Source organism: Muntiacus reevesi, chromosome 1 (genome assembly GCF_963930625.1).
Source record: "Muntiacus reevesi chromosome 1, mMunRee1.1, whole genome shotgun sequence".
In the NCBI taxonomy this organism is placed as follows: Eukaryota; Metazoa; Chordata; class Mammalia; order Artiodactyla; family Cervidae; genus Muntiacus; species Muntiacus reevesi.
The window spans coordinates 114,820,385-114,892,473 of record NC_089249.1 but is presented as its reverse complement, the minus strand read 5'-3'; the positions used below and the strand labels follow the sequence as shown (position 1 = coordinate 114,892,473).

The window sequence follows — 72,089 nt, the reverse complement described above, 5'->3', positions numbered from 1 at the left end:
GTCCAAAAGTCTGTTCTATACATCTGTGTCTCTTTTTCTGTCTTGCATATAGGGTTATCATTACCATCTTTCTAAATTCCATATATATGCGTTAGTATACTGTATTGGTCTTTATCTTTCTGGCTTACTTCACTCTGTATAATGGGCTCCAGTTTTATCCATCTCATTAGAACTGATTTAAATGTATTCTTTTTAATGACTGAGTAATATTCCATTGTGTATATGTACCATAGTTTTCTTATCCATTAGTCTGCTGATGGGCACCTAGGTTGCTTCCATGTCCTGGCTATTATAAACAGTGCTGTGATGAACATTGGGGTGCACGTGTCTCTTTCAGATCTGGTTTTCTCAGTGTGTATGCCCAGAAGTGGTATTTCTGGGTCGTATGGCAGTTCTATTTCCAGTTTTTTAAGAAATCTCCACACTGTCCTCAATAGTGGCTGTATTAGTTTGCATTCCCACCAACAGTGTAAGAGGGTTCCCTTTTCTCCACACCCTCTCCAGCATTTATTGCTTATAGACTTTTGGATAGCAGCCATCCTGGCTGGCGTGTAATGGTACCTCATTGTGGTTTTGATTTGCATTTCTCTCATAACGAGGGTTGTTGAGCATTTCTTCAAGTGTTTGTTAGTCATCTGTATGTCTTCTTTGGAGAACTGTCTGTTTAGTTCTTTGGCCCATTTTTTGATTGGGTCATTTATTTTTCTGAAATTGAGCTTTAGGAGTTGCTTGTATATTTTTGAGATTAAATCTTTGTCTGTTGTTTCATTTGCTATTATTTTCTCCCATTCTGAAGGCTGTCTTTTCACCTTTTTATAGTTTCTTTTGTTGTGCAAAAGCTTTTAAGTTTCATTAGGTCCCATTTGTTTAGTTTTGCTTTTATTTCCAATATTCTGGGAGGTGGGTCATAGGGGATCTTGCTGTGATTTATGTCGGAGAGAGTTTTGCCTATATTCTCCTCTAGGAGTTTTATAGTTTCTGGTCTTACATTCAGATCTTTATCCATTTTGAGCTTACTTTTGTGTATGGTGTTAGAAAGTGTTCTAGTTTCATTCTTTTACAAGTGGTTGACCAGTTTTCCCAGCACCTCTTGTTAAAGAGGTTGTCTCTTTTCCATTGTATATTTTTGCCTCTTTTGTCAAAGATAAGGTGGTTCATAGGTATGTGGATTTATCTCTGGGCTTTCTATTTTGTTCCATTGATCTATATTTGTGTCTTTGTGCTAGTACCATACTGTCTTAATGACTATGGCTTTGTAGTAGAGCCTGAAATCAGACAGGTTGATTCCTCCATTTCCATCCTCCTTTCTCAAGATTGAAGTATTTTTCTTTAAAGCATTGGACTTCACTTCCATCACCAGCCACATCCACAACTGGGCATTGTTTTTGCTTTAGCTCCATCTCTTCATTCTTTCTGGTGTTGTTTCTCCACTCTGGTCCAGTAGCATATTGGGCACCTACTGACTGGGGGAGTTCTTCTTTCAGTGTCATATCTTTTTGCCTTTTCATACTATTCACGGGGTTCTCAAGGCAAGAAGACTGAAGAGGTTTGACAGTTCCTCTCCAGTAGACCATATTTTGTCAGAACCATCTACCATGACCCATCCATCTTAGGTGGCCCTACATGGTGTTGCTCATAATCTCATTGTCAGAACTCTCCACCATGACCCATCTGTGGCCCTACAATCCTTGTATCTCCTCATATCGAGAAAGTCACTAAATCCCTTCATGATGACACTAGCTCCTCATGACTAGCAGAAAACCTTTTGTCAAGTAAGCACTTTATTGCACTGAACTCCCACTTTACCAAAATCTTATATATTGACCTTCCCCCACTGCTTCTTTGGAGCATTCTCCCAGAGCTAGCTGAGGTATTGTCCTCCCGAGCTGCAGTCCTCATTTTCCCACAATAAGACACATGAACCTGCTGAAGTCTCTTCTGTTTCTCTTATCTCCTCTCTCATTTGTGCTATGTATTCCTTGAAGGCTCTTTCTTGTTCCTTCAACTTTTGCCAGAGCTCTTTAACCTTCTGTTCAAGAAGCTACTCTTCCCTCCCAGTGCCTCTCTTCTTGCCTGTCTTCTGCTCCAGGTAGAATTGAGAAATAGAAGAAAGGAACAGCCAGTCCTGAAAGCTACAACTCCTCACTTTCAACCCTCCAGCATCTCAGTGACTAAACAAACTGTTTTGAAGAATCAGATGAACAGGTCTGAAGTCATTGTAATCACAGAAAAAAGACAGGTTTGAGAGTGTGTTAGGAAAGATCTTGACTGGCTGGCTGGACATACAACCACAGCTCTACTTGATATTTTCAGAGGTAGCAGAGTGTGTGTGCACAAGAGAAGAAGAAGATCCTTGCTTCAGGAATTTTCCCCTTCATAGTTCTCAGAGGGCATTGCAGGAACCTACCCACTCCACCCAAGATGGATGGGTCATGGTGGAGAGGTCTGACAGAATGTGGTCAACTGGAGAAGGGAATGGCAAACCACTTCAGTACTCTTGCCTTGAGAAACCCCATGAACAGTATGAAAAGGCAAAATGAGAGGATACTGAAAGAGAAACTCCCCAGGTTGGTAGGTGCCCAATATGCTACTGGAGATCAGTGGAGAAATAACTCCAGAACGAATGAAGGGATGGAGCCAAAGCAAAAACAATACCCAGTTGTGGATGTGACTGGTGATAGAAGAAAGGTCTGATGCTATAAAGAGTAATATTGCATAGAAACCTGGAATATTAGGTCCATGAATCAAGGCAAATTGGAAGTGGTCAAACAGGAGATGGCAAGAGTGAATGTCAACATTCTAGGAATCAGAGAACTAAAATGAACAGGCATGGGTGAATTTAACTCAGATGACCATTATATCTACTACTGTGGGCAGGAATCCCTTAGAAGAAATGGAGTAGCCATCACAGTCAACAAAAGTCTGAAATGCAGTACTTGGATGCAATGTCAAAAATGACAGAATCATCTCTGCTCATTTCCAAGGCAAACCATTCAATATCACAGTAATCCAAGTCTATGCCCCAACCAGTAATGCTGAAGAAGCTAAAGTTGAACAGTTCTATGAAGACCTACAAGACCTTCTAGAACTAATACCCAATAAAGATGTCCTTTTCATTATAGGGGACTGGAATGCAAAAGTAGGAAATCAAGAGATACCTGGAGTAACAGGCAAATTTGGCCTTGAAGTACGGAATGAAGCAGAGCAAAGGCTAATAGAGTTTTGCCAAGAGAATGACTGGTCATAGCAAACACCCTCTTCCAACAACACAAGAGAAGACTCTACACATGGACATCACCAGATGGTCAACACCAAAATCAGATTGATTATATTCTTTGCAGCCAAAGATGGAGAAACTTTATACAGTCAGCAAAAACAAGACCGGGAGCTGACTGTGGCTCATGTAATGAACTCCTTATTGCCAAATTCAGACTTAAATGGAAGAAAGTAGGGAAAACCACTAGACCATTCAGGTATGACCTAAATCAAATTCCTTATGATTATACAGTGGAAGTGAGAAATAGATTTATGGGACTAGATCTGTTAAACAGAGTGCCTGATGAACGATGGACGGAGGTTCATGACATTGTACAGGAGACAGGGATCAAGACCATCCCCATGGAAAAGAAATGCAAAAAGGCAAAATGGCTGTCTGAGGAGGCCTTACAAATAGCTATGAAAAGTAGAGAAGCAAAAAGCAAAGGAGAAAAGGAAAGATATTTTCATTTGAATGCAGAGTTCCAAAGAATAGGAAGGAGAGATAAGAAAGACTTCCTCAGGGATCAATGCAAAGAAATAGAGGAAAGCAACAGAATGGGAAAGAGTAGAGATCTCTTCAAGAAAATTAGAGATATCAAGGGAACATTCCATGCAAAGATGGGTTCGATAAAGGACAGAAATGGTATGGACCTAATAGAAGCAGAAGATATTAGGAAGAGGTTGCAAGAATACACAGAAGAACTGTACAAAAAAGATCTTCACAACCCAGATAATCACGATGGTGTGATCACTCACCTAGAGCCAGACATCCTGGAATATGAAGTCAAGTGGGCCTTAGAAAGCATCACTACAAACAAAGCTAGTGGAGGTGATGGAATTCCAAGTGAGCTATTTCAAATCCTGAAAGATGATGCTGTGAACGTGCTGCACTCTATATGCCAGCAAATTTGGAAAACTCAGCAGTGGCCACAAGACTGGAAAAGGTCCGTTTGCATTCCAATCCCAAAGAATGCTCAAACTACTGCACAATTCCATTCATCTCACATGCTAGTAAACTAATGCTCAAAATTCTCCAAGCCATGCTTCAGCAATACACGAAGTGGGAACTTCCAGATGTTCAAGCTGGTTTTAGAAAAGGCAGAGGAACCAGAGATCAAATTGCCAACATCTGCTGGATCATCGAAATAGCAAGAGAGCTCCAGAAAAAACATCTATTACTGCTTTATTGACTATGCCAAAGCCTTTGACTGTGTGGATCACAATAAGCTGTGGAAAATTCTGAAAAGGAAAGGAATACCAGACCACCTGACCTATCTCTTGAGAAACCTATATGCAGGTCAGAAAGCAACAGTTAGAACTGGACATGGAACAACAGACTGGTTCCAAATAGGAAAAGGAGTACATCAAGGCTGTATATTGTCACCCTGCTTATTTGACTTATATACAGAGTACATCATGAGAAACGCTGGGCTGGAAGAAGCACTAGCTGGAATCAAGATTGCCGGGAGAAATATCAATAACCTCAGATATGCAGATGACACATGCTCATGGCAGAAAGTGAAGAGGAACTAAAAAGCCTCTTGATGAAAATGAAAGAGGAGAGTGAAAAAGTTGACTTAAAGCTCAACATTCAGAAAACTAAGATTATGGCATCTGATCCCATCACTTTATGGGAAATAGATGGGGAAATAGTGGAAACAGTGTCAGACTTTATTTTAGGGGACTCCAAAATCACTGCAGATGGTGATTGTAGCCATGAAATTAAACAACGCTTACTCTTTGGAAGGAAAGTTATGACCAACCTAGATAGCATACTAAAAACAGAGACATTACTTTGCCAACAAAGGTCCATTTAGTCAAAGCTATGCTTTTTCTAGTAGTCATGTATGGATGTGAGAGTTGGACGGTGAAGAAAGCTGAGTGCCAAAGAATTGATGCTTTTGAACTGTGGTGTTGGAGAAGACTCCTAAGAGTCCCTTGGACTGCAAGGAGATCAGTCCTGGGTGTTCATTGGAAGGACTGATGTTGAAGCTGAAACTCTAATACTTTGGCCACCTCATGCCAAGAGTTGACTCATTGGAAAAGACCCTGATGCTGGGAGGGCTTGGGGGCAGGAGGAGAAGGGGATGACAGAGGATGAGATAGCTGGATGGCATCACCAACTTGATGGACATGAATTTGAGTAAACTCCGGGAGTTGGTGATGAACAGGGAGTCCTGGCATGCTGCCATTCATGGGGTCGCAAATCCTCTGACATGACTGAGTGACTGAACTGAACTGAACCCACTCCACTGTAAAACAAGTCCTCCCCTGCACATGCTGATGTCTTTTCTATGTCACAAAGGAGCTCATATTTCCTGTAGCGTTTCTGTGGCTCCTGTTATATTCAGTAAGTTCTAGAGATCAGAAAGGGCTAAAATTTAGAGACATCAGGTAGGATAAACCCGAATTTCCAATGAAACATTCTGTGAAAAGAACGGTTCTAAATAAGATTCCTTGATTTCTTCCAACTGCCTACAAGTGTTTTCCAAGATCCTGCCTTTCTTGCTACCCTTCCAGCCTCCTCTGCCAAAGAAACCTTCCCAAGAAACATGCTAGCTTCCACTTGTCAGAAGAACGTTCAGTTTTACAAATATGTATCTTGGGTGTTTCCACATTTTTCACATTCTGTTTTTCTGCTTGCACCTCTTTTGGTAACATTACACCCTTTATAATATGCACAATTTTTTTTTCAAAGTTTACATCACACATTTCCTCCAGGAAGATTTCCTAAACCACCTTAACCACCTTCTCCATGAGAAAACATGGTACATTTACACTAGTACATTTCTATCAATTTCACATTTTAAATGTATTAAATTTATGGTGATTGTTTTATATCTCAATAAAACTATTTAAAGGAATTTGAATTGCTTCCATCTCAGGAAAACCCCAAATACTGTCTTTAAAACTATTAGTAATTTCCTCAACTCCCTGAGCCTTTGTTGTGAAATGTTTGGCTTTGTTATATAATCCCTAAGGTTCCTTGAAGCTGTGCAGCATGGTTTGATACTATCCAGAAGGTATGATTAACAATAATACAACTAAGAACAAAACAAAGATAAAGAAAGATCTGGTAAGAGAATTTTCCCAGGGAAACTTGGGTTGCTTCGAATGGAGGAGCAAGGGCAGAAAAAGCAACAAGCTCAAAATAACTCGATTGTGTTCCAAGTACACAAGGAGACTTTACAAGTTGTCAGTCAAGGAGAACATGTTAGTGCCTGTACTGACTTGGTTTCAGAGTTCAGACAGGTTTCCAGAGGAAGTGACTGGCTTCTGAATAAAAGTAATAAATTAGAGTAATATAATATAACTCTCTTTGAAGAATCATGATCCTTTAATTATTAATGGTAGTTAATCTAGGGTAAGTAAACTGGCCTCTTGGTAGAATATGTAATATGAAGAATCAATTATTAAGACAAATTATCATGTACTGCTCCAGTAACTTTAATTTGTCATGCCTGATGGAGTACTTCATTAAGTCTTATTTGTTTGACTGTTTGGGGATCATTTTTTGTGGAAGTTTTAATCTGCTTAGCCACTAAGTTCTCACAGTAGAAAGACAGAAGTTCTTCAAATATGGATCTACCCATTGTTGAAGGCATCCACGAATAACACCACCAGAATCCTGAGCCTTCAATAAGACAGGACATGTGGGATCAATGATTAATCCCATTCATAATTAGAAACTACCATTCTAAGATGAAATTTTTGGCTCTATACAACATTAAACTCTTGGTAACCTGCATCTCCTCCTATTAAATTAGTATTTTCCTTCCTATTAACTGTTTATTCTTTGGTTTCTCAGGTCTCTGAATTTAAAAATATTAAGTATCTCCCTTTGGCTAACATACTTGCCTGTATTCTGGAAAAAGAATTTCTTAGCAAAGCATATTAAAAATAAAACAGACAGACTATTATAAAACTGGGTAGCAAAAATAGGTAATTAAATAAATAATACAATTAAAAACAAAAGAACAAAAATTGTCAAAATGTGTTCAAAAAATAACAAAATTTTTGTATTATTAAAGAAGATATATAAATGATAACAGGTACATCAAAAGATGTTCAACATCACTAATCATTAGAGAAATGAAAATCAAAACCACAATGACATGCCATCTATACCTGTTAGAATAGTTGTAATGAAGAAGATGCCAGATAACAAGTATCAGTGAGGATGTGGTGATAAAGGAACCCTTGTGCACTACTGAAAGGATAAGAAATTGATTCAGCCACTATGGAAAACAGTATAGAGATTGTTTAAAAAATTAAAAGTAGAACTACTATATGATCCAATAATTCCCCTTCTGGGTATATATGAAAAGGAAGTGGAAAAGATGTATGCAATCCCTTGTTTACTGTAGCATTATTTACAATAGCCACTGTATTGTAAGGTTTCATGTGTATGTGGAATCTAAAATAGCTGAACTCATAAAAAACAGAGCAGAATAGTAGTTACCAGAGGATGGGGTGGATGGAGGAGCTGAGGATTTATGGTGTTAGAGAACAAACTTTTGACTAGAAGATAAGTTCTGGAGAGCTAAGGAACAGCATACAGTTTATAGAAAGAAGTACTCATTATAATATTCAAAGTTGCTAACAGACTAGATCCAAGTTGTTTGCATCCTACAAAAAAATCCACATGATAATTTGATGATACAACAGAGATTTTAGCTGTGGCTATGGTGATGTTTACATTTCAATGTATGAATTATGAAATCAACAGCTTGTATATCTTAGATTTGCACAATGTCTTACATCAATTGTAACAATAAATATACATTTTAAGTGAATAAATAGATGAAAGGTAAATAAGAGAGGCACATAATGAGATTATACTTGTTCCTATTGACATTTTACCTAGCTTTGAGGAAACTATGTTTAAAATTTAGATTTCTTTGGATAAAAACTGCTTATGTTGTTTTTCTTCTCTCTGAGATTAGCATTTGTTTTTATAGGATGGCTCCTTGAAGGCTACAGTAGCTTGAAAAGCCAGCAGAGTGTCACAGTACAAAAAGATCACAAAGTCATTCTCCTGCCTCAGAGTTATCCAAAGCACGGTATGTTAGCTATTCTGTATTTTCTATGACACAAAATGTAGGTTAGTACTAGACATCTGCAGAGTGCTGCCTTATTATTTCAAGTCTCTGATGAAGTTAGTGATGAAATACAGGGTGTTGTCTCCTATGTTTTACTTCTGTGAAATAATAAGATTTAAGCATGCATTGACAGTCTAATATTTGCTAACTTTTCCCATACATGCCTTACTTACAACCCTGTATTATTCAGCAGCTCAGTCAAGTCCGACTCTTTGCAACCCCACGGACTGCAACATGCCAGGCTTCTCTGTCCTTCACTATCTCCTCGAGTCTGCTCAAACATGTGTCCATTGGGTTGATGATGCCATCCAACCATCTCATTCTCGATTGCCCTTTTCTCCTCCTGTCCTCAATCCTTCCCAGCATCAGGGTCTTTTCTTATGAGTCAGCTCTTCACATCAGGTGGCCAAAGTACCGATGCTTCAGCTTTAGCATCAGTCCTTCCAAAGAATATTCAGGACTGATTTCCTTTAGGTTTGAATGGGTTGATCTCCTTGCTGTTCAAGGGACTGTCTCCCCAACTCAGGTTTCCTGACCCAGGAATTGAATCCAGGTCTTCTGTATTACAGGCAGATTCATCACTGTCTGAGCCACCTGGGAAGCCCTACAACCCTGTGCATGTGTGCGTGCTAATCGCTTCAGTAGTGCCCAACTCTGCAAACCTATGGACTTCAGCACACCAGGCTTCTCTGTCCATGGGATTCTTCAAGCAAGAATACTGAATTGGGTTACCTTGCGCTCCTCCAGGGGATCTTTCCAACCCAGAAATTGAACTCTTGTCTCCTGCATTGCAGGTGGATTCTTTCCTTGCTGAGCTACCAGGGAAGCCTAGGGCTTATTATATTCATATGCAAATAAGATGAATGGGGCTCAGAAAATCTAAGGTATTTGCCCAAAGCTTATAGTGAGTAAGTAGTAGAACCAAGATTCAAAACATGGAAGATTTGCTTGCATATTCTGTGTAGGTATATGAGGGAAATTTGGAGATTAGTCCTTCTAGCCAGAGTTCCTTAAACTTGGATGCATATTAGAATGGCCCACAAGAAAAAAGAAATGTCTCCAGCAGCCTTCCAAATGGGAAATGGGATGGAAGAAAGAGAGGGAGATATCAGTACTTCCTAAAATCTCAGGATTTTATAATCTCTGCATCTCAGAATGCAAATAGAGTTGAGAATTATTGATTAGACTATACTCATACATATGGCAATATGGAAAGTTTTACTCCCAGATCTTTTTCTGAGTTATTATTTTGATCTCAGAAATACTCAAAGTGCTTTATGCCCAGACCTCAAGTACATGTATTATAAAGCAAAGTTTATAAATGAACACACCTGCTTCACAACACTTCTGGTATGTTCAAGAACAGGTTTCCAGTTACCTGTCAACTTTACCTTGCTTTGTTTCCTTCTCTCACTGTTCTGTTGCTTATTTGTAGAAGCTCAAAACAAGCTGAGGATGTTATTGATTCTCAGAAAATGGAATGAAGCATAAAACTGAACCTGAAAGCGAAAGCAGTTCATAGCAGGTAGTTAGTTAAAGAGGCATGCCAGGATCAGGCAGCTGAGTTCAGTTCAGTCACTCAGTCATGTCCAACACTTTGTGGCCCAAGACTGCAGCACACCAGACTTCCTGGTCCATCACCAACTCTAGGAGCTTGCTTAAACTCATGTCCATCGAGTCAGTGATGCCATCCAACCATCTCATCCTCTGTCGTCCCCTTCTCCTCTTGCCTTCATATCTCCCAGCATCAGGGTCTTTTCCAATGAGTAAGTTATTCACATCTGGTGGCCAAAGTATTGGAGTTTCAGCATCAGCATCAGTCCTTCCCATGAATATTCAGGACTCATTTCCTTTAGGATTTACTAGTTTTATCTTGCTGTCCAAGGGACTCTCAGGAGTCTTCTCCAACAACACAGTTCAAACGTATCAATTCTTTGTTGCTCAATGTTGTTTATGGTCCAACTCTCACATCCAAACATGACTACTGGAAAAATCATAGCTTCGACCATTCGGACCTTTGTCAGTAAAGGAATGTTTCTGCTTTTTAATATGCTGTCTAGATTTGTCATAGTTTTTCTTCCAAAGAGCAAATGTCTTTTAATTTTATGGCTGCAGTCACCAGCTGCAGTGATTTTTGGAGCCCAGCAAACAAAGTCTGCAATGGTTTCCATTGTTTCTCCATCTATTTGCCATGAAGTGATGGGGCTGGATGCCATGATATTAGTTTTCCGAATGCTGAGCTTTAAGCCAGCTTTTTCACTCTCCTCTTTCACTTTTATCAAGAGGCTTGTTAGTTCCTCTTTGCTTTCTGCCTTAAGAGTGTTGTCATCTGCATATCTGAGGTTATTGAAATTTCTCCCTGCAGTCTTGATTCCAGCTTGTTCTTCATCCAGCCCAGCATTTCGCATAATTGCATAGAAGTTAAATAAGCAAGGTGACAATAGACAGTCTTGATGTATTCCTTTCCTAAAGTTGAACCACTCCATTGTTCCATGTCCAGTTCTAACTGTTGCTTCTTGACCTGCATACAAATTTCTCAGGAGGCAGGTAAGGTGGTCTGGTATTCCCATTCCTTTAAGAATTTTCCACAGTTTGTTGTGAGCCACAAAGGCTTTAGCATAGTCAATGAAGCAGAAGTAGATATTTCTCTGGAATTCTCTTGCTTTTTCTATGATCCAACACATGTTGGCAATTTGATCTCTGGCTACTCTGGCTTTTCTAAATCCAGCTTGAACATATGGAAGTTCTCAGTTCCTGTACTGTTGAAGCCTAGCTTGGAAAATTTTGAGCATTGCTTTGCTAGTGTGTGAGATTAGTGCAACTGTGCAGTAGTTCGAACATTCTTTGGCATTGTCTTTCTTAGGGCCTGGAATGAAAACTGACCTTTTCCAGTCCTGTGGCCACTGCTGAGTTTTCCAGATTTGCTGACATATTGAGTGCAGCACTTTCAAAGCATCATCTCTTAGGGTTTGAAATAGCTCAACTGGAATTCCATCACCTCCACTAGCTTTGTTCCCAGTGATAATTCCTAAGGTCCACTTGACTTTGCACTCCAGGATGTCTGGCACTGGGTGAGTGATCACACCATCACGGTTATCTGGGTCATGAAGATCTTTTTTGTATGGTTCTTCTGTGTATTCTTGCCACCTCTTCTTAGTATTTTCCGCTTCTGTTAAGTCCATACCATTTCTGTCCCTTATTTTGCTCATCTTTACGTAAAATGTTCCCTTGCTATCTCTAATTTTCTTGAAGAGATCTCTAGTCTTTCCCATTCTATTGTTTTCCTCTATTTCTTTGAATCAATCACTTAGGAATGCGTTCTTATCTCTCCTTGCTATTCTTTGGAACTCTGCATTCAGATAGATATATTTTTCCTTTTCTCCTTTGCCTTTGAGAAACAAGCTTCTCTTGTTTTCTCCACTATTTGTAAGGTCTCTTCAGGCAACCATTTTGCCATTTTTGGATTTCTTTTTCTTGAGGATGGTTTTGACCACCACCTCCTGTACAATGCTATGAACCTCTGTCCATAGTTCTTCAGGCACTCTATCAGATCTAATCCCTTGAATCTATTTTTCACTTCCACTGTATAATCATAAGGGATTTGATTTAGGTCATACCTGAATTGTCAAGTGATTTCCGCTACTTTCTTTAATTTACGTGTGAATTTGGCATTAAGGAGTTCATGATGTGAGCCACAGTCAGCTCCCAATCTTGTTTTTGCTGACTGTATAGAGCTTCTCCATCTCTAGCTGCAAGAAATATAGTCAGGTTGACTTCGGTATTGACCATTTGGTGATGTCCATGTGTAAAGTCATCTCTTGTATTGTTGGAAGAGGCTGTTTGCCGTGACCAGGGCATTCCCTTGGCAAAATTCTGTTAGCCTCTTACCTGCTTCATTTTGTACTCCAAGGCAAAATTTGCCTGTTATTCCAGGTATCTCTTGACTTTCTAGGTTTGCATTCCTGTCCCCTATAACGAAAAGGACATCTTTTTTGATGCTAGTTCTAGAAGGTCTTGTAGGTCTTCATAGAAGCATTCAACTTCAGCTTCTTCAGCAATAGTGTTTGAGCTAAAGACTTGGATTACTGTGATATTGAATGATTTGCCTTGAAAATGAACAGAGATCATTCTGTCGTCTTTGAGATTGCACTCAAGTACTGCATTTCAGACTCTGTTGACAATGAAGGCTACTCCATTTCTTCTAAGGGATTCTTGCCCACAGTAGTAGATATGATGGTCATCTGAATTAAATTTGCCCATTCCAGCCCATTTTAGTTCACTGATTCTTAAATTGTCAATGCTTACTCTTGCCATCTCCTTTTTGTCCACTTCCAATTTATCTTGATTCATGGACCTAACATTCCAGGTTCTTATGCAATATTGTTCTTTAAAGCATCAAATTTTACTTCCATCACCAGTCATATCCACAACTAGACATTGTTTTCACTTTCACTCAGCCTCTTCATTCTTTCTGTACCTATTTTTCTATTCTTCTGCAGTAGCATGTTGGGCACCTACTGACCTGAGGAGTTCATCATTCAGTTTTTGTTTTTTGTTTTTTGTTTTCCTTTTCATACTCATCATGCGGTTTTTAAGGCAAAAAAACTGATGTGGTTTACCATTCTCAGAATTCTTCACCATGACCCATTAATCTTGGCTAGCCCTACAAGACATGGCTCATAGTTTCATCAAGTTAGACAATGCTGTGATCCAAATGATCAGTTTGGTTAGTTTTCTGTAACTGTGGTTTCTATTCTCTCTTTCCTCTGATGGATAAGGATAAGAGGCTTGTGGAAGCTTCCTGATGGGAGGCATTTATTATGGGGCAATCTGGGTCTTGCTCTGATGGGGGTTGGTCATGCTCAGTAAATCTTTAGTACAATTTTCTGTTGCTTGGGCGGGGCTGTGTTCCTTGTCTGTAGTTTGGTCTGAGGCCAAATTAGGGGTAATGGTGACCTCCTTCAAAAGGACTTAAGCCAGGGCTGTTCAGTGCCCCTGACCCCACAGCAGGCCACTGTTGACCCACATCTTTGCCGGAGACTCCTGGACATTCACAGGCAAGTCTGGCTCAGTCTCTAGTGGGTCACTTCTCCTTTCTCCTGGGTCCTGGTAAGCACAAGGTTTTGTTCGTGCCCTCCAAGAGTCTGTTTCCCCAGTCTTGTGTAAGTTCTGTAATCAAATCCCATTGGCCTTGAATGTCAAATTCCCTGAGAGTTCTCAGTCCTTTTGCCGGATCCCCAGGTTGAGAAATCTGTTGTGGGCCCTAGAACTTTTGCAACAGTGCAAGAACTTCTTTGGTATAATTGTGCTCCAGTTTGTGGGTTGTCTGCTCAGTGGCTCTGTGGTGGGGCTCACATGCCATGCCTCCCAGGTATGCTGCAGCCACAGCCCCTGTCCCTGTGGTAGGCCACGGCTGACCTGTTCCTCCAGAGGAGACACTCAACACTCAAAGGCAGGTCTGACTCAGTCTCTTGTGGGGTCCCTGGGTCCTGAGGCACACAAGGTCTTCTTTGAGCCCTTCGAGCATCTCTGGTAGGTTTGGGGTTTGATTCTAAATGTGGTTTTGTCCCTCCTACTGTCTTGTTGGGGCTTTTCCTCTGCCCTTGGAGGTGAGGTATATTTTTTTATGTGGAATTCAACCTTCTCCTGTCGATGGTTGTTTAGCAATTAAGTTCTCACAGGAAAAGATGAGTGCATGTCCTTCTACTCCACCATCTTGGCTACTCTTTCAAGCCTGAGAAAGTATAGAGTGAGAAGACTAGAGGACTTTGGTGATTCTGTAGGTAAGTTCTAGTAAATATCCCTGTAACTTTATTTTCACCCTTCTTTATTTGTCAACAAATAGATTATGATATGTATAAGTGTGCATTTTGTTGCATTTGTACTTTTTGCAATTCATGGAGCTTCTGGAATGGGTACATTAATGTCTTCCATCAGATTATTTAAGGTTTGGTTATTATTTTTCTTTTTTTTTTTTTTTTTTTTTTTTTACCACTTTTTATCTATTGATGTGATTTCCCTCATGTCTACATTGGCACACCTGATTCTGCCTCACAGCTCCCTGAGGATATGTATATCATTCTTCACTTCTATTTTCCCCCTCACACTGGATTATCTTTGCTGATTTATCTTTAAGTTGAAAGATCTTTTCTTTTGCTAGGTCACAGCTGGCAAAGGAAATATATTCTTGGTACCGGTACTTGTGCTATTCCACTTGGAATATCTAACTTGTCCCTTGTAATGACTTCTGATCTTATATTACAATTTTCTATATAACAAGTCATTTCCATTATACTTTAATTCTTTGAACCTAGTTACCCTTAATTCTTTAAACATACTCATAATAGCTGCCTTAAAGTTGTCTGCTAAGTTCAACACATGGGCCCCACAAGAAAGAGTTTCTATGAACAGAATTCCTTTCCTATGCTTAGGTCTATTTTTTTCTGTTTCTTGGTATGCCTCATAATTTTTTTATGAAAGGATGGGCATATAAATATGTCCAGTTTTTTAAAACAACCAACATTTATTTTCTCATAGTTTCTGTGGGTCGGGACTTTGGCCACAGAATCTGCAAGACTGCAGTCAAAGTGGTGGCTTGGACTGGGTTCTCAGTGGGAAGCTCAACATGGAATGAATTTGCTTCCAGGTTTCAGTAATGTTGTCTGTTCTCAAGTGACGCTAGTGGTAGAACCCACCTGCCAATGCAGGAGATGTAAGAGACAGAGGTTTGATCCCTGGCTGGGAAAGATCCCCTGGAATAGGAAATGGCAACCCACTCCAGTACTCTTGCTTGAAGGACCCAATGGACAGAGGAACTTGGTAGGCTACAGTTCTCTGAGTTGCAAAGAGTCAGACACAACTGAAGCAACTTAGCATGCAATGTCTGTGGATTCTGATACACTGCTCTAGGGATTACTTTTGGTTCTGTACTTTGTTCTTTGGTGACTTACCTGGACTATTTCTGTGTAGTCCCATGACCTTTCCATGTGCAGCTGTTGGTGTCTCTTCTCAGTTATATCTTAAAATTTGTATTCTTTTAGTTTTTGAGATGGACTTCCCAGAGTTCACTCTTGAGTCTTAATAGGTTATTGATAAGCCAGAGGTAGGTCAGAGCTTATGGTTAAACATCTTATGCTAGTAAATACCCTTTGCTAATGGATCTGAGTGGGATTTCAGAAGACATTCAAATTTCATGTGTTTTAAATTTTTCGGGGATTTATTTCTGCTTATAGCAGTTGGGGATTTCCCCAATGGCTCAGTGGGTGAAGAATCCACCTGCAATACAGGACACACAGGAAACATGAGTCCAATCCCTGGATCAGGAAGATCTTCTGGAGAAGGGAATGGCAACCCACTCCAGTATTCTTGCTTGGGAAATCCCCTGGACAGCGGAGCCTGGTGGGCTACAGGCCATGGGGTCACAAAAGAGTCAGACACAACTGAGTGACTAAACAACAATAATACAAGGTGAATATTCAGTCAGGAGAATATTTAGTTAAGAGTGAAACAAGAAAAGAGGTAAACAAATCCAAGAACATGTTATTGGACCACTCTGAGTATTTGGACTTAGTCTTTCTTGGGGTCCTGTGAGTGCAATTCAACTAGTCTCAGAGAATGTCTCATTAGCTGTAGGTTTAATTAAGGGACAGTCCTTCAGTGAAACAGAAGTTGGTGATATGGTGGCTGGGTTCCCTACTCATGTAACTTTCTTTTGTTCTATAGACCACCTACTGCTGCTGAACCCAAGCAAATATGAGATTTGGAAGATTTGGCAGTTCAAAGCTCATGATGGTAAGTTCTGTTCCCACAGTGACATAATATCCAGGAGTGAGGAGCTCAGTATCTATTAAAGCCTAACAGCAGCCTAGAAGCAGCTTTTCAAATAGCCAATTAACCTTCTCATGTATAAGAACTGACCTTGTCCTGAAACACTAAGAGTTCTGTGAAATCACATTAGATATGCCAGGTGCATGTCTCCTCAGGCTTCCTTTCATCACTACTATCCTCCCCTGCCCATACAAGGTAACCACTATGCAGCTTTGACATGTGATATAAGTAGATCCATAAAGTGTTTTAGCTGAACATCTGGTATCTGTTACTCAATATTACGGTTGTGAAAACAGCCTACATTTTTGTGTGTAGCTGTAGACTATTTGGCTGCTATCCTGTATTGTAGATACAGTAAGAATATTTTATAATTTATTTGTTTACTCATATATTGACAGACATTTGAGTAGTGCCTAATTTTGTGATTATTATGGAAAGGGTTTTTATAAACATACTTGTACATATCTTCATATTCTTCATGTATATTCCTATATATATACCCAGGAATATATTGCTATAAATGCATGTGATCAGCTCAGTCTATTTTACAGATACCGTCAGACAGTTTCATAAGTGGATTATAAGGAAAAAAAAAAAGCTGTCTTTACTGGACCAATCAGCTGGCCCAAGAGCAGCACCATATTCATGCAACTAGTGGTCACAAAAACAGTGGTCAGGGAATAGGATCATATTGAAACTGGTTCCAGTGTGATGAAGCCACTGAGTATAGGCTATACTCAAGCCCATGGCTTTTGTGGGGAGAGGCATTCCCCCACCGATCCAGGCAGACAGCAGAGACCACCTCAGGCTTGTGGAAAGGAAAGACAGCTTATTGAGGAAAAACAGAGAAGACTTCTGACATAGGTATCTGAAGGGGGTAAGAGAGTATACCCGAGTAGTTAACTTGAGCCAAATGGTATATACCTTTAGATTAGTTACTAACAATGGAGCGAAAGAATAGCTCAAGTTTGTAGAAGTTCTACTAGACCCTCTCCCACAACATACATCTTGAGATAGCATCAGTACAAGATTAGCCAGAAGGAACGGGTTTCTCTTAAGAAGGAGAAACATGTCCTTGAACAGGGTACTTGCTATATAATGATTAGCACAGGGCCTAAGAAAAGCATGTCCTCAGGCAAGATGTATTGTTGCTTACAGGCCTCCTCATAAACTGTCATCACTAGTGTGCATGAATTCCTCTTTTTTTCCCCCATGAAAATTGCCCTATCCACATGATTGGACACCTCATTTTTTTCACCTTAAAATAGGTCTAGAAGACTGTGCTATAGTGGTATATATAAGTTCATTGTCAAATTATTTAATCACTGCATAAAATTCCACTACATGTATGTACTAACTTTGTGTTTATATTACCACTTCTTTAAAAAACTTGCTTTTGTTGGAGTATAGTTGTTTTACATGTTGTATTAGTTTCTATTGTATAGCAAAATGAATCAGCCATACAAAAACATATATAGCCTCACTTTTGGACTGCCTTCCCATTCAGGTCATCAGAGTGCATTAAGTAGAGTTCCCTGAGCTGTACTGTATGTTCTTGTTAATTGTCTATTTTATACATAGTATCATTATGTAGGTGTCAGTCTCAATATCCCAATTCCTCCCACCTACCCTGTTTCCCTTTTGATATCTGTATATTTGTTTTCTATGTCTGTGTCTCTCTTTCTGCTTTGCAAATAAAATCATCTGTACCATTTTCCTAGATTCCACATATATGTGCTACTATACAATATTTGCTTTTCTCTTTCTGGCTTATCTCACTCTGTATGACACTAACAGAAACATAGATCAGGGGAACAGGATAGAAAGCCCAGAGATAAACCCACACACCTCTGGTCACCTAACCTATGACAAAGGAGGCAATGATATGCAATGGAGAAAATATAGCCTCCTCAATAAGCGGTGCTGGGAAAACTGGACAGCTCCATATAAAAGAGTGAAACTAGAACACTTCTTGGAGAAGGCAGTGGAACCCCACTCCAGCACTCTTGCCTGGAAAATCCCACGGACGGAGGAGCCTGGTGGGCTGCAGTCCATGGGGTCGCTAAGAGTCAGACATGACTGAGCAAATTCACTTTCACTTTTCACTTTCATACATTGGAGAAGGAAATGGCAACCCACTCCAGTGTTCTTGCCTGGAGAATCCCAGGGACGGGGGAGCCTGGTAGGCTGCCGTCTATGGGGTCGCACCGAGTTGGACACAACTGAAGCGACTTAGCAGTAGCAGCAGAACACTTCTTAACACCATACACAAAAATAGACTCAAAATGGATTAAAGACTTAGATGTTTGGCCATAAACTATAAAGCTCTTATAGGAAAATATAAGCAGTACATTCTTTGACATAAATGACAGCAAGATCCTCTTTGACCCACCTCCTAGAGTAATGGAAATAAAAACAAAAATAAACAAATGAGACCTAATTAAACTTCAAAGCTTTTACTCAGCAAAAGAAACAATAAACAAGATTAAAAGACAACTCTCAGAATGGGCAAAAATAATCACAAATTAAACAACTGACAAAGGATTAACCTCCAAAGTGTATAAGCAGCACATACAGCTTAACATCAGGTAAACAAACAGCCCAATTAAAAAATGGGCAGAAGACCTAAACAGACATTTCTCCGAAGACATAAAGATTGACAATAAACACATGAAAAGATGCTGAACACCACCAATTATTATATAAATGCAAATCAAAACTATAATGAGCTATCATCTCATATATCTGGTTCATTCATCGGGTTATCTGGTTTATATTATCGTGGTTATCTGCTGCATGGGAACAGCAAGGAGAGATAAGAAAGTCTTTTTAAGTGAACAATGAAAAGAAATAGAGGGAAACAATAGAATGGGAAAGACTAGAGATCTCTTCAAGAAAGTGAGAGATACCAAGGGAACATTTCATGCAAAGATAGGCACAATTAAGGACAGAAATGTAAGAACCTAACAGAAGGAGAAGATATTAAGAAGAGGTGGCAAGAATACACAGAAGAACTATACAAAAAAGATCTTAATGAACCAGATAACCACGATGGTATGATCACTCACCTAGAGCCAGACATCCTGGAGTGTGAGGTTAAGTGAACCTTAGGAAGCATCTCTACAAACAAAGCTAGTGGAGGTATTGGAATTAAAGCTGAGCTATTTCAAATCTGAAAAGGTGATGCTATGAAAGTGCTGCACTCAATATGCCAGCTAATTTGGAAAACTCAGCAGTGGCCACAGGACTGGAAAAGGCGTTTTCACTACAATTCCAAAGACGGGAAATGCCAAAGAATGTTCAAAGTTCCACACAACTGCACTCATTTCACATGCTAGCAAGGTCATGCTCAAAATCCTTCAAGCTAAGATTCAACAATATGTGAGCCAAGAACTTTCAGATGTTCAAGCTGGATTTAGAAAAGACAGAGGAACGGGAGATCAAATTGCCAACATGTGTTGGATCATAGAATAATCAAGAGAATTCTAGAAAAACATCTACTTCTCTTCATTGACTATGCTAAAGTTTTTGACTATGTGGGTCACAACAAACTGTGGAAAATTCTTAAAGAGATGGGAATACCAGAAACCTTACCTGTCTCCTGCGAAACCTGTATGCAGGTCAAGAAGCAACAGTTAGAACTGGACGTGGAACGACAGACTGGTTCAAAACTGGGCAAGGAGTACAAGACTGTATATTATCACCCTGCTTATTTAACTTCTTTGCAGAGTACTTCAGGCAAAATGCCTGGCTGGCTGAAAAACAAGCTGGAATCAAGATTCCAGGAAGAAATATCAATTACCTCAGATATGTAGATGACACCACCCTTTTATGGCAGAATGTGAATAGGAATTTAAAAAACCTCTTGATAAAGGTGAAAGAGGAAAGTGAATAAGTTGGCTTAAAACTCAACATTCAAAACACTAAGATCAGGGCATCCAGTCCCATCACTTCATGGCAAATAGAAGGGGAAACAATTGAAACAGTGACAGGTTTTATTTTCTTGGTCTCCAAAATCAGTGCAGATGGTGACTTCAGCCATGATTTAAAATACACTTGTTCCTTGGAAGAAAAGCAATGACAAACCTAAACAGCATATTAAAAAAACAGAGACTCTGCTGACAAAGGTCTATATAGCCAAAGCTATGGTTTTTCCAGTATTCATGGATGGATGTGAGAGTTGGACAATAAAAATGGCTGAGTGCCAAAGAGTTGATGCCTTCAAACTACAGTTCTGGAGAAGACTTTTGAGAGTCCCTTGGATAGCAATCAAATCAAATCAGTCAATCCTAAGGGAAATCAACCCTAAATATTCACTGGAAGGACTGATGCTGAAGCCAAAGCTCCAATAATTTGGCTCCCTGATGTGAAAAGCCTACTCAGTAGAAAAACCCTGATGCTGAGAACAACGGAAGGCAGGAGGAGAAGGGGATGACAGAGGATGAAATGGTTCGATGATATCACCAACTCAGTGGACAGGAATTTGAACAAACTCCCAGAGATGGTGAAGGGCAGGGAAGCCTGACATGCTGCAGTATACAGTGTCACAGATTCAGACATGACTGAGCGACTCAACAACAACAAGGCCCTGAGCTGTCATGATATCCCCATGCTCTCTCATTACCCACATCTGTGCTCTCAGATTTTCAGGATACCCCCTGGACTCTATTCTGTAGGCTCCCCATGCTCCCCTTGTTCTTCACCTTCACTCCGTTTCTGGGCACATGGAAATAGTCACATTGTAACCTTTCCATTGCTTCCTTGTAGAGTTTGTGCCCTCCAGGAACAGAGAAACTCCCTGCTGAAATACTTTCCTGTAGGGTCTTCGCAATTAGATCAAGTTTAGTCTGGCAGTATTTAGCAGATGCCTCTTCATTCTGTTGCAAAAAACCTTCCTTCTTATTCTTTATGATTTCCTACAGGGTAAATGTAGAGAGATGTCACCAGAAGCATGGAATAGAGGAGATAAATTTTCAAGAAATCTAATAGAAGGATTGGTCTAAGGTGGTCCTCATAAGAAAACCAATCTAGTGGAGCAACACAAGCAATGTAGCCAAAATACAGAGATTTTCTCCCAACCCTGAGCCCTCTGTAAGACTATACAGAAGTTTCTTAATCTCCCTGAAATTCAGTTTCTTCTTTTGTGAAATCCCACTTTTGAATTATCTTTTCCCTAGTGGCTCAAGTTGGTAAAGACTCTGACTGCATGCAGGAAACCTGGGTTTGATCCCTGTGTCAGGAAGATCCCCTAGAGAAGGAAATGGCAACCCAGTCCAGTACTCTTGCCTGGAGAATTCCATGGACAGAGGAGCAGGGCAGGCTATAGTCCATGGGACTGCAAAGAGTTGGAGACGACTGTGCGACTTTCACTTTGTTTCTTTATTATTACTAGTAACTCTAACATCCTGAGGTTCTATCTTCAACAAAAGCAATAAGACAAATAGAAAAGAAAGTAAATATAAAGAATGATCTTTGTTAAGAGAGACTGCCCAGGGAAATCAAGAGCAACCATCTCAGGACTGAGTTAGGAGAGTTTCAAAATAATGCCACAATTCACTAAAGGAGAAATGAATGCTTGACAGATCTGTTGGATCCTGAACAAATTCCCCAAAGTTCGAAGAAAAAGGATATATGGCCCTTTAGGATTCTTTCTCTCATGAGAATCCAGGCAACTTTATCCTGAATAGGAGATAAAAAAAAAAAAAAACAAGTATGGGATGAATATATACAATTCCAGACATCATTCCAGAAGGGCATGAACTGGAAAGGACAAATGCTAAACACAGTACCAGGAGCTTCTTCTGGAAGTCCAGATTTTCATCCTTGAAAGATTGCTTCGTGAATACTACAATGGTTTCCCTCTCACAGGCTGTGTGCACCTCCAGCAGCTCCTGGAGCGTGTTTGTGGGGAGGCTCAGTCGCTGGGTCATCTGCTCACCGTAGTGGTCAGCTGCTTTCTGCATGGCCACTGAGTTCTCCAAGTGGGCCAGAGTTGTCACTGCATTCTCCAAACAAGGAATATCTCCACTGTTGATGGCATCTACATAGGTCACAACCAGAGTCCCCAGACCTGAATAAAACAAGAAACATGAATACATATCAATTTTTCACTCAATGAAATTACTGTTCTAAAACCACACACACATCTCTACTTAACTTCTACTTTCATCACTTTCATTTTTACATTTACTGTTTCTTTTATCTGAGCCATAACTTTAAGAAAATGTCAAATACCTACCTTCATCCAATACAGTTGGAGGTGTCTCAGAAAAATTCTTTCATAATAGCAAAAATTAAAAGAAAAATACTGATGACACAGGTAAATGGATTAGTAGAATAATTTAAATAATATTTGTTCCTAACTCCTAACCTTTTGATGGATCTTCAGGGAGTCAGAAACTAATATTTATTTTGGACTGGTTTAAACTCACTTCTAAGTAGTCTCCTTGAGAAGAACACTTGCTGTATAAGACCTCCTCTGAGAAATATTTGATCATTTATTGATTTTTGTCATCAATGGTGGGGATCTTTTTAAATGTAGGAACCCCAGGTATCAGTTACAAGTGATTTTAGAAAGGAATTTACTAATCCCATGATGACAGATAATTTCTGAAAGACATACATACTTATCTCTAGAGTATGAAAATGTAGAATTACATACTTCTTTATAAAATGAAACTACAGAAGAACATATAAATGACTGATTTACATCAGGCCACACAGAAATATGATTTTGGAAAAGAAGACTCACGCTTCCCAGTGACCTTCACCCCTTCCCTGAGGATCTTGGTTCTTGCATGGGTAAAGATATATGTCGGGAGCCGGCGAGAGAAACCCCGCCCGTGACAAGGTCTGGGTTCAAGGAGCTGGCACGCAAAGGCGTCCGGACCTCCGGGGGTTTCTCGGACCGCTCCACCATCCACTCCAAGGCCTTCCTCCTTTCATCTTCTGGTGCTTGGCGTTCTTCTATGTTCCCTAAAAACTAGTCTGACTCTTACCTAAAATCCCTCCTTGAAACATTTGCATGGCAGCAACACAGTCCCTGGGGGCACATGGGTCCCAATAAACAGGCCTATCTATCCCATAAGCAAAAGTAGATCGAGTCCATTACGAGATTGAGAAGATTCCTTAGGGTGTGATCAGGAGGGAATTCATGAGACCCCTGACGCTTAGGATTACATACCAGAGCTAAGTCAGCCCGGGGCTGAGCTTCCCAAGATAAGGTTTGTAGATGGCTTTTCACAGTTGACTAGCTGCTGCCATTGAATTGTTTAAAAGTTATGTGTAGGTATTGACTGTTCTGGAAAGTTACTTATGATGTAACCCATGATTATGCACCTGGTACAATCTTATCATTCCCCCCTCCTTAAACCTCTTTAAAGGATTATTGGTTTTGTGGTATATAAGCACTGATGTAAAAGAATAAAGTAGTCTTGATTCTGCACTCAACCAAGACTGGACTCGATTTCTTTTCTTCGCCAACGCCGTTCATCTGAAGGGAACCCCTGGACTCCGCCCGGGCTGGACCCTGGTAGATATACGAACAGAAAGTATTCGATTGTTCCTTGAATTTAGATCCAGTTGGCTTTCTGAAACTTCATCAATATGGTCTAGGAGTTCCTTATCATTTACTGGCCGGTCAAAGACAAAACACTTCCGTTTAGGGAAAAAATGCCTGATACATTCCTTGGGTACGTTGGACTTTATAACATTGGGATTTGAACCTGAGGAAGAGAGAAAACAGAAATACAATAAGCACAGTATTCAAATAAGTCAACTAGAAATTTTAATGACTGGGGATTTTTAATTTTTGGAGTCTTCTCTGCTCATAGAACTTCCTTAATGCACTCACCCAAATTTAACTCATATGAATGACATCTCTGGAGAGAAATTTTAGGAAATACTTGTCTCAGGTAAATGTGTTTTGCATCCACAGAACCAAATATACTGCCCACTTAACATGTGTGCTCAGTCACTCAGTCGTGTCTGACTCCGTGGACTATAGCCTGCCATACTCCTCTGACCATGGAAGCCTCCAGGTAAGAAAATTAGAGTGGGTTGCCAATATTCTATCCAGAGGATCTTCCTGACCCAGGGACTGAACCCACGTCTCCTGCACCTCTCCTGGATTGCAGGTGGATTCTCTACCGCTAAGCCACAGAGGAAGCCTGCCTGCTTTATTAGATGTTTATCAAATTTAATGAATTTAAGGAATGATCAAATGTCCAGTTCAGATAGAGTCCAACCAATGTTGGAAGTAAACTGTAGGAACATAATGAAGAGGAGCTACAAACAAAGACAGTGGAGTAACGGTTAACATAGGACTTTAAAACTTCATTGACAGATGCAGTCAAAATTCACACACTACAAATAAGATTAGCTATTTTTCAGTAGAAACTCTAAATACTAAATGTGACTTAAATGTAATTTGAAGAATTCACGATTACTCCATACACACAGTGGTTTTCCCAAATAGTCACCAACCTAAATGTAATTCATTAAAATAATTTATTAACCCAAAATAATTATAGTGAATAAATATGTTAGAATAAAACTGATGATATGATGAGGAAAGTAAAATGAAGGATCTGACTGTTGTAAGAAATAACGAAAATGTGTGTATGCAGGTCAGGAAGCAAAAGTTGGATGTGGAACAACACACTGGTTCAAAATTGGGAAAGGAGTACATCAAGGCTACATGTTGTCACCCTGCTTATTTAACTTCTATGCAGAGTACATCATGTGAAATGCCAGGCTGGATGAAGTACAAGCTGGAATCAAGAATGCTGGGAGAAATATCAATAACTTAAGATGCAGATGACACCACTCTTATGGCAGAATGCAAAGAGGAACTAAAGAGCCTGTTGATGAAGGTGAAAGAGGAGAGTGAAAAAGCTGGCTTAAAATTCAACATTCAGAAAACTAAGATCATGGCATCCAGTCCTATCACTTCATGGCAAATAGATGGGGAAACAGTGGAAACAGTGACAGACTATTTTCTTGGGCTCCAAAGTACTACACGTGGTGACTGCAGCCATGAAATTAAAAGATGCTTGCTCCTTAGAAGAAAAGCTATGCCAAATCTAGACTGCATATTAAAAAGCAGAGACATTACTTTACCGACAAAGGTCCATATAGTCAAAGTTATGGTCTTTCCAGTAGTCATGTACAGATGTGAGATCTGGATGATAAATAAGGCTGAGCACCAAAGAGTTGATGTCTTTGAACTGTGGTGCTGGAGAAGACTCTTGAGAGTCCCTTGGACGGCAATCAAATCAAATCAGCCAATCCTAAAGGAAATCAACTGTAAATATTCACTGGAAGGACTGATGCTGAAGCTCCAATACTTTGGCCACCTAATTCAAAGAGCCAACTCACTGGAAAAGACCCTGATGATGGGAAAGATTGAAGTCAGGAGGAGAAGAGGATGACGGAGGATGAGATGGTTAGATTGAATCACTGACTCAATGGACATGAGTTTGAGCAAACTCTGGGAGATGGTGAAGGACAGGGAAGCCTGGCTTGCTGCAGTCCATGGGGTCACAAACAGTTGGATATGACTGAGGGACTGAACAACAAATAGACTGAAATTGAATCCTGGGTGTATTCAGGGTGTGAAGTCATTTTTTGTAGATTATACAACTATCCAATCTCCAGAAAGTTACATCTGTCTTTGAGAAGAGTACAAACTAAGGGGAATATGTTCTTCATTGTGATATTATACCTTACAATAACACTAACAGTTCATTGTTTTCATTGTCACAAAAAGTGATAAGCATAATAAGGAACTCAAGGGTCTGGTTTTTTAAGAGTTTTAGCACTTATTGTATCCGGATGTCAAGACACAGTTTACCTTAAGTGTAACTTAGTTTTGAGTAATTTTTATTCTAATTCCTAGATAAGTATAATTAGATAACTCACTTAAAGCCTCATTATTTTTTTAATAATTTTATGTGAAGCTCTAACTTATCTATACTTTAAGAGAAGTACGTTTATATATGAATTTCACAACCATCTAGAATATTTGAAAACATATAGTTTAAAATATTTTATACTTGCATCAAATTTTTCTTTTTTCTAATCCAAGTACAGTTTATTTACAATATTATATTAAATTCAATTGTAAAGCATACAGGTTAAGTATTTTTGAAGATTATACTCTTTTAAAAATTATCACAAGATACTAGGTATAACCTGTGCTGTACAATATAAACTTATTGCTTACCTATTTTATACGTAGTAGCTTGTATATCTGAATCTCATACTTCCATCTTTCCCCTTCCTCTTTACCTCCCCCACTGGTAACCACTAATTATTTTTCTATATCTGTGAGCCTTATTCTCTTTTCCCATATACATGAAGGAATTTTAGGTGACAGAAATAAATGAAAAGATATATTGTGCTCTTGGATTGAAAAATATAATATTGTGAAAATAGCCATACTAGACAAAACAATGTACAGATTTACTGCAATTCTTATTAAAATACCCAGAACATTTTTTTCACAGAACTAAAACAAATAACCTTAAAATTCAAATGGAATCACAAATGATCTTGAATTGCTAAAGCAATTTTGAGAAAGAACAAGTCTGAGGTATCACCCTCCCAGACTTCAGACTATATACAAAGATACAGTCATCAAAACAGCATGGTAGTGGCACAAAAACAGACACACAGATCAAGGGAATAGAAGGAGTCCAGAAACAAACTCATGCAGCTACAGCTAACTAATGTACAAAGGAGGTGAGATTATGCACTGGAAAAAACAGTCTTTTCAATAAGCTGTTGTGGGAAACTGGACAGCTTCATATAAAACAATGACATTAGTCCATTTCCTCACACCATATATAAAAAGAAACTCAAAATGAGTTAAAGACCTAAAAGTAATAACTAAAAGCATAAAACTCCTAGAAAAAAGCATAAGCAAGACACTCTTTGATGTAAATAGTAGCTATATTATTTTTGAATCACTCTTCTATTCTGTCAAAAATAGGCAGAGGACCTATATAGACATTTTTCCAAACTAAATATACAGAGCCAACAGGTACAAGGAAAGATGTTCAACACTGTTAGCTATTAGAGAGCTACAAATCAAAAAAAGTCTACATATATTAATAATAAATACTGATGAGGATGTGAAGAAAAGGGAGCACTAGAACACTCTTGTTCTGGTTCTGTCCCCAAGTCATGTCTGACTCTTTGTGATCCTATGGACAGCAGCATGCCAGGCTTCCCTGTCCTTCACTATCTCTCAGAGTTTGCTCAAACTCCTGACCATTGAGTTGATGTCATCCAACCATCTTATCCTCTGTCACACCCTTCTCCTCCTGCCCTTAATCTGTCCCAGCATCGGGGTTTTTTTCAGTGAGTCAGCTCTTCTCATCAGTGGCCAAAGTATTGGAGCTTTAGCTTCAGCTTTCAGTCTTTCCAATGAATATTTAGGCTTAGTTTCCTTTAAGATTGACTCATTTGGTTACCTTGCAGTCCTGAGTATTCTCAAGAGTCTTCTCCAACACCACAGTTCAAAAGCCATCAATTGTTTGGTGCACAGCCTTCTTTATGGTTCAACTTTCACATCCATACATGACTACTGGAAAAACCACAGCTTTGACTATATGGACCTTTGTTGGCAAAATGATATCTCTGCTTTTTAGTACACTGTCTAGACTTGATATAGCTTTCCTTCTGAGGAGCAAGCATCTTTTCATTTCATGGTTGCAGTCACCATCCACGGTAAATTTGGAGTCCAAGAAAATAAAATCTGTCACTGCTTCCACTTTTCCGCTTTCTATTTGCCATAAAGTGATGGGACTAGATTCCATGATCTTAATTTATTGAATGTTGAGTTTTATGCCAGCTTTTTTCACTCTCTTTTCTCACCCTCATCAAGAGACTCTTTAGTTCCTCTTCACTTTCTGCCATTAGAGTGGTATCAATTGCATATCTGAAGTTGTTGACATTTCTCCCAGCAATCTTGATTCCAGCTTGTAATTCATCCAGCCTGGCATTTCGCATGATGTACTCTGTATAGAAGTTAAATAAGCAGGGTAGTAATACACAGCCTTGATGTACTCCTTTCCAATTTGGAACCAGCCTGTTGTTCCATGTCTGGTTTGAATTGTTGCTTCTTGACCTGCATACAGGTTTCTCAGGAGGCAAGTAAGGTATTCCTGAATCTAAGAATTTTCCACAGTTTGTTGTGATCCAGACAATCAAAGGTTTTAGCATAGTCAGTGAAGCAGAAGTAGATGTTTTTCTGGAATCCCCTTGCTTTTTGTATGATCCAGCAAATGTTGGCAATTTAACCTCTGGTTCCTCTGCCTTTTCTAAATCCTGCTTGTACATCTGGAATTTCTCTGTTTACATACTGCTGAAGCCTAACTTAAAGGATTTTGCAAATTACCTTGCTAGCATGTGAAGTGAAAACAATTTTATGGTAGTTAGAACATTCTTCGGTATTGTCCTTCTTTGGGGTTGGATGAAAACACTTTCTCCAGCCCTGTGTTCTTTGCTGAGTTTTCCAAATTTGACATATTGAGTGCAGCATTTTAGCAGCAGCATCTTCTAGGATTTTAAGTTGCTCAGCTGAATTCCATCATCGCCACTAGCTTTGTTTGTATCAATGCTTCCTAAAGCCCACTATCTCCCCTGGTTGCTCAACTAGTAAAGAAACCACCTGAAGTGCAGGAGACCTGGGTTCAGTCCCTGGGTCGGGAAGATCTGTTGGAGAAGAAAATGGCAACTCACTCCAGTATTCCTGCCTGGAGAATACCACGGACAGAGAAGCTGGGAATATAGTTCATGGGATTGCAAAGAATTGGACATGACTGAGTGACTAACACTTTCACTTTCAAAGCCCACTTGACTTCACATTCTAGGATGTCTGGCTCTAGATGAGTGATCATTATCATCATGGTTATCTGGGTCATTAAAACCCTTTTCTGTCTGGTTTTTCTGTGTACTCTTGCTGCATCTTCTTAATATCTTCTGCTTCTGTTTGGTCCTTACCATTTCTGTCCTTTAGAGTGCCCATCCTTGCATGAAAGTTTCCCCTGATATCTCCAGTTTCCTTGACGAGATCGCTGGTCATTCCCATTCTATTGTTTCTCTCTCTCTCTCTCTCTCTCTTTTTTGCGTTGTTCACTGAAGAATTTTTTTTTTCTCTCCTTGCTTTTCTTTGGAACTCTGCATTCAGTTGGGTATATCTTTCCCTTTCTCATTTGTCTTCCACTTCTCTTTTCTCAGCTATTTATAAAACCTCCTCAGACAACCACTTTGCCTACTTGATTTCATTTTCTTTGGGCTGGTTTTGGTCACAGTCTTCTATATAATGTTACTAACCTCTGTCCATAGTTCTTCATGCACTCTGTCTACAAGATCAGATCCCTTGAATCTATTCACCACCTCCACTGTATAATCATAAGGGATTTGATATAGACCATACCTGAACGGCCTTGCAGTTTTTTCTGTGCTGTGCTTAGTCACTCAGTGGTGTCCGACTTTTCATGACCCCATGGATTCTAGCCTGCCAGGCTCCTCTGTCCATGGGGATTTTCCAGCCAAGAATACTAGAGTGGGTTGCCAATTACCTCCTCCATGGGTCTTCCCAACCCAGGGATCAAACTCAGGTCTCCTGCATTGCAGGCAGATTCTTTACCAGCTGAACTACCAGGGAAGCCTGAATTTTTTCTACTTTCTTCATTTTAAGCCTGAATTTTGCAAGAAGGAGTTCATGATCTGAGCCACAGTCAGCTCCAAGTTTTGTTTTTGCTGACTGTATAGAGGTTCTCCATTTTTGGCTGCAAAGAATAAAATCAATCTGATTTAGATATTAACCATCTGGTGATGTCCACGTGTAGAGTTGTCACTTGTGTTGTTGGAAGAGGGGGTTTGCTATGACAAGTGTGTTCTGTTGACAAAACTCTGTTAGCCTTTGCTCTACTTCATTTTGTACTCCAAGGCCAAACTTGCTTGTTATTCCAGGTATCTCTTGACTTCCTACTTTTGCATTCCAGTCCCCTATGATGAAAAGGACATCTTTTTTGATTGTTAGTTCTAGAAGGTCTTGTAGGTCTTCACAGAACTGTTCAACTTAAGATTCTTCAGCCTTAGTGGTTGAGACATAGATTTGAATTACTATGATGTTGAATCATTTGTCTTGGAAACAAACCAAGATCATTCTGTCGTTTTTGAGATTCCACCCAAGTATTGTATTATGGACTTTTTGGTTGACTGTGAGTGGTATTCCATTTCTTCTAAGGGATTCTTGCCGACTGTAGTAGATAAAATGGTCATCTGAATTAAATTCACCCATTCCCATCAATTTTAGTTTACTGACTCCTAAAATGTCAGTGTTTGTTCTTGCCATCTTCTGCTTGACCGTGTGCAATTTACCTTGACTCTTGGACCTAACATTCCAGTTCCTATTTGACTTTGTTCTTTATAGCATCAGACTTTACTTTCACCAACAGACACATCTACAACTGACCATCTTTTCTGCTTTGGCCCAGCCTCTTCATTCTTTCTGGAACTAATTTTCTGCTCATCCCCAGGAGTGTGTTGGACACCTTCTCACCTGGAGGGATCATCTTCTGGTCTCACATCTTTTTGCCTTTTCATATTGTTCATGGCATTCTTGAGGCAAGAACACTGGAGTGGTTTGCCATTCCCTCCTCTAGTGAACCAGGTTTTATCAGAACTTTCTACTATGACTCATCTATTTGGTTGGCCCTGCCTGGCATGTCTCATAGCTTCATTGAGTTATGCAAGCCCCTTCACCATGACACAGCTATGATCCATGAAGGGGCAAACACTCTTGTAGGAATATAAATTGGTGCAGCCACCATGGACAACAGTATGGAAGTTTTCAAAAACTAAAAATAGAACTTCCATATAATTCAGTAATTCCATGACTGGATATAAAGCATGGGGGGGGGGGGAACACTAATTTGAAAAGGTACATTCCCTCTAATGTTCATAGCAGCACTATTAAACAATAGCCAAGACACTGAAGCAATCCATGGAATAATACTTGGCCATTATAGAAAACAAAATTCTTTGCAGGAACATGGATAGACCTAGAGAATATTATGCTAGTGAACAAAGAAAGACAAATGCTGTAAGATATCACTTATATGTAAAATCTAAAAAATAAAACAAGCAAATATACATAGTTCTGAATAATTTTATTTGACTTAAACCCTATTCTTCAGTGAACAAAACTCTAGTTGCTAGAACTTATCCAGGAGTAACAACCTAGTTCCCTGGCACCATTTCTATGAGCCTTGACCTAGTCTCAAATACAGATGCTATCACAGAGATGATGGACAGTGTTTCATAGCTTTGACACTTTTTAAGACCATCTACCACCCAAGCCATGTTCTGATCCCTTTAATCAACTTCAAGGCATTCTCCAGGTACTCATCTTCTGTGATAGGGTCACCATTTAATTTAAGCTCCAGGGTGAAATTCCATACAGTCCAGATAAAGTCTGGAAAGAAACTCACAAACTCTATGGAATCTCGTACTCCATCCGTTTTTGGAGAGGAATTGGCCCTGATGAGTTCTGTGAGCTCTGTCACGTAACTAGCACTTCGTTAAGGAAAAGAAAATGCATATGCAGAATTTCCACATTTTTCTTATAAAAATTTATAAGCTCTCTCTTTTAACCTGGGTCCCCTCTCCTACACCAAAGGCAATTCAATCACAGGCAAGGGGAATCTGGTTTGGTCTCCGTTCTCATCAATTTCTCAGTAAAACCAGGTTACTGCAATTTCTCCAAGGCATCATTGCTGATGGTGTTCATGCTGTTGTAGACTAAAGTGCTGCTTAAAAGCACAGCCAGGGCAAATATCCATGAGTCATTCTTAGAGTCACCCTGGGAAACATATGAAAGCAAGCACTTAGCAGTCTTCTCTTCAAAAACTGATTCAGTTATTTGCTTAATATCTTTTATTTGTTATTTCAGATAATTAATATAGTGTTGTAGAAAGAAAAAACATTGAAAACAGAATTAAAGGAAAAACTTAACTTGGGCAATTATACTGACATTTTTTGTGATCTCTGTTTCCTAATCAATAAAAATTCAGATAATGTGTTCCTCCAAAGTGTCCCTTTTTCTCTGAATGGGATGAAATAAGATAATACAGGTTAATAAAAGAAAAGTAGAATGCCTCTTAATCAATTCATTTTTCAATAACACATGACTCCACATGCTCATTTAACAAAAAAGTAAACCACAAAAGAAAAGTAGAATGCCTCTTAATCAATTCATTTTTCAATAACACATGACTCCACATGCTCATTTAACAAAAAAGTAAACCACAAAATGTACACTTTGCTGGTCACAACTGAATGCTCAGAATAGATGCAGTTAAAATAAATATTTGTGAAAACTGTTACTAAATGTTACATATTTTTCTTAGACTTAGGGAACAAATATAAATGATAATGGATATACCCAAGGTTATTATCTCATGGTATTTATAAATATTTTAAAACAAATACAACAAAGATAATAATATATTCAAATATCTTACATATGAGTAGTGAAACTAAGCAGTGAAACCAATAGCCATTATAATAAAAATAATGGCTCTGTCACAGGGAATAAATCTGTCTTACCTTTTTCACATCCCTCAGACCCTCAGTGTCCAGAAGGAACAGGATAGGTCCTGACTTGGAAGGATGAGGCACACACAACATCCAGATGCCCTTGGATTTAGACTGCACTGTGGAGCCCAGAGGGAAACCTGCAAAGGGAGGGAAGAAAGCCACATTCAGGGACAGCAGGTTGTCCAAAGAGCCAAGCAGCTACAAAGTCCAAATTGTTAGAATACGGGCATCCCAGCACACAAGATGGTACTTTCTCTGTTTCAATAATGTTCTAATTTTTATGTCTTCTATTCCTAGAAGGAAGGAATATTAATAGAATGATGCCACGCAATGGCTCAAGATGGCGACAAACATATCCATGAATCACACAAAACATAGGTCCCTGGTAACTGTAACAAGAATACTTTGAAAGAATGATGAGACTCACAACCCAAGAGAATTGGATTGATGGAACAGATAGGAAGGGTAAAAGTGGGAAAAGGAAACTAAGATAATATTTTTTGCCCGAAAAAAAAATTTTTAATGAGGGATGGGGATGCTAGCCATAATATCATGTGAAATCCAGTAAGGATTTTTAAAGACAGATATGCAAACATTTTTTCATGCTGATGGTAATAGTCCATAGAAAAAGAAAATGTGGTTTTGAGACAGAGGAGATGCAATTGCAGGAAATAGTGCTCGAGGAGGTCTGAGAAGGTAGGATTTTTGATCATTCAGTTCGGGTCAGTCGCTCAGTCATGTCTGACTCTTTGCGACCCCATGAACCGCAGCACGCCGGGCCTCACTGTCCATCACCAACTCCCAGAGTCCACCCAAACCCACGTCCATTGAGTCTATGATGCCATCCAACCATCTCATACTCCATCATCCCCTTCTCCTCCTGCCCTCAATCTTTCCCAGCATCAGGGTCTTTTTCAATGAGTCAGCTCTTCGCATCAGGTGGCCAATGTATTGGAGTTGGCACTCAGCTTTCTTTGGCACTCAGCTTTCCTTATAGTCCAACTCTCACATCCATACATGACCACTGGAAAAATCATAGCCTTGACTAGACGGACCTTTGTTGGCAAAGTAATGTTTCTGCTTTTTAATATGCTGTCTAGGTTGGTCATAACTTTCCTTCCAAGGAGTAAGTGTCTTTAATTTCATGGCTGCAATCACCATCTGCAGTGATTTTGGAGCCCAGAAAAATAAAGTCAGCCACTGTTTCCACAGTTTCCCCATCTATCTGCCATGAAGTGATGGGACCGGATGCCGTGATTTTAGTTTTCAGAATGTTTGTCTTTAAGCCAATTTTTTCACTCTCCTCTTTCACTTTCATCAAGAAGCTCTTTACCTCTTCTTCACTTTCTGCCATAAGGGTGGTGTCATCTGCATATCTGAAGTTATTGACTTCTCCCGGCAATCTTGATTCCAACTTGTGCTTCATCCAGCCCAGCGTTTCTCATGATGTACTCTGCTTATAAGTTAAATAAGCAGGGAGACAATATACAGCCTTGACATACTCCTTTTCCTTTTTGGAACCAGTCTGTTTTTCCATGTCCAGTTCTAACTGTTGCTTCCTGACCTGCATACAGGTTTCTCAAGAGGCAGGTCAGGTGGTCTGGTATGCCCATCTCTTTCATAGGAGAGATTTTCCTTAACAGGAATAAAGCAAAGAATATGACAACAGATTATAGTAAGGTACTGATTTAGTGGTGAGAATTATAGCTGGAAGCTTGGTTTATTGTGAAAAATTTGGTTCTCCCTGCACATGATCAGGTAAGAAAATTAAGAAGCCAGGATGCACCTGGAGTCAAGTAACTGGCCCTTGATGTAGTACAATACTCACCATTGTTCTGTCCTGCAAGACGGTTCATCAAGTAAGATTTGCCTGTATGATACAGTCCTACAATGGCCACCACCACCACTGGCTGAGAAATCTTCTTAAGAATATGTAGAGCTTTCTGACTCACTGAAAACTGTGCGTTTTTGTTTTCTATCAGATAGATGGGCTCCATCATTTTGGGTCCAGATGCCATGATAACTTGCCAACCTAGGAGAGCTTCCTAGTAGAAATTAGATTACAAAGTTATTCTCTGACTCTGAGGTATCCAAAGTACACATTATTTAGGAGTGGATGAGACTACTGTACTTCCTGTGAAACAAAATGTAACCTAAATTAGCATATTACAGAGGGTTCTTCCATCATTTCCCCAAATCTCTGATGATGTTGGTAATGAAACAAAGTATTATCACTCTCCATATTTTCACTACTATAATAATAATAAGATACATATAATTGTTACCATGCATTGAGGCCCACAATATCCCAAGCCCTATGATACATACCTTATATACTCAGCTACATTGATACTTATGAGAACCTACAAGTTAGAAAGTATTATCTCCACTTTGAAAATGAAATACATGTGTCTCACAAAGTCTAATGCAGTAAGTCATAGAGCCTGGAGTAAAAACTTAGGACAACTGAACAAAATGAAGACTAACAAACTCTAGGCTATTGTTTCCCAAAAGAGACGTCATAAACCACAAAAATGTCACCTAGACCAGTCATATAATTATTCTGTTAAATAGTCAAAGGTTTAAAGCAACCAAACAAGTAACTAAATTTTAAAAAACCATGTTAAAATGGTAGGAAAACATGTGGTATTTTCTCTTGTACTTGGTCCACACACTACTCAGTGAGGTGTAATCTTTGTCTGGGGGAGGTAGTAACCCATTTAAAACTTTTATCCAGAAAGAAGAGAGCAGAATTTATTTATAGTATTCTAACCTATCTGAGAGCTACCTCTCCTAGTCTCTGTATTACTTCACATGGATCTCAGCCAAGGGTTGGGAAGGAATATGTAGTAGCATAACTTAAATATCAGTTGAAAAGAAGCAGTAGAAAAGGCAGAGAGACAAAAGCCTGGGGCCAGAGAGTAACAATAAGAACATCAAAGAGACCATCTAAGGAAACATTCCAGTTTCCAATTTCCTCTTCAATTAAATGGAGCAGAGCAGACTATTAACAATCTTCTAATCTATTATGAGCTTCCTAAAGGACTGGTGTCTCCTTCTACTAATCTGGATCTCAGTCAGGGAGCAGCAGAGAGAATTGATTGAGAAAGTTGAAGAAAGGCTAACCTGCAGACCTTTGTGACCAGACAATATTGGTATGCAGCATTGTGATTTATAATAAGAAATATTTATTTGGCCTTTATCCCTGTTCCTGACTGATAGCTCCTAAATCTCTTGCAATTTCCCAAGTGATGGGAGTGGTGGAAATATCTTTGTTATATCTTTTGGCCTTTTCCCCCAGTATCTGAAATAGCTATAGATGGACAAAGAGGGAAGAAAAGTTTTGTTATTCATCAAAAGCTTCTTTCAACCACAACAGTCTATATTAATGAAGTGATTGTGGAAATCCCCTAGATAATCACAGAAAGGAGGTTGGTTGCCAGGGGAGCTGCCCTTCTTATTGGAGAGTTAAAACTTTCAGTTTTATCCCCCAACCTCTAGGGAGCAGAGAAGTACTGAAAGTTTAATCATCAATTAACAATGACTTAATCATTCCTATTTTGTAAAATCTTTATAAACATTTTAACTAAAGAAGCTAAGGGAGCTTCAGTTTTGGTGAAGATGGTTAGGTGTCAAAGGGTGGAATATCTAGAAGGGGCATGGAAGCTTGATAGTTTTTAAATACCTGGTCCTATGAATCTCTTCTATCTTGTTATTTCAGGGATTGTATTATTTTTTAGTAGATCAATAAGACAGCAAATAAACAGTTTTCTCTGTGTTCCATAAAACATTCTAGCAAATTATTGATTCTGAAGAGATATTTGAGCCTCCAATTCATTGCTGGTTAGTCAGAAACACAGGTGACAATCTAGACTTGCAATTGGCAGATGAAGCAAGGGAAGTCTTGAGGGACTGGGCCTTTAACCTCTAGGTTATAGACTAACTCTTGACAGTTAATATCAGAACTGCTTAGTGTCAAGAAAATGCTGTGGTAACCAGAAGTAAAGTGTAAAGAATAGAGTGTTGAGAGGAAAAATAGAATATTTCCTTTTCAGAATGGAGACAAACAGCAGAACATCTAAAGAACCAAAAAGACACTTTAAAAATTAACACACCTAAAGCACCACATCCATGAAAGAATTGAAAAAGTCATACACAGGTCCAAGGAATATGGATGCCTAGAAATGACTTAAAATGACTAAAATTTTTCCTTAGATTAATCCAAAGTCTCAAAATCAAGGGCAAATTCAGTGAAAGACTTCCTTGGCACAAGCCAGAATAAATACAATGGGAAAGTTGGATTCTTTTATAAATGCCCAATTTTCAATAACAACAAAAATTATAAGGCATACAAAGAAATAGGAAATCATGGCCTATCAAAGGAATGACATAAATGGCAAAAAACATCCCTGGAGAAACATATACACTAGATATTCTAGGCAAAGACTTTAAAATTTTTTCTAATTAACATAAAAATTAAGGGAAAAAACTAAAGAAAATCAAATAAGCAATATGTGAGCAAAATCTATACATCAATAAAAATAGAAATTATAAAAAGTAACCAAACAAAAATTCTGAGGCTAGAAAATAACTGAATTTAGAAATTTTCTAGAGAGAATAAGCCTTCATCAGGCAGAAGAAAGAATCAACAAACTTGAAGATAAAACATTTGAAATTATCAAGACTCAGGAGCAGAAGGAAGAAATAATTTTTAAGAGACTGGTGGGATACTGATATTTACATTATGGAAGTCAGTGAAGAAGAAAGCAGGAGGAAAGTCAAAGAGATTATTTGAGAAAATATAGGCAGAAAAAAAAAAATGCCAATGTGATGAAAGACATGAGTCTGCAAATGTAAAAAGCTCAACTCAACAAACCATAAATCCATTGAGACTCATGCTGAGACATAATCAACTGTCAAAAGGCAAAAAGAGAATCTTGAAACCAAGAAAGAAGCTATACATCACATCTAATAGGACAACCAACCAACTTTCTCAGCAAAAAACTTGGAGACCAGAAGGCAGTGCAATGATATATTTAAAGTACTGAAAGTTGAGGGGGAAAAATGTCCTTGTCAGATAAGAATTCTAATACAAATCTCCTTCAAAAACAAGGTAGAAATTAAGGCATTCCCAGAAAACAAAAGCTGAGAGCTTCGTTACTATTGGACCTGCTTTACAAGAAATTATAATGTGAGTCCTGCAGGTTAAAATAAAAAATATTAGACAGTAACTGGAATGCATATGAAGATATAAAGATGTCTGGCAAAGGAAATTTATAAGTAAACATAGAAACTAGTATTATTGTAATTTTGGGTTATAACTCCACCTTTTCTTTTCTACAGTATTTAGAAAACAAATACATAAAAAATTATAAATCTTTGTTAATGAATGGACAATATTTAAAGATGCATTTTTTTAAATCAAGAACATAAAGTGGCAGGCGAAATAGAGAAATAATTTAGTAGGATTTTTGTATGCATTTGAAGTCGTTTTAATCTATTTAAAATAGATTTTATAATATAAAAATATCATATGTAATTCCATGGCTATCACAAAGAAAATATCTTTAGAATATATGCAAAAGATTATGAAGGGAATCAAAATATGTCTATATATGTCTACTACTAAAAGAAGGCAGAAATAAAACAAATGAAGCACAAAAATGCCAAAAAGAAAAAGAAATAAAAAGAAATAACAAAATAGTAATGAAACAGTTCTATCTTATGAATAATGTCTTTAAATGTAAATTGATTAAATTCTTCCCTGTCAAATGTAAATGCATTAACTCTCCAATCAAACGAGTAGATTGGCAGAATGGATTAAATTTTAGAAGTGGTCTAACTATGCTATCTATAAAAATCTTACTTTAGGTCTAAGGACACAGAGATTGAAATTGAAAAAGAGGAAAGAAGACATTCACAAATAATAGCAGGGGACTCCAATATCCTAAAATCAGTAATGAATAGAAAAATCGGACTGAAAGTTTATAACAAAGTAGAGGCCTTGAACAACACTAGATTAATTCAATCTAACAAAAACTTCATCAAATGAGAAAAGAATACAGATTTTCCCAGATGCACATTGAATATTTTCAAGGATAGGATACATGTTATGAAAAAAAAAATCTTCATAAATTTTTATTTTATTACTTTTTTCATTTATTTTTATTAGTTGGAGGCTAATTACCTTGCAATATTGTAGTGGTTTTTGTCATACATTGACATGAATCAGCCATGGATTTACATGTATTCCCCATCCCGATCCCCCCTCCCACCTCCCTCTCCACCCGATTCCTCTGGGTCTTCCCAATGCACCAGGACCAAGCACTTGTCTCATGCATCCAGCCTGGGCTGGTGATCTGTTTCACCCTAGATAATATACATGTTTTGATGCTGTTCTCTCGAAACATCCCACCCTCACCTTCTCCACAGAGTCCAAAATCCTGTTCTGTATATCTGTGTCTCTTTTTCTGTTTTGCATATAGGGTTATTGTTACCATCTCTGTAAATTACATATATATGTGTTAGTATACTGTATTGGTCTTTATCTTTCTGGCTTACTTCACTCTGTATAATGGGTTCCAGTTTTATCCATCTCATTAGAACTGATTCAAATGAATTCTTTTTAATGGCTGAGTAATATTCCATGGTGTATATGTACCACAGCTTCCTTATCCATTCATCTGCTGATGGGCATCTAGGTTGCTTCCATTTCCTGGCTATTATAAACAGTGCTATGATGAACATTGGGGTGCACGTGTCTCTCTCAGATCTGGTTTCCTCAGTGTGTATACCCAGGAATGGGATTGCTGGGTCATATGGCAGTTCTATTTCCAGTTTTTTAAGGAATCCCCACACTGTCCTCCATAGTGGCTGTACTAGTTTGCATTCCCACCAACAGTGTAAGAGGGTTCCCTTTTCTCCACACCCTCTCCAGCATTTATTGCTTGTAAACTTTAAGACAGCAGCCATCCTGACTGGCGTGTAATGGTACCTCATTGTGGTTTTGATTTGCATTTCTCTGATAAAGAGTGATGTTGAGCATCTTTTCATGTGTTTGTTAGCCATCTGTATGTCTTCTTTGGAGAAATGTCTGTTTAGTTCTTTGGCCCATTTTTTGATTGGGTCATTAATTTTTCTGGAATTGAGCTTCAGGAGTTGCTTGTATATTTTTGAGATTAATCCTTTGTCTGTTTCTTCATTTGCTATTGTTTTCTCCCAATCTGAGGGCTATCTTTTCACCTTTCTAATAGTTTCCTTGGTTGAGCAAAAGCTTTTAAGTTTCATTAGGTTTCATTTCTTTAGTTTTGCTTTTATTTCCAATATTCTGGGAGGTGGGTCATAGAGGATCCTGCTGTGATTTATGTCGGAGAGTGTTTTGCCTATGTTCTCCTCTAGGAGTTTTATAGTTTCTGGTCTTACATTTATATCTTTAATCCATTTTGAGTTTATTTTTGTGTATGGTGTTAGAAAGTGTTCTAGTTTCATTCTTTTACAAGTGGTTGACCAGTTTTCCCAACACCACTTGCTAAAGAGGTTGTCTTTTTTCCATTGTATATCCTTGCCTCCTTTGTCGAAGATAAGGTGTCCATAGGTTCGTGGATTTATCTCTGGGCTTTCTATTCTGTTCCATTGATCTATATTTGTGTCTTTGTGCCAGTACCATACTGTCTTGATGACTGTGGCTTTGTAGTATAGTCTGAAGTCAGGCAGGTTGATTCCTCCAGTTCCATTCTTCTTTCTCAAGATTACTTTGGCTATTCGAGGTTTTTTGTATTTCCATACAAATTGTGAGATTATTTGTTCTAGTTCTGTGAAAAATACCGTTGGTAGCTTGATAAGGATTGCATTGAATCTATAGATTGCTTTGGGTAGAATAGCCATTTTGACAATATTGATTCTTCCAACCCATGAACACGGTATATTTCTCCATCTGTTTGTGTCTTCTTTGATTTCTTTCATCAGTGTTTTATAGTTTTCTATGTATAGGTCTTTTGCTTCTTTAGGTAGATATACTCCTAAGTATTTTATTCTTTTTGCTGCAATGGTGATTGGTATTGTTTCCTTAATTCTCTTTCTGCTTTCTCATTGTTAATGTATAGGAATGCAATTTACTAGAGCTAATCAACAAATATAGTAAAGTTGCAGGATATAAAATTAACACACAGAAATCCCTTGCATTCATAAATTTTTAAATGCTTGAAATCATACAAAGTTTCTTTTCTGATCACAATGGAATAAAACTAGAAATAAATAGCAGGAATAGAGCTGGGAAGTTCACAAATATGTGTAAACTAGATAGCACCATTTTAACAAATGGGTCAAAGATAAAATCACAAGAAATATTATATAATACTTACTGAAAAATGAAAATAAAAGCATACAAAAAACCTTGCAATATGTAACAAAATCAGAGCAAAGTTGGAAAATTATACTTGTAAGTGATTACCTAAAACAAAAAAATGTGAAGAACCCTGAAATCAGCAACCTGACCTTACTATTTAAATAAATAAAAAAAATAAGCAGAATAAGGACTAGACGAGTAAATGATACACATTATTGTGGAGATAAAGAAAATGAATAACATAAAAATAATGCAGGAAATTTTTTTAAAGAGTTAGCTCTTTGGAATAATAAACTTAACAAACGCTTGAGCTAGTGAAAGTGAAAGTTGCTCAGTCGTGTCTGTCTTTTTGTGACCCCATGGACTGTATGGTCAGTCCATGGAATTCTCCAGGTCAGAATAGTGGAGTGGGTAACCATTCCCTTCTCCAGGGGATCTTCCCAACCCAAGGCTCGAACCCAGGTCTCCTGCACCACAGGCAGGTTCTTTACCATCTGAACCACCAAGGAAGCCCTACTATTCCTTAATGGGTGTGTGAATTAATCAGTGTTAGCAGTGACCACAGCCATGAAATTAAAAGATGCTTGCTCCTTGAAAGAAAAACTATGACAAACCTAGATAGTATATTAAAAAGTAGAGACATCACTTTTCTGACAAAGGTCAGTATAGTCAAAGCTTGGTTTTTCTAGTAGTCATGTACAAATGTTAAGTGTTAGACCATAAAGAAGACTAAGCACTGAAGTATTGACACTTTTAAACTATGGTGTTGGAGAAGACTCTTGAGAGTCTCTTGGACTGCAATGAGATCAAACCAGTCAATCCTAAATGAAATCAACCCTTGAATATTCATTGGAAGGATTGATGCTGAAGCTGAAGCTCCAATACTTCGGCCACTTGATACAAAGAACCAACTCATTAGAAAAGACCCTGTTGATATAAAAAGGCTGAAGGCACAAGGAGAAGAGGCGGCAGATGATGAGATAGTTAAATAGCCTCACTGACTCAACTGAACATGAGTTTGAGCAAACTGCAGGAGATAGTGGAGGACAGAAGAGCCTGGTGTTCTACCGTCTATGGGATTGCAGAGTCAGACATGACTTAGCAATTGAACAGCAACAATGCAGTTAACAACCTCTAAAAGACTTTTTCTTTCGTTAAATGATCAATACATGTTGGTTCTATTATTTTTATTGAAAGGAAATAAAAACAGTATTTCAAAGAAATGTATGCACTCTCATGTTTATTGATGAATTCCTCACAATTGACACTATAGGAAAACAACCTAAATGCTCACTAATGCTTGGAAGAATAAAAAAAGGCTTGGCACATATACACAATGGAATATTATTTGGTCACAAAAAGGAGAATAGCCTTTCATTGGAGACAACATGGATGGACTTCTAGAAGACCTAAGTGAAATAAGTCAGACAGAGAAATACAAGCACTGGGTGATATCCCATATGCATCCAATTTGAAAATGTCAATTTTTTTCTTCTTATTCTTCAATTCAGAGCATCTCTAAGGGATTAGAACACATATTTGATTTGAGTTGTCAGTGGAAACAAATATTATATAGTATAGTTTGCCTTTACATTAATCTTTTCAATTTATTGGTCACATATTCATTGATATAAAGTTTCTTCCTTTAAAAGGGAAAAGTCATTCTTCCTTTTGAACATTTGAGGCCACAACTGGATGGAGCCATTTAAATTCTTCAGTAAAGATGTGTTAACATCTTTGCAGAAGCACAGACTGTGATACATGAGGACTCAGAAGAAGGTTTTATGCCAGAAAGTTTCTTTCATTCTGTTAGCCTTAAATCACCTTAGAGACATTTATCTGGTGTCTAAAATCCGAAGTATTACCACAGACCTTTTGAGTATTCATGCCTTTGTGGTAATTGAAAACAGTCACACATGTATCCATTTTTTGTTTTTCAAGCAGATACTTACTCTGTACATTCTTTGTCTAAACATACCCCATGGAGATATACAGAAAAAATATATAATTGCTCCTGTCCTTAGAGGAACTTTATTTTTATTTGAAAATAAGTACCAGAGTTGGTTACACCTGGTCACATCCAACTGGCTGCCATGTCCAGTCACGTTATCAATTGAATGCTTGTGTTCTTCAAAATTCATCTAATGAAATCCTAAATGTCAAATTTTTTCCAGTATGATGGTATCTGGAACTGAGGCTTTTAGGAGGAAATTAGGCATGAGGTTGAGACCATGAATCTGATTAGTGCCCTTAAAACAAAAACATATCATAAGAGTTTTCTTTCTTTTCCCAATATGTGAGGACACAGCAAGAAATCTACCATCTGTAAAGCTGGAGTAGGATGCTTACCAAGAATCCAACAATGCTGGCACACTGCTTGTGGACTTATAGCCTCCAGAATGGGAGGAATAAACATTTGTTTTGCTAGTCACCCAATCTATGGTAATTTGTTATAGCAACCTCAGATAAGACAAACTGTGAAGCTCATTACTATCATTGTATGTACTTGACTTCTGATTATTTAAATGCCAACACCTGGCCTCCATCGTCATGTCATATCACCCCCAATAACATCAGGGCACCCAGTTCTGCAGTGGTACATCCCCCCTTCTGCACTTGCCTACTACAGCCAGGCCACCACTGAACATTCAACTGTGATGGGATTCCTCTCACCAGGGCCTATTCTTAATGTTTAGTGATCTGCTTCTACTATCTGAAAAGTATAATTCAAACATAGGAAGTAAATACTACTCTAGCTGTGATTTCAAAGGGTAACAGGAAAGTTTATACCTTATTTTTGAAGCAAATACAAGGAATTAAAAACCAAGGACAAAATGAAAGCAAGGTTAGAATGCAAATTTTATACTTTTTAGTATCTAATTCATTGAGCAGGCTAATGTCATTTCTATAGGCAATGAGCAATTTCATCATCTAATAGCAAATTTCACATTTGTTTCTTAGTATTATAATTGTATTACATTTTATGCTTTCCTAGTAACTTATTTACAAAATGGTAATAGAAATATGGAGTATATAGTGAAAATCATGTGCCCCTTCCACATGCTGTTCTCCTCAGAAAGAACCAATGATTCCAATTTCTAATGAATCTTTCCAGAGATGTTTTATCTCTACATACATATGGGTGCACATATTTTTTTGTAGTAAAAATATTATCCTTAATATTTGTACCTTATTTTTTCACTCTATAGTATATCTTCAAGTTTGTTCTATATTCATACAATAGAGCTGCACTGTCCATTTAATGGCTAAATACAAGGTATTTCAGTATTGCACATACAGAAAGTATATTACCAATTTTTTTAGATGGACATTTAACTAGATTCCTGATGGACATTTAACTAGACTCCAATCTTTTGCCTTTAAAAGCAGTGCTCAATGAACCTCTTTTGTGTATGTATGTGCATATATATGTGTGTGTGTGTGTGCTCACATATATAATACATGATTTCCACATACAGATACATATCCTAAAAGTGAACCTACTATTTCAAAATGTCCATACATTTATTTTATCTAATATGGGTCAGACATTGATATCCTCTACTAACCACTTTTTATATTTGAAACTTTGCTGAACAAAAGTGAAAAGGATGCATATAAAAAGAGACCAGAACATATATCCATGTTCTATAATTTCTTTAAAATGAGAGCTACTTTTTAAATAAAGAGCCTATCCCTTTCACAACCTGCCCAAGAAGTGTAGCTGGAAAACTCAATATTGAAGTAAGCTCATCACCAAATCTGTCCAAGGCTTTTGTAACCAAGGGAGCATCACTTTCTTTAGTATCATCAATCATATTTTTTAACTGATTTATTTCTTCACTCATCAACTCAGATTTCTCTCTAAAACCTTCATTAAGCAGAGTTTCTTGGACCTAGAAATAAAGCAAAGAGGGAAGTAATGTTTTAAATTCTCATTGTTTTCAAAGACTGCATTTTGCATTTAAGAACTTTGTCAAACTATCTTTGTTTTACTCCTAAAATTGTTCTCTCTTACTCAATCATGAAAGGAGAGTTTTGTAACAGGGACTATTTCTTGGTTTTGACAGGAACGTTAAGAGAAAGTGTAGTTTATAGGCTTACTAATATTCACACACTACTGGGTTTTACCAGGAGGCTAAGCCTCATATGAGGACAAATGTTACGCATTTCAGAGGTAACCTTGGATAAGACTGCAATAATTCTCAGGATGGTGAGAATTATAGAAATCTGTTATAGAGACATCCAGGTGGACAATGGGAGTTCTCTCTATGCCACACAGTATCTTGGGTATCTATCCACTCCTGGACACAATGCAGCAGATTTAGAACCTGCCACATCCCAGTGTTTTTAAGTTTGGATATTTTTGACAGTTTTATCTCAGCATAGATCTATCTCAGGGCCTATGGCTGAGAACCGAGTTCCTGGTAATTGGCAGGGATCCTGAAAGCAAACAAGTCGCTGCTCAAATTGAACATATGCTCTTGGAATATCTGTCTAATTTAGCTTCATGGGATCATTTAAAATTTCCCCAAATAGCTACTTAAACCCTATTTATAATTTCCAAGGATTTGACTTATCAATATTCACCCTGAACTCTCCAAAATCTACATATATAGTAGAAATTAAAGCCTTCTTTAAAAAAAAAAAAAAAAAAAGAATAATTCTAAGGGTTTTAATGAATCGGAAGCAGTAAATGGCAATGATGCTTCCTCCATGGTCTTGCTGTAATCTTCACCCATCTCTTCCTGAGGCCCCAGGGTAATGACCATCAAGCGCAACTAACGCCACAGCCTGACTTACCTTCAGCTTATGCTCTAGCATCATATTCATCTCTCTCAGTAGGGTTTCTTTTTCCTTCTCTAGCTTCTCTGTCAGCTGGGCTATATTTTCCTGGAAACTCCTCTGTTGCGCCTCCATCACCTGCTGCTGCTCTTGCAGTTTCTGTTTCAGCAGCTCCTGTTCCTTCTGAGCTGTCTCATTCCTGGCCCGCTCTTCTGCTCCAGGAAGGTTCAGAGAGGAATAAGAGTAAGATGAAGACAAATCTTTATGCTCCAGAGCTCAGAGACCAAACCAAATTAGAAAGAGAGGAGAAAACTCTGAATTCCCACTGCCTTACCCCACACCCCAAACCCTGTGTCCACACCATCAAGAACACATTTCAGAATGTGATGGGAAAGACTGTTTGACTGACATCTAACCACATCCAACCACATCTCCCCTTGCTGTTTCCAGATGTAGTAGAGTTGTTTCAAGGAAGGAGAGGAAGTTCCTTGTATCAAGAAGGCTTTGCTCTCTTACCTCTTAGAGGGCACTGCAGGAACCTACCCATCCCACTGTGAGCAGAATGCTACCCAGTACCTGCTACAGCCTTCTCCCTAGCAGTGAGTGCTTTATCTGCTTGCAGGATAGATTTCTCTATTGTTGCTTGTGACTGAAGAAAGCTCTGGAGGACTTCATTTGCCTGGGGAACCAAGAAGGAGCATAGAACTTAGATTTCCACTGAGAAGATTAGTGCTGCAAAAACATGTATGTAATTTTTGCTTCATGTTTAAAATTCTGTGGTGATTCCCTACAGCAAGTCCAAGCTCCATACTCATGTTTTGAGACTACATATCTGTACTCTCCTCAGGAATAAATTTCAAGTAGTGGATCTTAAGAGCTAAAGCTGTCATGATATCTCCATGTTCTCTCATTACCCACACCTAGTTCTGTGCTCAGATTTTCAGGAGACCCCTCTAGACTCTATTCTGTAGACTCCCCATGCTCTATGTGTCCTCACCTTAACTCCTTTTCTGGGCACTTGATGATAATTCTGTTCAAACCTTTCCTTTGCTTTCCTGTAGAGTTTATAACCTCCAGGAACAGAAAAAGTGCCTGCTGAAATACTTTCCATTAGGGTCTTGGAAATATCATCAAGTTTAAGCTGGCAGTATTTGACAGATGCCTCTTCATTCTGCAACACAAAATCCTCCTTCTTTTTCTTTATGATTTCCTGCAAGTGAAATGTAGAGGGATGTCACCCGAAGAATGAAAAAGAGGAGATAAAATTTCAAGAATTTGATAGAAAGAATGGTCTAACTGCTGTCCTCATGAGAAAAATATTTTGCTGGAGGACATGAAATTAAAAAAGCAATCACAAGTTCTGATTTACTGCCAAACCTGAAAACTCTCTGAAAGACCACAGGAAAGTTTCTCAACCTCCCTTCAGGTTCACCATCTGAAATGTTGGTGTTGCATTATCTAATCTCTACGGTTCATTGCAGCTATAATAGTCATTGATTCTATATTCAATGATACAGCAAGGAGCAACCTAGGTTGAGAATGGCCTTGCAAAAGGGTCTGATTAGAGAAATTTGGGTTCTTCTTCATGGGACGATGTTCACAGAAAACCAAAGCAACTTAAGAATGACTTTTGGGTGTTCCAGACATGCTTGGAATCCAAAGACATATATACTTTAGGAGGATTTATATATATATACTGATTTTTCATCAGAAAATTAGAGAGATTTCTAGATAAACTATTGAGGTTTGACAGAATAAAAAACAAAATATACTCCTTTGTAACTCTATCCTTCCTGAGAACATAGACTACTTTTGAGTGAGGGATGAGCCTTGTGGCTGGTAATGGCATTTCTAGTTTTCATTCATCAAGGGGAGGGGAGAAAACATAAATACTACAAGAAGTTACCACAAGATTCTTCTGGAATTCCTGATTTACATCCTTGAAGGAATCCCTCATGAAGATGGCAATGGCTTCCTTCTCACAGGCTGCGTGCACCTCCAGCAGCTCCTGGAATGTGTCCGTGGGGAGGCTCAGTCTCTGGGTCATCTGCTCACTATAGTGGTCTGCTGCCTTTTGCACGGCTGCTGAGTTCTCCAAATGAGCCAGAGATGTGACTGCATTCTCCAAACAAGGTACAGCTCCACTGTTGATGGTATCTACGTAGGTCACAACCAACTTTCCCAGCCCTGAAAAGGCCATCAAATTTAAGGGATAAATATCAAGTCATTAGTCCATAAAATACAAGATTATGAGATTACATTGCTAAACTCTCTCTCTCTCTCTCTCTCTCACACACACACACACACACACACACACAGAGTCATATCTCCTTGTACTATCATCACATTTGTTTTCCTACTGACTCTTCACTTTTATGGTTCTTCAGGTCTTGGAGCTAAAAAAAAAAATTGAAAATCTACCTGTATCCAACATATTAGGGAGTATCTGAAAACTATAGTATCCTACTAAAACCTTAAAAGCAAAATAGCTTGCATACATATTCAGATAATACAGGGTATATCAGATTTTATTTATTCCTAATTCTGAGGCTTTAAAGGTACTTTCAGAGATTTATGGGTTGATACTGATTTTTGAACCACACAAAACTCTTAAAATATTTTTTGTTTTCACCTTGCAAAGAACTTTTATTTATAAGGTTTCCCCTGAGAAAATGGTATATTCTGTTTTTATACTAAGACAGTGATTTTTACTCTGAATAGAGAAATTTCTAGATAAATGGAAGTCACAGGTATCAGTCACAAAATTTGCAGTTTATGGGAGAGATTTATAATCCCCCAGATATTGTTCAGCTGCTCAGTCCTGTCGAACTCTTCATGACCCCATGGACAGCAGCATGCCAGGCTTTCCTGTCCTTCACCATCTCCTGGAGGTTGCTCAAACTCAAGTCCATTGATTCAGTGATACCATCCAACTGTCTTGTTCTCTGTCATCCCCTTCTACTTCTGTATCAATTTTTCCCAGCATCAGGGTCTTTTTCAATGAGTCAGTTCTTTCCGTCAGGTGGCCAAAGTATTGGAGCTTCAGCTTCAGCGTCAGTCCTTCCAATGAATATTCAGGACTGATTTCCTTTAGCACTGACTGGTTGGATCTCCTTGCAGTCCAAGGGATACTCAAGAGTCTTCTCCAGCATCACAATTCAAAAGCATCAGTTCTTTGGCGCTTAGCCTTCTTTATGATCCAGCTCTCACATCCATGCATGACTATTGGAAAATCCATAACTCTGACTAGACGGACCTCTGTCAGCAAAGAAAAGTCTCTGCTTTTTAATATGCTATCTATGTCTGTCACAGCTTTTCTCCCAAGGACCAAGCATCTTTTAATTTCCTGGCTGCAGTCACCATCTGCAGTGATTTTGGAGCCCAAGAAAACAAAGTCTCTCACTGTTTTCATTGTTTTGCCTTCTATTTGCCATGCAGTGATGGGAACAGATGCCTTGATCTTCATCTTTTGAATGCTGAGTTTTAAGTGAGCTTTTTCACTCTCTTCTTTCACTTTCATGAAGAGGCTCTTTAGTTCCTCTTCACTACCTTCCATAATGGTGGTTTCATTGCATATCTGAGATTATTAATATTTCTCCCAGCAATGTTGATTCCAGCTTGTGCATCATCCAGCCTGGTGTTTGGCATGATGTACTCTGCATATAAGTTAAATAAGCAGGGTGACAATATATAGCCTAGATGTATTCTTTTCCCAATTTGGAACCAGTTCATTGTTCCGTGTCCAGTTCTAACTGTTGCTTCTTGAGCTGCATTCAGATTTCTCAGGAGGCAATAAGGTGGTCTGGTATTTCCTTCTCTTTAAGAATTTTCTTTTTAAAAAAAATTATTAATTTATTTTAATTGAAGGATAATTACTTTACAATATTGTGATGGTTTTTATGATATATCAACATGAATTGGCCATGAGTATACATGTCTACCCCCATCCTAACCTCATTCCCACTTCCCTCCCCACCCTATCCCACTGAGTTGTCCCAGAGCATTGGCTTTGGGTGCTCTGCTTCATGCATCAAACTTGCACTGGACATCTGTTTTACAAATGGTAATGTACACATTTCAATGCTATTCTCTCAAATCATCCAACCCTCACCTTTTCCCACTGAGTCCAAAAGTTCTTTATATCTGTGTCCCCTCTACTGCCCTGTATGTAGGATAGTCATTACTGTTCTTTTAAATTCCACAAATATACATTAATATATAGTATTTGTCTTTCTCTTTCTGACTTACTGCACACTGTAAACTAGGTTCCAGTTTCATCCACCCCAGTAGAATTGATTCAAATGTATTCCTTATTATAGCTGAGTTTTTCATTCCAATCCCAAAGAAAGGCAATGCCAAAGAATGCTCAAACTACTGCACAATTGCACTCATCTCACACACTAGTAAAGTAATGCTCAAAATTCTCCAAGTCAGGCTTCAGCAATACATGAACCATGACTTCCAGATGTTCAAGCTGGTTTTAGAAAAGGCAGAGGAACCAGAGATCAAATTGCCAACATCTGCTGGATCATCAGAAAAGCAAGAGAGTTCCAGAAAAGCATCTATTTCTGCTTTATTGACTATGCCAAGCCTTTGACTGTGTGGATCACAACAAACTGTGGAAAATTCTGAAGGAGATGGGAATACCAGACCACCTGACCTGCCTCTTGAGAAACCTGCATGCAGGTCAGGAAGCAACAGTTAGAACTGGACATGGAACAACAGACTGGTTCCAAACAGGAAAGGGAGTGTGCCAAGGCTGTATATTGTCACCCTGCTTATTTAACTTATATGCAAAGTACATCATGAGAAATGCTGGGCTGGAGGAAGCACAAGTTGGAATCAAGATTGCTGGCAGAAATATCAATAACCTCAGATATGCAGATGACACCACCCTTATGGCAGAAAGTGAAGAGGAACTAAAAAATCTCTTGAGGAAAGTGAAAGAGGAAAGTGAAAAAGTTGACTTAAAGCTTAACATTCAGAAAACTAAGATCATGGCATCTGGTCCCATCAACCTCATGGGAAATAGATGGGGCGACAGTGGAAATAGTGTCAGACTTTATTTTGGGGGGCTCCAAAATCACTGCAGATGGTGATTGCCGCCATGAAATTAAAAGACGCTTACTGCTTGGAAGAAAAGTTATGACCAACCTAGATAGAATATTAAAAAGCAGAGACATTACTTTGCCAACAAAGGTCCTTCTGGTCAAGGCTATGGTTTTTCCAGTGGTCATGTATGGATGTGAGAGTTGGACTGTGAAGAAAGCTGAGAGCTGAAAAATTGATGCTTTTGAACTGTGGTGTTGGAGAAGACTCTTGAGAGTCCCTTGGCCTGCAGGAATATCCAACCAATCCATCCTAAAGGAGATCAGTGCTGGGTGTTCATTGGAAGGACTGATGCAGAAGCTGAAACTCCAGTACTTTGGCCACCTCATGCAAAGAGTTGACTCATTGGAAAAGACCCTGATGCTGGGAGGGATTGGGGGCAGGAGGAGAAGGGGACGACAGAGGATGAGATGACTGGATGGCATCACCGACTCAATGGGCATGAGTTTGAGCAAACTCCGGGAGTTGGTGATAGACAGGGAGACCTGGCATGAAGCAATTCATGGGGTCACAAGGAGTCGGACACGAATGAGCGACTGAAGTGAGTGAATGAGTGAGTAATGAGAGATGTTGAGAGCATCTTTTCATGTTTTTATTAGCCATGTCTATGTTTTCTTTGGAGAAATATCTGTTTAGGGTTTTTGCTCAGGTTTTGATTGGGTCGTTCGTTTTTCTGGTATTTAGCTACCTGAGCAGCTTGTGTATTTTGGAGATTAATTTTTTGTCAGTTGCTTCATTTGCTATTATTTTCTTTCATTCTGAAAGCTGCTTTTTGCCGTGCTTATAGTTTCCTTCCTTGTGCAAAAGTTTTTAACTGTTCTATCTGTTTATCTTTTTTTTTTTTTTCTTTGTTCCGCATCCTGACTATCTTTGTTTTTATTTCCATTACTCTGGGAGATGGGTCATAGAGGATCTTGCTGTCATTTATTTCAAAGAGTGTACTGCTTATGTTTTTCTGTGTCTGTGGGGAGGCTCAGTTGCTTGGTCATCTTCTCACTGTAGAGGCCATCTTCCTTCTGCACAGCTGCTGAGTTCTCCAGATGAACCAGAGTCATCACTACCTTCTCCAAACTAGCTACAGCTCCACTGTTCATGGTATTCATATGGTTCACAACCTTTCCCAGCCCTAAATAGGTCCTCAAATTTAAGGGATAAATATCAAGTAATTGGTTCATATAATACAAAATTATGAGATTACATTGCTAAAGTCTCTCTCTCTCTCTCTCTCTCTCTCTCTCACACACACACACACACACACACACACACACACACACAGAGCCATATCTTTTTTTACTATCATCACCTTTGTTTTCCTACTGACTCTTCACTTCTATGGTTCTTCAGGCCTTGGTGCTAAAAAAATATTGAAAATCTATCTGTATCCACCATATTAGGGAGTATCTGAAAACTATAGTATCCTACTAAAACCTTCAAAGCAAAATAGCTTGCATACATATTCAGATAAGACAGGGTATATCAGATTTTATTTATTCCTAATTCTGAAGCTTTAAAGGTACTTTCAGAGATTTATGGGCTGGTACTGATTTTTGAACCACACAAAACTCTCAAAATATTTTTTGTTTTCACCTTGCAAAGAACTTTTATTGTATAAGGTTTCCCCTGAGAAAATGGCATATTCTGTTTTTATACTAAGATAGTGATTTTTATTCTGAATAGAGAAATTTCTCAGATAAATGGAAGTCACAGGTATCAGTCACAAAATTTGCAGTTTATGGGAGAGATTTATAATCCCCCAAATAAGATAATTATAAAATATACACATTTTGTCATGGAGTGTGAATGTCCATAAGCCCAGAATTCCATATAAACCCAACAGAAATACTGAAAAACATGTTACATAAAATATCTGCAGTATATTGCTACTCATAATAATAGGGAAAAAAAAGACTTACAATTTCCAGTGACTGGGACTCCCTCTCTGAGTGTCTTGGTTTTTGCATTGTCGAAGATGTAAGAACAGAATTTTTTTGTTTGTTCCTGGAATTTAGGATTCAGTTGGTCTTCAGATGCATTCTCAATATCAGCTAGGAGTCCTTTGTCATTTGTTGGTCGATCAAAGACAAAACACTTCCGTGTTGGAAAGAAATCCCTGATACACTCTCTGCATAAATTTGATGTTTGTACTTTCATATTCTTGCCTAAGGGACAGAGGAACAGAGATTAAAGCAGAAACAGTCTTGCAGCAAGAGAGCCAAAAGTGTTCATGACAGATTTGTGTATTCTTGTTGACTTTTATGGTAATAACTCCTTTAAAACAGACATTCAGTACTTCTTTGCACATCAGACTTACACCAATGATATAACCAGAGAGAAATTTGGGGAGATGTCTAATCCAGTAAAAGAAACCTATGGCTAGCATCCCCAGAACTGAACATGGTAGAATATTTCTTTATTAGATGTTTACTGTACTAGTGGTTAAAAGAATACAAGGTCAAATATAAGTGCTTGCTCTACTTAGTCTTATGTGAGAATTGATCTGTGGGACCAAAAAGAAAAGCCACAAACAGGATAGTGGACAATATCAGAAATGTTAGGAATGACATTTGATTATTGAAGGAGAACTATTTTGATGTTAAAATTATTTGTACAAAGTTACGTATTTTTAGCAAAAACCTCTGAAAGGTAAGTGTAAATAAACTGATATTTTAAGATGTCAGCATTAATCTATAAACTCTTTGTGATAAAGGATTATATTTGATTTGACAGTGGTCCTCTTATGTCTAGTCAATTTCCCAATAATTTTTTGAAAAACCATAAATAGAAACATGAAAGCAAGAAATAAGTAGATCAGAATTAATATTCCTCTCAGGTTTCACAAGGCGCACATCCCTATAAATGTAACCCTTTACACTAACAAGTTGGTGGTGGCCGTTTAGTCACTAAGTTATGCCCAACTCTTGTAACCCCATGAATTATAGCCTGCCAGGCTCCTCTGGGATTCTCCAGGCAAGAATACTGGAGTGGGCTGCCATTTCCTTCTCCAGGGGATCTTCCCAACCCAGGAATTGAACCTGGGTCTCCTGCTTTGCAGGCAGATTCTTTAGCAACTGAGCTACGAAGGAAGTCCTTAAACTAACATACTATTTGCAAATTATATAATGAAAAAATAAGTGGGAATTAACAGAAGCTGTGATTTGAAAATGAAGTGAACGTTCTGATAATTATGAGAAATATTGATGTCATAGATTAAAAAACACACTCTTTCAGGTTTATTTAGAATGTAAAGTCATTTTGTAGCTGATATAACTATACAGAAATTAGAACAATTTATCCCTTTTTGAGAAGAATAGCATGTAGCTGTGTGAATTTTTTTTCATTATACAGATTTTACTTTGTAATTTCTTATATTGCAATTATCTAGTATATTGTTTCCCCTACTGGAGAAAAGCAGAAACTAAAATAGGGAGCACAAGTGTCTGATTTCAGAAGGATTTAGCACTGAATGTAATCTCGGTGCTAAATTAAAAATTGTATAAAGAAAAAATTGGCTTTGAATAATTTCACTCATTACTTTTCTTAAATAAACTCAAAACCCAGTCCCTAGAGCATTGCAACCCACTTTCTAATCACCATTTCTACAGATGTTAATCTCAAATATAATTGCAACCCTAGAGATGATGGACAGTATTTAGTAGATCCCACACTCTATTCAAACACCCACTGCCCAGGCCATGCTCCGTAACCTTTAGTCAGCTTCAAGGCATTGTCCAGGTATTGATCTTCTGTGATAGGATGACCGTTTAACTTTAGCTCCAGGGTGAAATCCCGTACAGCCCATATAAAGTCGGGAAAGAAAGTCACAAATTCTGTGCAATCTTCTTCTCCATCAGGGCTGGGAGACGACTTGGCTTTGATTAGTTCTGTGAGCTCTGTCACATAACTGGGACTTGATTAAGGAAAAGAAATTCCTTACTCACAATTCCCACCTTCCTAATAAAAATTTTAAAACCTTCTCTTTACTTCTGAGTCCCTTTTGCACCATTAAAGGCAACTTTGTGACAGGGAAGGAAATGTGATTCCGTCTCCATCCCCATAAACTCAGTGAAACTTGATAGTTCAGTTCCTAGAAGGATACTGCAGGTGCTCCAGGGCCTGGTGGTTGATGGTGCTCATGCTGTTATAGATAAAGGTGCTGCACAGAAGCACGGCCAAAGCAAAGATCCATGAGTCATTCTTGGAGTCACCCTAGAGAGCACATTAAAGCAATAGATTTAAGAGTTTACTTGTAAATTAGAAATTTATTCATAGGCTTATTCTATCGTGTCCTTATTTATTATTTCAGCTAGCCTAATCACCATGCAAAGAAATTGTTTGAAGACAGGCATTGGCTTTGACAATTACAAAGGCATTTCTTGTGATTGCAATGATGAGTGAAGTGAAGTTGCTCAGTCGTGTCCAACTCTTTGTGACCCCATGGACTGGAGCCTACCAGGCTCCTCCGTCCATGGGATTTTCCAGGCAAGAATACTGGAGAGGGTTGCCATTTCTTTCTTTAGGAGATCTTCCTGACCCAGGGATTGAATCCAGTTCTCCTGCATTGTAGGCAGACGCGTTACCCTCTGAGCCTCCATATTTTCTTATAAAAGAGGATTCTTCATAGGTGTTTTCTTTGTCCTCAATTAGAGGAAATAAAATAATGGTACTGGTGTATAATTAGTTACTTATTGATGAATGTTAGAACATATTCATTATGCACACATGTATTAATCATCAATGATATAAAATAAACATAGTTGGCATAACTGGGTATTTAAATTATATCCAAACAATAAATAAGCTACTGCACATTTCCCAATATTCTTAGATTTAAAAATGCAGCAAGTTTGAGTCAAGATGATGGAATTGGAATAGTAGGAGCTGGGGTTTACTTCTTCCAATAAGCACATTAAGAATAAATCTACAAGTGGACCCATTCACACAGAGCACATGATAACACCAGCAGAGGACCTCATACACCTAAAAGAACAAGAAAATTTCTCCACATAACTGGGTAGGATCCTTAAGAAAAGGAAGGAGAAAAGAGGAAATGGGAGGGGACCAACATCCTGGTGGGAGCTGATGGAAAAGAGAGGTTGCCATACCCAAGGAAGCTTCCTCACCAGTGGTGAGATCAGTTGAAAAAGTAGGGGAGTTTGGGGGCTATTAGAGAAGAGCGCAGATGGTGGTCTGTGGCAGGCAGAACAGAAAGAGAATTATACAGATGGTCCATGCTACAGCCTTGTGCACTCCAGCCTAAGATGTGTGTCTGCCAGTGGTGGGGAGGACTGGGTGTTGAAGCGTGGGATTTGGAGAGTGAATCTAGGAAAAGGACTGCTGCAGGCTGCATGGAGACAGCCTGAGGGGATGGGAGTGAGGTGCTCCACAGGCAGGAATACTCTTCCTCTAAATGCTCTTAGAGAAAGTGCAGACTGCCATGGAAGCAAGGTGCCATTGTTGAGTAGCATGCCAAGGGCAGGGCCACCATCATGACCTCTCTCCCCAAACTCCAGCTCCTGCCTCTGTGGGCACTTGGAGGACTCCTGTCAGAGCAGGTGTGTGTGCCCCAGTCATTGCTGCCTTGTCCTACTCACAACTGAGTGAACGTGTGTGCCTGGTCAGTTGCAACCTCTTTCTCCTCCCACCTTAGTGAACAAATGTGTTCTAGTCAGTAGCTGCCTTCACCCTCCTCTCTCCTGGGTGGGGCTGAAACCAAAGCTAAGCCCCAGGGGCTGTGGTGCTAAGGAAGAAGAACTGAAACTTCTTTTTGTAGCTGCAGAAGCCAAGGATTAAACCCCCATTAATAGCTTGGAAAAAGTGCCTATAGAACATCTGAATGGACAGTGAGTGCTCCCACAACTGAGATGGGTCTCACTTTAGTGACTGTGGACTGTGGACCTTTCAACATGGCCCTGTCCTCCAGAGGGATAAGACCCAGCTCCTCCCACCAGAGGGCAGACACTGGTCCCTTTCAACAGGAAGATTACATAAACCCCTGGATTAAACTCACCCACCAAGGGACAGACACCAGACCCAAGAAGAACTATGACCCTGCACCATGCAAAATAAGACCACAAGCAGAGTAAGTGAGACAAAACAGAGATTACAGAGATTGGATTACAGAGATTAGATTACAGAGATTACAGAGAAAATCCATACAGACAAAGCAGCAAGGTAAAAACCTATAAGACCAAATAAATGAAGAAGAGACTGGCAATCTACTTCCAAAAGAATGACTTCCCTGGAGGCTCAGACAGTAAAAAAAATCTACCTGCAATGCAGGAGGCCCGATTTCAATCCCTAGGTTAGGAAGATCCCCTGGAGAAGGGAATGGCTACCCACTCCAGTATTTTTGCTTGGAGAATCACATGGACAGAGGAGCCTGGTGTGCTACTGTCCATGGGGTCACAAAGTTGAACTAGACTGAGCAACTAACACTTTCACTTTCCAAGATGGAAAAGATGATTCAAGATCTTGGAAAAATAAAGGAGGCATTAATTGAGAAGATAAAAGAGATTTTTAATAAAGTGTAGAAGAACTAAAGAACAAACAGTAATGAATAATAACTGAAATTTTAAAAATATACTAGTAGGAATCAATAACAGAATAACTAGAGCAGAAGAATGAATAAATGACCTGGAAGACAAATGGTGGAAATCTCTGCTGTTAAAACAAGATAAAAAAAAAGAAAAGAAATGAGGAAAGTCTCAGAGATCTCTGAGGCAACATTAAATGTATGAATATTCTAACAATAGGGATCTCAGAAGAAAAAGAGAAAGAGTATGAGAAAATATTCGAAGAGATTTTACTTGAATTCTCTAACAAGAGAAAGGAAACAGTCACCCAAGTCCTAGAAATGCATAGAGTTCCATATAGGATAAGTTCAACAAGAGACATGCTGAGACATATATTAAACAAACTAAAAAAAATTAAATACAAATAAAAACATTAAAAGCAGCAGGGGGAAAGCAACAAATAATACACAATCTCCATAATGTTATTAACAGACTTTTTAGCAGAGACTCGGAAAGCAAGAAGGAAATGGCATGATATATTTAAAGTGATGAAAGGAAAACATCTACAACCAAGAATATTATATCTAATAAGGCTTTCATTCAGATTTAATGAAGAAATCAAAAGCTTTACAGACAAGCAAAGCTAAGAGAATTCAGTGTCACCAAACCAGCTTTGCAACAAATGCTAAAGGAACTTCTTTATGTGGGAAACACAAGAGAAAAGGAAAAAAAGGAAGGAAAGAAAAAAGACCAACAAAAACAAATCCAAAACAATTAAGAAAATGTTAACAGAAACATATATACTGATAATTACATTAAATGGAAATGCATTAAATACTCCAACCAAATGATATAGACTGGATGGATGCATACACAAACAAGACCTGTATAAATACCATCTACAAGAGACCTACTTCAGACCTAGAGAAACATACAGACTGAAATTGAGGGGATGTAAAAGACATTTCTTGTAAATAGAGATCAAAAGAAAGCTGAAGTAGCAATACTCATATCCAACAAAGTAGACTTTAAAATAAAGACTGTTACACAAAATAATGAAGGATACTACATAATGATTAAGGGACTCATTCCAAGAAAAAGATAAGAGCAATTGTAAATATATGTGCACCAACACAGGAGCACCTCAATACATAACGCAAAGGCTAAAATCCTAAAAAAGGGGAAATCAACAGTAACATAATAAGAGTGGGGGCCTTAAATACTCCACATACACCAATGGAAAAATCATCAAAACAAAAAATTAAGAGGGAAATGCAAGCCTAAGATGACACATTAGGCCAGATAAACTTAATTGATATTTATAGACCATTCAGTTCAAAGCACCAGGATACACTTTTTTCTCAAGTACATGTACAACATTCTCCATATTATAGATCAAATCTTGCATCACAAATCAAACCTCAGTAAATTTAAGAAAAGTGGAATCATATCCTGCATCTTTCCCAACCACAACACTAAGAGATCAGAAATTATCAATAGTCAGAGGGAAAAAAACTGTAAAGAACACAATCACATGGAGCATAATATTTAATAATATGTTATTAAATAATGAATCACTGAAGAAATAAAACAGGATGCAAAAAAATGCCTAGAAACAAATGACAAAATTATGATGATCCAAAAGCTTTGGAGTGCAGTGAAAGCAGTTCTAAGAGGGAGATTTTGCCCACACAATCTTACCTTGAGAAACAAAAAAAATCTAAAGTAAACAACCTATTCTAACACCTAAAATAACTAGAGAAAAAAGAAAAAAAAAAAACCCCAAAGTTAGAAGGAAATAAATCACAAGATCAGAGCAGAAATAAAGACAAAAATACAATGGCAAAGATCAATGAAACTAAAAGCTGGCTCTCTGAGAAGATAAATAAAATTGATAAACCTTTAGCAAGACTCCTCAGGAAAAAAGGGATAAGATCCAAATCAATAAAACTAGAAAGGAAGAGAAAAAAAAAAGACATTCCATTGGACACTACAGAAACACAAAGGATCATAAAAGATTACTATAAGCAACTATATGCCAATAAAATGGATAATCTAAAAGAAAAGGACAAGTTCTAAGAAAGCTACAACCTTCTAAGACTGAACCAGGAAGAAATAGAAAATATTAACAGACCAAGCATAAGTACTGAAATGGAAATTTTTATCAAATATCTTTCAACAAGCAAAAGTCCAGGACCAGATTGCTTCACAGGTGAATTCTATCAAACATTTAGAAAAGAGTTAACATCTACTCTTCTGAAACTCTTCCAAAAAATTGCAGAGGAGGAATACTCCCAAGCTCATTCTATGAGGCCAACACCACCTTGATACCAAAAACCAGACAAAGATATCACATAAAAGAAAAACACATACAAACATCACTGATGAACATAAATGCAAAATCCTCAACAAAGTACTGGTATACTGAATCCAACAACACATTAAAAGATCACACACCATAATCAAGTGGTTTTAGCCCAAGAATTCAAGGATTTTTCAATATTTGCAAATCAGTGTGTTACAGCACATCAGCAAACTGAAGAATAAAAACCATATGATCATCTCAATAGATGCAAAAATAAAAAAGACTTTTGACAAAATTCACCAACAATTTATGACAAAAAGATAATCTCTAGAAAGTGGACAATAGAGGAAACCTACCTCAATATAATAATGGTCATAAATGACAAACCCAAAGCAAACATCATTCTCAATGGTGAAAGACTGAAATCATTTCCTCTAAGATTAGGAGCAAGGCAAAGATGTTCACTATTGCCACTATTATGCAAGACAGTTTTGGAAGTCTTAGCCACAGCATTCAGAGAAGGAAAAGAAAGAAAAGGAATCCAAATTGGAAAGAAGTAAAATTGTCACTGTTTGCAGATAATATGATACAACACATGGAAAATGTTAAAGATAGTCCCAGAAAACTCCTTTTGGTCATCAATTTTTTTCCTGGTAAAATTTCAGAATACAAAATTAATACACAGAAATCTCTTGTGTTCCTATACACTTACAATGAAAAATCACCTAGTGTAATTATGGGAACAATTCCATTTCCCATTGCATCAAAAAACATAAAATAACTAGGAATAAACCTATCCAATGAGGCAAAACATCTGTACTCATAAAACTATAAGATGCAAATGAAAGAAATAAAAGATGACACAGATGGATTGGTATAACATGTTCTTGGACTGGAAGAATGAATATTGTTAAAATGAGCATAATACCCAACACAATCTACAGATTCAATATAATTTTTATCAAATTACCAATGGTATTTTTCACAGAATCACAGCAGCAAAAAAAAAAAATGTTCAAATTTGTGTGGAGACACAGACCCTGAACAGCCAGAGCAATCTTGAGAAAGAAAAATGGAGCTGGAGAAATCAGGTTTCCTGGCTTCAGACTATACTATCAAGCTACAGTCATCAAAACAGTGTGATATTGGCACAAAAATAGAAATATAGATCAGTGGAACAGGACAGAAAACCTAGAAATAAACCCATGTGCCTATGGTCAATTTCTCTATGACAAAGGAGACAATACTACACAATGATGGAAAGACAATCTCTTCAACAAATGGTGCAGGGAAAACTGGAGAGCTACATGGGAAAAATGAAATTAGATTATTTTTCAACACTATACACACACAAAAAAGGCTTAAAATGGGTTAAAGACCTAAATATGAGCAGGACACTATAAAACACCTAGAGGAAAACATAGGCAGAACAATCTCTGAGATAAATTGCAGCAATATCTATTTTGATCCATCCCCCAGAATAGTGGAAATAAAAACAAAAATAAACAAATGGGACCTACTTAAGCTCAAAATCTTTGCCATAGCAAAGTAAACAATAAAAAGATGAAAAGACCACCCATAGATTCAGAGAAAATATTTGCAAATGATATGACCAACAAGGGATTAGTCTCCAAAATTTATAATCAGCTCATAACACTTAACAGCATCAAAACAAACAACCCAATCAAAAATGAGCAGAAGACCTACATAGACATTTCTCCAAAATAGATATACAGATGGCCAACAGGCACATGAAGAGATATTCAGCATTGCTAGTTATTAGAGAAATGCAAATCAAAACTACAAACAGATATCACCTCATACCAGTCAGAATGGCTATCATCAAGAAATCCTCAAATTATAAGTGCTGAAGAGGGTGTGGAGAGAAGAGAACCCTCTTACACAGTTGGTGGGAAGATAAATTTGTACAGCCACTCCAACAGTATGGAGGTTGCTTAAAAAGCTAAGCATAGAGCTACCATACGACCCTGCAATCCGACTCCTGGGCATATACTTGGAGAAAAATATGATCTGAAATGACACACACTCCCCAATGTTCATTGTAGTGTGTTTACAATGGCCAAGACATGGAAACAACCTATCCATCAACAGAGGGCTGGATAAAGAAGAAGTGGTACATATGGACAATGGAATATTACCCAGCTATTAAAAGAATGAAACAATGCTATTTGTAGCAACATGGATGGACCTACAGGTTGTCATACTGAGTGAAGTAAGTCAGACAGAGAAGGAAAAATATCATATGACATCTCTGACATGTGGAATCTAAGAGGAGATGATAGAAATGAACTCACAAAAGAGAAAGAGACTCACAGACTTAGAGAACAAACTTATGGTTGCCAAGAAAAACAGGTGGAAGGGATAGTTAGAAAGTTCGGATGGGATAGACACATATTTAAAATTGATAATCAACAAGGACCAACTGTATAGCACATGGAACTCTGCTCAATGTTATGTGGTAGCTTGGATGGGAAGTCAGTTTGGGGAAAATGGATATATATATGTATGGTTGAGTTCCTATGCTGTTCATCTGAAACTATCATCACATTGTTTGTTAACTGTCTATGCTCCATTACAAAATTAAAAGTTTCATAAAAAATAAACACAAGATTTCCAACTCCTCTTTGGGCAGAAATGGAAAACTACATAAATTTAGATATCATATTCAAATAATTATCAAAGTAAGGCAAATAGAAGACATAATTTATTTCATCCATTAGTACAAAGCTAAAATAACAAAACTTCATCTTAAAATATTTCTAGTAGGACAAACACAGACTTTTCATCAGGCATTACATTTAAGTGCATTTTTCCCTCTCTCCAACCTGTTTCTTTTCCAATCACACTATTAAATCTGACAGCACACATGTGGTCTTGTCAACTAGACTAAAGACACTTTGAAAGCATGACCATTAATTTAGTCACTGATGTCTACAGCACTGAGCCCAAAAGCTTGGAACTAAGCTGTATGGTACTTATTTACTAAATTTAATCAAATCATCCACCAAGTTCCAGTAAATAAAAGGTTTTATCTAACATTTTTACCTAACATCTTTACAAAAAAGATTTTATCTAGAGGTTCAAACAAACCAAGGTTTGCCTCACTTACTATGCCTGAATTTCTAAATTTTACAAATACATCTCAGTAACTAAATTACAAAGGATCATAAAAACATAAGGAGAAAATACAGAATACAAAGGACTTATCTGTGACTCCCTGTCTTACCTTTTCAACATCTCCCAGGCCCTCAGTGTCCAGAAGAACCAGAGTGTTGTCTGATTTGGAAGGGTGAGGCACACACCACATCCAGATGCCCTTGGTTTTAGACTGCACTGTAGAACCCAGAGGGAAACCTGCAAGTGAAAAGAGAGAGCAACATTCAGTGACAGAGGATAATCTAAATAGCCCAGGGCTATAAAGTCAGACTTATTGGAATGCAAGTACCCCAGGATGCACTATTGTTCTTTCTCTATTTCCTCAAGAATGTCTTACTTTGTGTTTCATCTATTTCAGGGAGGAGGACAATTAATTGTGAAAATGATGCCAAGTATGGGTTCAACATGAAGACGAAAAGGTATCCATGAAGCAGACAAAAAGGAGGTAATTGATAACCATTATAAGAGCATTTTGAACAAACGGTGAGGTTCAAAGCCAGAGAGAATTGGATTGATGAGAGACATAGGAAAAGTGGAAAAAATTGAAATTATTTATTGCCAGACTAAATAGTATTTTCAAAAGGGGAGTTACCCAAAAAGATATAAAATTCAACACGGAACATGATAGATATTCAAACACAGCTATATATTATTGGGAATATTTCATAAAAAAGTAAAATGTGTTTCAAGATAGAGCAGACTACAAGGCAAGAACCCAGTGCTTCAGCAAGTGAAATAAGGTAGAATTTGGGGCATTAGTAGGAGAGATTTTTGTTAACAGAAATAAAACAACAAATATGGTAACGAATGACAGTAAGGTAGTGATTTAGTGGTAAGAATTTTAAGGTTAAGTTTAAGGTTGGTTTATTGAGAGGAATCTGATTCTCCATTCACATGCACAGGGAAAAAACTAAGAATATGAGATATAGTTGGAGTCATGCAATGACCTCTGTCCCAGTACAACACTCACCGTGGTTCTGTCCTGCAAGACGGTTCATCAAGTAGGATTTACCCGTACGATATAGTCCTACAATGGCTACTACCACCACTGGCTGAGAAATCTTCTCAAGAGTCTCTATAGCTTCCTGGTTCACTGACAGCTGCGCGTTGTCATTTTCTACCAGAGAAATAGGAGCCATCATGTCCTGCCCAGATGCCATGGCTACCTGCCAACTTAAAAGAGTCTCCCTGTAGAATAAAATTACAAAATTATTCTCCAATTCCAAGTTATTCAAAGCACACACCTATTTAGGACTGAGTGAGACTTCCTTAATTTCCATGAGACAGAATGTAACCTAGAAATAGCACACTGCAGAGGGAATCTTATATCATTCTCCCAAACCATTAATGATGATGTCATTAATAAAAGAAAAGGCAACATTACTAATTTCACTTCAATAGCAAGAGTATAATTCACATAGTTGTTACCATGCACTGAAGGCCCCCAATATGCCAAATCCTATAATACATACCTGAAAATAGCCAGCTATTAATACACTGGTACTTATGGGAATCTACAAATTAGAAATTATTATATACCTCTGCCAATGAGATAAATGGGCCTCACAAAGTCTGAGTGAATAAGTAATAGAACCAGGATTGTATTCTAGACAATTGAGCAAATGGCAGACTGGAAAGCTCTAAACTCTTGCTTCTCCAAGCGGACATCAAAAACAAATTGTTGGCTAGAATAACTTTGTGGTAGTTCTCTGAAAGACTTGAAAGTCTAAAACAATCAAATAAATACCCAGTCAAGAAGCCACATTTAAAATGGTACAAAAATTAGTGGTGCTTGCTTGCCTTCAGTCCAACAACTCCTGAGTCGTGTAATCTTTGTCAGAAGGAGGAGATAACCCATTCTCCAGTTTCATCTCTTTATCCAGAAGAAATGGAGCAGATCTTATTTAAAACATTATAAGTGTGAGTGCATGGTTATAGGGTTCTCAGAAAAAGAGGAACTTATTTTAGACTTTCAACTGTTTCATGGAACTACCATATGTTATTCTAGCCAACAATTTGGTTGTTTTTGCTGTCTCCTTGGGGATGCAAGAGTTTTGTGCTGTTATTCAATTGCTAAGTCTTGTCTGACTCTTTGTGACCCCATGGACTGCAGGAGGCCAGGCTTCCCTGTCTTTGCTCCAATACATGTCCATTGAGTCAGTGATGCCGTCTAACTGTCTTATCCTCTGCTGCAGCCATCTTCTCTTGCCCTCAATCTTTCCCCCCATCAGGGTCATTTCCAATGAGTCAGTTCTTTGCACCAGATAGCCAAAGTATTGGAGCTTAAGCTTCAGCATCAGTTCTTCCAATGAATATTCAAAGTTTATTTCCTTTAGGATTGACTGGTTTGATCTCCTTGCTGTCTTCTCCAAGAGTCTTCTTCAGCACCAAAATTTGAAATCATCAATTCTTGAGTTCAACCATCTTTATGGTCTAATGCTCACATCCATACATAACTATTGGGAAGACCATAGCTTTGACTATATGAACTTTTGTGGCCAAAATGATGTCTCTGCTTTCATAGCAAACAGCCTCTTCCAAAACACAAGACATGACTCTAAGCATGGACATCACCAGATAGTCAATACCAAAATCAGATTGAGTATATTCTTTGCAGCCGAAGATGGAGAAGCTCTATGCAGTCAGCAAAACACAAGACCAGGTGCCAACTGTGACTCAGATCACAAATTCCTTATTGAAAAATTCAGACTTAAATTGATGAAAGTAGGGAAAAACACTAGATCTTGCAGGTATGATGTAAATCAAATTCCTTATGATTATACAGTGGAAGTGACAAATAGATTCAAGGGATTAGATCTGATAAACAGAGTGCTTGAAGAACTGTGGAGAGAGGTTGGTAACATCGTAGAGGAGGCTGTGATCAAAACCATATGCAAGAGAAAGTAATGCAAAAAGGCAACATGGTTGTCTGAAGAGATTTTACAAATAGCTGAGAAAACAAGAGAAATGAAAGGCAAAGGAGAAAAGGAAAGATGCATCCATCTGAATGCAGAATTCCAAAGAATAGCAAGGAGAGATAGAAAGCTTTCCTCAGTGATCAATGCAAAGAAATAGAGGAAAACAATAGAATGGGAAAGACTAGAGGTCTCTTCAAGAAAATTAGAGATATAAAAGGAACATTTCTGCAAAGATAAGCACAATAAAGGACAGAAATTGTATGGATCTAAAAAAAGCAGAAGATGTTAAGAAGAGGTGGCAAGAATACACAGAACTATACATAAAAGTCTTCATGACCCAGATAACCACAATGGTGTGATAACTCACCTAGAACCAGATATCCTGGAGTGCAAAGTCAAATAGAAAGCATCACTACAAACAAAGCTAGTGAAGGTGATGGAATTCCAATTGAGCTATTTCAAATCTTAAAAGATGATGCTGTGAAAGTGCTGCACTCACTATGCCAAGCAAATCTGGAAAATTCAGCAGAGGCCACGGGACTGCAAAAGGTCAGTTTTCATTCCAATCCAAAGAAAGGCAGTGTCAGAGAAAGCTCAAACTATTGCATAATTGCACTCATTTCACATGCTAGCAAAGTAATGCTAAAAGTTCTCCAAGTCAGGCTTCAACAGTACGTGAACTGTGAACTTTCAGATGTTCAAGCTGGATTTATAAAAGACAGAGGAACCAGAGATCAAGTTGTCAACATCCACTGGATCACAGAAAAGTCAAGAGAGTTCCAAAAAAACATCTGCTTCATTGACTATGCTAAAGCCTTTGACTGTGTGGATCACAACAAACTCTGGAAAAATCTGAAAGAGGTGTGAATATCAGATCACCTGACCTGCCTCCTGAGAAATCTGTATGCAAGTCAAGAAGCAACAGTTAGAACCAGACATGGAACCACGGACTGGTTCCAAATTGGGAAAGGAGTATGTATATCAAGGCTGTATATTGTCACCCTGTTTATTTAACTTATATGCAGAGTACATCATGTGAAGTGCCAGACTGGATGAAGCAAAAGCTGGAATCAAGATTGCAAGGAGAAATATCAATAATCTCAGATATGCAGAAGACACCACCCTTATGGCAGAAAGCAAAGAAGAACTAAAGAGCCTCTTTATGAAAGTGAAAGAGCAGAGTGAAAAACCTAGGTTAAAGCTCAACATTCAGAAAACTAAGATCATGGCATCCGTTCCCATCACTTCATGGCAAATAGATGGAGAAACAGTGGAAACAGTGGCTGACTTTATTTTTCTGGGCTCCAAAACACTGCAGATGGTAACTGCAGCCATCAAATTAAAAGACACTTGCTCCTTGGAAGAAAAGTTATGACAAAAGAAGTGAACTCGCTCAGTCGCTCTGACTCCATGGACTGTAGCCTACCAGGTTCCTCCATCAATGAGATTTTCCAGGCAAGAATACTGGAGTTGGTTGCCATTTCCTACTCCAGGAGATCTTCCCAACCCAGGGATTGAACCCAGGTCTCCCACATTGTAGGCAGATGCTTTACCGTCTGAATCACCAGGGAAGTCTCATGACAAAACTAGGCAGCGTATTTAAAAACAGAGACATTACTTCGCTGACAGAGATCTGTCTTCGCAAAGCTATGGTTTTTCAAGTAGTCATGTATGGATGTGAGAGTTGGACTATAAAGAAAGCTGAGTGCCAAAGAATTGATGCTTTTGAACTGTGGTATTGGAGAAGACTCTTGAGATTCCCTTGGACTGCAAGGAAATCCAAACAATCCATTCTAAACGAAATCAGTCCTGAATATTCATTGAAAGGCTAAAGATTCAATAGTTTGGCCACCTGATATGAAGAACTGAACCATTGGAAAAGACCCTGATGCTGGGAAAGTTTGAAGGCAAGAGGAGATGGGGATGACAGAGGATGAAATGGTTAGGTGGCATCCCTGACTTAACGGACATGAGTTTGAGCAAGCTCTGGGAGTTGGTGATGGACAGGGAATCCTGGCATGCTGCAGTCCATAGGATCACAGTGTTGGACAAGACTGAGCAACTGAACTGAACTGATGGTGTGTCTTGATTTTTCTTCCAAGGAGCAAATATCTTTTAATTTTCGTGGCTGCAGTCACCATCTGCAGTGATTTTTGAGTCCAAGAAAATAAAATCTGTCAGTACTTCCACTTCTTCCCCTTCCATTTGCCATGAAGCGATGGTACCAGAGGCCATGATCTTAGTTTGAATGTCTAGTTTTAAGGAGGTTTTTCACTCTCCTCTTTTATTCTCATCAAGAGGCTCTCTAGTTCCTCTTCAATTTCTGCCTTAGGGTGATATCACCTGCATATCTAAGGTTTTTGATATTTCTTCCAGCAATCTTGATTCCAGTTTGTGAGCCATCCAGTCCAGCATTTTGCATGATGTACTCCACATATAAATTAAATAAGCAGGGTTACAATATACAGCCTTGACATACCTCTTTCCCAATGTGAAACCAGGGCATTGTTCCACATTTGGTTGTAACTGGTGCTTCTTGTCCTGCATACAGGTTTCTCAGGAGGCCGGTAACGTGGTCTAATATTCCCATCTATTTAAGAATTTTCCACAATTTGTTGTGATCCACACAGTCAAAGGCTTTAGCATAGTCAATGAAGCAGAAGTTGATGTATCTTTGGAATTTCCTTGCTTTTTCTATGATCCAATGATGTTGGCAATTTGATCTCTGGTTCCTGTGTCTTTTCTAAATGTCAGCTTGTACATCTGAAAGTTGTTGCTTCATGTACTGCTGAAGTCTACCTTGAAGGATTTTGAGCATTATCTTGCTAGCATGTGAAATGAGCACAATTGTACAGTAGTTTGAACATTCTTTGGCACTGCCTTTCTTTGGGATTGGAATGAAAACTGACCTTTTCCAGTCCTGTGGCCACTGCTGAGTTTTTCAAATTTGCTGACATATTGAGTGTAGAATTTTAACAGCATTATCTTTTAGAATTTTAAATACCTTAGCTGGAATTCCATCACCTCCACTAGCTTTGTTCATAGTGATGTTTCCTAAGGTCCACTTGACTTCACTTTCCAGGATGTCTGGCTCTAGGTTAGGGACCACACCATCATAGTTATCTGGGTCATTAAGACCTTTTTTGTATAGTTCTTCAGTGTATTCTTACTACCTCTTCTTAATATCTTCAGCTTCTCTTAGGTCCTTGCCATTTCTATCCTTTATTGTGCCCATCTTTGCATGAAGTGTTCCCCTGGTATCTCTGATTTTCTTGAAGAGCTCTCTAGTCTTTCCCATTCTATTGTTTTCCTTTGTTTATTGCATTGTTCATTTAAGAAGAATTTCTTATCTCTCCTTGCTACTCTCTAGAACTTTGCCTTAAGTTGGGTATATGTTTCCCTCTCCTTTGCCTTTCAATTTTCTTCTTTCCTCAGATATTTTTACGGCCTCCTCAGACAACGTTTGCCTTTGTGCATTTCTTTGTCTTGGGGAGGACTTTGGTTACCACTTCCTGTACAATGTTGGGAACTTCTGTCCATAGTTCTTCAGGCACTCTGTCTACCAGATCTAATCCCTTGAGTCTATTCTTCACTTCCACTGTATAATCGTAAGAAATTTAGGTTATACCTTAAAGGCCTACTGGTTTTTCCCTACTTTCTTCCATTTAAGCCTGAATTTTGCAATAAGGATCCAATGATCTGAGCCACAGCCAGCTCCTGATCTTGATTTTGCTGACTGTATAGAGCTTAACCATCTTTAGCTGCAAAGAATATAATCAGTTGATTTCAGTATTGACCATCTGGTGAGTCCTTCTGTAGAATCAACTCTTGTGTTGTTGGAAGAGAATGTTTGCTATTACCAGTGCATTTTCTTGGCAAAACTCTGTTAGCCTTTGCACTGGTTCATTTTATACTCCAGAGCTAAATTTACCTGTTCCTCTAGGTATCTTTTGACTTCCTACTTTTGTATTCTAATCCTCTATAATGAAAAAGAGATCTATTTTTGGTCTTAATTCTAGAAGGTCTTGTAAGTCTTCATAGAATTGTTCAAAGCAAGAGCTTAGAGCTACACTGACATAAGAGAAATCATTTTTTATCTGTCATTTTGTGATATAAACCTGGCCACAGTGCTTCCTCTTGAATAGATTTCAGTAATTAATGATCTTAAAGTAAGTGAAAGAATGCAGGAACAAAGCAAAAACTGCTGCAAAAACAATAGTTCAGCAATAAAACATAGTCCTAGATCCTACTCAAGAAATATACATACCAATCTGATACATATCTTTGAGTCCAACAGTAACTAGCACCTTCACCCAAGTGGACAATGGTAGCTACATAATGAGACCCTAGAATGATCAGAACTTAAGGAAAGGTGATTTTCACCTTTCCTGACCCTTGTGACTTCAATCAACTGAGCTTGAACTCTGTCAACCTTGCCCTAATTTGGTGTTGAATTCTCTCCTCAAGCCCCTTCATGAATATGCATATACCCTTAGCTTAAAACTTCTCCAATTTTGCTGTTCAAGGAGACACTGCTCTGGGAAATATCCTCAGTGTTCTGCTTTGTTGCTGCATGTAATAAATCTTTTCCCAATCTTTGTCTTCATTGTCTTTTGGCTAGAGACCTACCAAGAGGCAAACCAAGGATTTGTGTAATATAACCTGTCGAAAGGCTACATTTTCATATTTTGTCTACCTCACATGGATCTCCGACAGGGACAGAGGAGGAGTAGGTAACAACATAACTTGGATATCAGTTGGAAAGAAGCAATGAAAATTGCTCAAGAAAAACACAAGGAAACAGATTCACAAAGATCGGGGCAAGAGATAACTGTTAGGACACAAAAAAAGACCATCGAAGGCAGCATTCTAGTTCCCAATTCCCTTCTTCAAACCAAACAGAACTGAGTGGACAGTATTTACAATGTTTTAACCTGTCTGGGCAACCTGAGGGAGTGGTCTCAATTTCATCTACTATTCTAGGAAATTATTGAGCCTGAGGAAAAGGTGATGGGAAAATTCAATTTATAGCCAGTTAGTCAGAAGCACAGAAAAAAGCAGAACTTGTAATAGGCATCTGAACTTGGTGATAGTCTTATGGGACCGAATTCTTAACCAGAAGCTTATGGAATAACTTTAGTAATTGGTGTTAGAATTGCTTGGTTTGACTGAGGAAACCAGAACTAAAAGAGACACATGTACCACAATGTTGATTGCAGCACTGTTTACAGTAGCTAGGACATGGAAACAACCTAGAAGTTCATCGGTGGATGAATGGATAAGAAAGTTGTGGTACATATGCACAATGGAATATTACTCAGCTATTAAAAAGAATGCATTTGAGTCAGTTCTAATGAGGTGGATGAAACTGGAGCCTATTCTAAAGAGTAAAGTAAGTCCGAAAGAAAAATTCCAATACAGTACATTAACACATATATATGGAATTTAGAAAGATGGTAAGGATGACCCTATATGCAAGGCAGCAAAAGAGACACAGATAAAAAGAACAGATTTTTGGACTCTGTGGGAGAAGGCGAGGGTGGGATGATCTGAGAGAATAACAAGAAACATATATATTACCATATGTGAAATAGGTGACCAGTCCAAGTTCGATGCATGAAACAGGACACTCAAAGCTGGTGCACTGGGACAACTCAGAGAGATGGGATGAGGAGGGAAGTGGGAAGGGGGTTCGGGGCGGCGGGACACATATACACTCATGGCTGATTCATGTCAGTGTATGGCAAAAACCATCATAATATTGTAATTAGCCTCCAATTAAAATAAATTAATTAACTAAAAAAAAAAATAAGAATCCCTTTTGTGAAATAAATACCTATACATCTAGTGACCAGAAATGAACAATAGTTTTGAGAGGAGAAATGGAATTTTACCTTTTCAGGGTGGAGACATAAAAACAAGTGATCAAAAGTGCCAAGGAGAGACACTTCAGGATATTAAGATATTTAAATGCAGTACATATATGGAAAAATTGTAAAAAGCCACACTGAGACCCATGAAGGATGCATGTTCAGAAAAGCCTGAGGCCTTCACAAAAGGCCATAGGTGTCTCTTTAGGTTATTCTCAATACTCAAAATCAAGCACTAGCTTAAAGAAAGACTTCTTGGCAGAAAGTC

The 72,089-nt window shown here is 38.3% G+C and overlaps 2 protein-coding genes across 2 annotated transcripts; both read right to left on the bottom strand.

Moving 5' to 3' along the window:
* Window positions 1-20,833: 20,833 nt before the first annotated feature.
* LOC136146764 (guanylate-binding protein 6-like) lies at window positions 20,834-34,819 on the bottom strand. The gene is made up of 8 exons (XM_065905804.1): window positions 34,630-34,819; window positions 32,811-32,938; window positions 31,955-32,064; window positions 31,578-31,772; window positions 23,764-23,913; window positions 22,939-23,027; window positions 21,977-22,257; window positions 20,834-21,103 (listed from the first exon to the last, which is right to left on the bottom strand). Exons 1-8 carry the CDS (start codon window positions 34,817-34,819, stop codon window positions 20,834-20,836), a joined length of 1,413 nt encoding a protein of 470 aa, XP_065761876.1.
* Window positions 34,820-44,816: 9,997 nt separating this feature from the next.
* LOC136146686 (guanylate-binding protein 6-like) lies at window positions 44,817-64,193 on the bottom strand. Its single transcript, XM_065905736.1, has 10 exons — window positions 64,004-64,193; window positions 63,104-63,231; window positions 55,136-55,245; window positions 54,744-54,940; window positions 52,953-53,198; window positions 47,837-48,117; window positions 46,928-47,140; window positions 46,507-46,609; window positions 45,949-46,142; window positions 44,817-45,041 (listed from the first exon to the last, which is right to left on the bottom strand). Exons 1-10 carry the CDS (start codon window positions 64,191-64,193, stop codon window positions 44,817-44,819), a joined length of 1,887 nt encoding a protein of 628 aa, XP_065761808.1.
* Window positions 64,194-72,089: the final 7,896 nt, after the last annotated feature.

Excerpts from the sequence above, each read along its gene's own strand:
- LOC136146764 (XM_065905804.1), bottom strand. The coding sequence starts at position 34,819 with ATGGCATCTGGACCCAAAATGATGGAGCCCATCTATCTGATAGAAAAC. Across the intron at positions 31,773-31,954 it reads GATGCCTTGGAGAAATTGCA|TTACGTGACAGAGCTCACAG; the intron begins GTAACCTGGTTT and ends ACGAAGTGCTAG. Across the intron at positions 23,028-23,763 it reads GTTTCAGAAAGCCAACTGGA|GCGGGGTTTCTCTCGCCGGC; the intron begins TCTAAATTCAAG and ends ACCTTGTCACGG.
- LOC136146686 (XM_065905736.1), bottom strand. The coding sequence starts at position 64,193 with ATGGCATCTGGGCAGGACATGATGGCTCCTATTTCTCTGGTAGAAAAT. Across the intron at positions 48,118-52,952 it reads AGTCCCAGTCACTGGAAATT|GGCTGGGAAAGTTGGTTGTG; the intron begins GTAAGTCTTTTT and ends TGGCCTTTTCAG. Across the intron at positions 46,610-46,927 it reads TGCCCAGAAAAGGAGTTAAG|GCAAATGAAGTCCTCCAGAG; the intron begins GTGAGGACACAT and ends TTGGTTCCCCAG.